General features: G+C 50.9%; 2 protein-coding genes and 1 pseudogene across 5 annotated transcripts; all 3 read right to left on the bottom strand.

Moving 5' to 3' along the window:
• Positions 1-25,082: 25,082 nt before the first annotated feature.
• On the bottom strand, positions 25,083-39,613 carry LOC100344369 (butyrophilin subfamily 1 member A1). Of its 4 annotated transcripts, none has more exons than XM_070074796.1 (11): positions 39,136-39,609; positions 38,326-38,389; positions 37,834-37,928; positions 35,373-35,720; positions 30,802-31,083; positions 30,491-30,691; positions 30,214-30,234; positions 30,099-30,125; positions 28,726-28,752; positions 26,355-26,381; positions 25,083-26,012 (listed from the first exon to the last, which is right to left on the bottom strand). In XM_070074796.1, the coding sequence occupies exons 3-11, from the start codon at positions 37,916-37,918 to the stop codon at positions 25,375-25,377; spliced, it is 1,656 nt and encodes a 551-aa protein (XP_069930897.1). In that variant the 5' UTR covers positions 37,919-37,928; positions 38,326-38,389; positions 39,136-39,609; the 3' UTR covers positions 25,083-25,374. The 4 variants fall into 4 exon arrangements, with proteins under 4 accessions (XP_069930897.1, XP_069930898.1, XP_069930896.1 ...); XM_070074797.1 differs by having other exon boundaries at positions 37,834-37,956; positions 39,136-39,233; XM_070074795.1 differs by lacking the exon at positions 38,326-38,389 and having other exon boundaries at positions 39,136-39,610.
• Positions 39,614-49,673: 10,060 nt separating this feature from the next.
• Positions 49,674-63,280, bottom strand: LOC100342847 (butyrophilin subfamily 1 member A1). Its single transcript, XM_070074802.1, has 11 exons — positions 62,836-63,280; positions 62,022-62,086; positions 61,498-61,592; positions 60,723-61,070; positions 59,323-59,604; positions 59,014-59,214; positions 58,739-58,759; positions 58,620-58,646; positions 57,236-57,262; positions 52,403-52,429; positions 49,674-52,052 (listed from the first exon to the last, which is right to left on the bottom strand). Exons 3-11 carry the CDS (start codon positions 61,580-61,582, stop codon positions 51,412-51,414), a joined length of 1,659 nt encoding a protein of 552 aa, XP_069930903.1. The 5' UTR covers positions 61,583-61,592; positions 62,022-62,086; positions 62,836-63,280; the 3' UTR covers positions 49,674-51,411.
• On the bottom strand, positions 54,671-55,962 carry LOC138849759 (ankyrin repeat domain-containing protein 42 pseudogene; annotated as a pseudogene).
• Positions 63,281-70,070: the final 6,790 nt, after the last annotated feature.

The following is a 70,070-nucleotide window of genomic DNA, read 5'->3' as shown; positions in this document are numbered from 1 at the left end:
CATTAAAAAGGCCTTCTAATCCTTTCTTTCTTTCTATGCCTCCAGGAACTCATAGGACCCATATGTTGGGTCATTTGATAGTTATCTTGTAGATCTAAAACAGTGTTTTTTAGTTTTCTAATTTCTTCTTTTTTTGTTGGTCTGACTGTAAAATTTCCAGAAATTTATCTTCTAGTTCTTATATTCTTTCTTCTGTCTCACCTTCTCTGCTGTTAAGACTTTCCACTGCATTTTTAGTTGATCTATTGAATTCTTCATTTCTAGTATTTCATTCTTATTTCTCTTTAATATTCAATTTGATGGGAAAAATTCATTTAGATTGTGAATTTTCTTCTGATTGCTTCTAAACAATCTGATGATTATTTTGCTGAATTCCATTTCTGGCATATCCTCAATCTCTTTATCTTCTTCACTTTATACTATTGATGTGTTTTAGAGTTCCTTTGTGGGGCTCATAGTTGTCTTCCTTATTCTAAAGTTTCTTGTTTTTCAGCATTTGTGCAGTTTTTTTTTTTTTGCCTGGTTGCTTTTAACTTTGTTTTGTGTCTTTGTGGCTTAGTGGGGTGTCTACTTTCAGTGAGTACCAACAGGTGTGTGCTGGATCCAGCCTGGCTGCTCTGTTCAGTATTCTAGGGCTGAGCAAGTATACAAGGAAGGCCCTGTGGTCCTTTGAAGCTCTGCTCTGGTTTTCTAGATGGAAGAGGGCGTTTGCCTCTGTTAGTGTGACCTGCACTTTTCACAGCTATGGGGCGCCCCAGTGTGTTCAGCACTAGTTTACATTGTTTAATGCACCTTTGATCGTGACATATTTCCTGTGAGCAGGGTTAACTCTATTATGAGCTGCTATAGGTGTGCGGGCTGTGGACATGTGAGTGGAGTTCCCCCACCACCACCCACCTACTGGAACCCAGCTCACTAGTGGTGGTGGGTGGGTATGAGTTTTCCATAGGCGGGACTTCCTTTTCCATACAACTTTCATGGAGGAGGAAGGTGTTCATCTGAATTGTGTCCCTCGCTGTTTGGGTGGGGGATGAGGCAACTCTCACTATTGCTGAGGGCACACAAACGGGAGGCTGGAGTGGCAGCCACCTGCCTGTGTCCAAAACTAAAAACAAAACATTAAAAAAAAGCAAACAAAGAAGCAGAATGGTTTCTCCTAGCTGGCTGCCAGTCCCTGCAGGGTTCCGGGGTGGGTGGAGGGAGGTAAGCCACTTCCCTATTTGTTTATTTGTTTGTTTTTTTCCTGTGTGGAACTTCAAAAGCAGTTCACCAAGCACTCCCTCCTGCTGCTATCTGCAGTTCCGTGGACCGAGGGTTCCGCTCTCACCTGGTCTGCTTGCACTGGTGCTCTCCTCCTGGGGTCCAAGACTCTACTGTGTGTGTGGATTTTTTTTTTTTTTTGGCTCTATCAGAGCAACCTGGACCACCTCTACTGTTCTCGCTGGGTTTCCTGTAGCGAATTTTCCACAGCTTTATCTCAGGAGTGTATTTTCTCTCCTTTTTAAATGTTAATTTTCCCCATGCATGTGATTCAGACCATCCTGTCGCTACTCCGTCATTTTTTCTCTCTTTTCTCTCTTTTATTAAAAAAAAGCTGAAGTCAGCCACTCTGATGTGGAACATGGGTATCTCAACTGCAAGCTCCACAAACTTGTATTTTTTTAAAGATTTATTTGAAAGACAGAGTCATAAAGAGGAAGAGGCAGAGAGAGAGAGAGAGAGAGAGATTTCATCCACTGGTTCACTCCCCCAATGACAGAAATGGCCGGAATTGCACCTATCTGAAGCCAGGAGCCCAGCACTTCCTCTGGGTCTCCTACTTGGCTGCATGTGTCAAAGGGCTTGGGCCATCTTCCACTGCTTTCCCAGGCCATAGCAGAGAGCTGAATTGGGAGTGGAGCAGCTAGGACTCAAACCGGTACCCATAAATAAACATATTATTAAAAAGTATTTGAAGGCACTGGTGCTGTGATGTAATGAGTTAAGCCATTGCCTACAGTGCCCGCATCCATTGTGGACACTGGTTCTAATCCCATCTACTTCACTTCCAGTCCAGTCCCCTGAAAATACATGTGGGAAAGCAGTGGAGAATGACCCAAGAGTTTGGGCCCCTGCACCGTGGGAGACCAGGAGGAAGATCCTGGCTCCAGGTTTTGGCTCGTCCCAGCTCTAGGTGTTGGGGCCATTTGGAGAGTGAACCAACAGATTGAAGACCCCTCTCTTTCTCTCTCTCTCTCTTTCCTCTCTTCCATGTCCCCTACCCCCACTCTATCTTTCAAGTAAATAAAATAAATCTTTTTAAAAGTCACATTGAAATAAGCATCTAGTGAAGTTTGCCTCCGATAATGAGAACATTTCATCTTCTGGTAGCAGTGAGGGAAGGAACACGATAAGGGAGATGCTCAGGCAGTGTAGGGTCACTGTGGTGACATGAGGAGCTGCATGCTCTGTCCCTGTGTAATGTGTCCTTCTCTGCTCTGGATGGTCAGGGATGTGGACTGTGAGAAACAGAGTCAAGGCCCCCTCTAAGGTGAAGGCGGCCTGGGCAGCAAGTGCACAGGGAGCCACCTTATAGAATCTGTGTCTCTATCAGACTTATTTATAAAGGTGATGATGGTACAGTCTTTTCTTACCATACACACTTTCTCTGCTGAGTTTATGTATCATGTATTTTAATATAAATTTTCTGGGTCTTTTGCCCATTTGTTTTGTAAGAGCCAACACCATTATTACATTAAAAACTAATTATTTCTAAGCAAGTTCACAACAGGAAAAATGTCTGATCCTTACTTATGAAATCAAAACAATTCCTAACATACATTTCTTGTAAAAATCAAGTGAATTGTACGTTGATATCTATTAAATAGTACTTGATGTGTTGTGCTCTCAAAAACTAATCCTGTTTTCTCCTGCTATTCCTTCTCCCTCTCTTTGTTCTCCTCCTGCTCTTCCTGTTTGTCACATGCAACAGTTATGGTCCAGAACTTTACAGTTTATTTGACAATTAATGTCTTGGTGGAAAACAAGTAAATTAAATGTTCACTTTCTTCCTAGGTCACATGGACCAGTCCCATCATATTATCTGATTTTGTTTCCTATCAAGCAAATAAACCAAGATGGAAATGCAAATTTCTCTCAATTAACCTGTGCAAGTGTGTATGGTGGTCACAAACTTATCATCACATAGATAGGAGAAATGTATTTTACTTATTACCGTAAACCTCTAATCCTGTGCCTGTGTCCCCTGCTCCCACGATGCCTTCCCTGTGCCAGTACAGCAAATCTCTCTCCCTGAGGACTACTCAGACTCTGACTGTGGATGGAGCCTTTGCTTTGGTCAGCACCTGCCTCTCTCCTCCCCAGGGATGAGCAAGGAGGTGGAGGAGATGCAGAGGCCTTGGGGCAGTCGGGGAGAGGTTTCCTGTGCTCTGTCCTTCCAGGTGCCCATGTAGGGGAGGTGGGGCTCGGCTGGTCCTTCAGCACCTGTGTTGTCAGCTGAGGAAAGGCAGGGGCAGGTCCTGTCCCATCACTGGGTGCACTATTTGCGGCTATGCTCCATGACAGTAGAGTTCATGGTCTGGTGACTTGGTTTTGAATGGGGAATGGATGCACTGTGTGGCTTTTCCTCCATCCCAGAGCTTTCCTTGCCCACCAGTTCTCTGGGCACCTCTGAGTCCCTCCATGTCCCACCACAGTATGTGGGAATTTCTGGGTGATGATTTTTCCTGTGCAGGTGACAGGAGTCCTCATACTCTCTCCAGACACCTTCTCCTGCCAGTTCCCTTCCTCCATGCTGGGCATAGCTCCTGAGCACCTGTGATCACAGCAGGTGTCTGTCTGTTGCCATAAGAAGACCTCAGCCTTGGTGGCTTCTACCACACATTGACTGTCTTACAGCTCTGTAGGTCAGAAGTTGGAGACAGGTCTCACTGGGCTAAAACCCATGCAAGTCTGCATCCCCTCTGCTGGCTCTTGTTTCTCCAGCATTGGAACCCACTTGCACACCTAAGTTCTTGGCCCCATTGCTCTGTCTTGCAGCCAGTTATGTAGGCATCTTCCCAACTCTGCTCAGCTCTTCATATACACTTCTCTGGCACACACAGGTTTGCAGGTTCTGTGATTTTAAGATTCAAATGATTAAATTGGGCTCATCTGGATCATCCATTGAGCTATACTACCTTTAAGGTCCTTAACCTGTATCCCACCTGCAAAGCTCCCTTTCCTGTTAGGTGACTGAGTCACAGATTCTAAGAATTAGCACACTGATATCTCTAGAATCTTCCTCTAGGTTCATATCAGCCAGTTGCAGCCACCTCTCTCCACCTGTGGTTACAGGCAGCCTGCAAGTTCAGCTCAATCAGTGCTTCTGATGTAAATAGAAGGGCTGGAAATTTTGATCTCCCCAAATTTTTCTTAAGAAAACCTGGCTCCATGAATTTTTGCGTCTAGGAATGTGAGAAGCATAATTTGAGAGTGAAACCTGGGAAATGCCTTTTCTGTTTGGTCAGTGGCCATCCTCTCATCTCTGGGTGTCAAGCTTCATGACTGGGGGAAAGACTAAGGTGTGTGTGTGTGTCAGTGTGTGTGTATGTGTGTGTGTGTGTGTGTGTGTGTGTGTGTGTAAGACAGAATGCATCAACTGAAGTTTCCCACACATTACCCCCATCACTCCCCCATCACTGTCTCAGAAGAGCAGGTTCTGGGCTGACCTGTGCAGTCTGTGCAGACCCCTGATACGTAATGTCTGTTCTCTTGTAGACTGGCGGAAGGAACGGTTCCAGGCCTTGAGTGACTTCGTGCTCTTTCTGGGTGCTCTTCCTGTGGCCTCCATGGCTCTGGCCTCTCCTTCAGTTCTCTGTTCTGGTACAGATGCTGGCACCATCAGTGGTGGTGGGGTGGGGGCTGAAGTGCCAGGAACAAAGCCAGGCTGGTCATCAAGGTCTCTGTGACACATCTCAACTCAGAGAGGTCTCCTGGTTCCTCCACCTGCTTGGAAGCTTGCATCCCAAGGCCCTTATCTCAGGGGCCTTGCTCCTTCCTCATGCATCTAGGTGGGTCTGGGAGTTGTTGTGCATCCTTGTTATGGGGCAGGATGTGGCTTTGCATGAAGGGAAACTCTCCCTGCAGGGTCTGTCACTCTGATCCAAGGTCTGACCATTGTAGTCTTGTCATCTCTCCTGAAAAGACAAGCGTGACTGGGAAGTAAACAGGTGTGGGCTGGGATGACACCTGCAGCCTGTTCAGCCTTGAGGACATCACATCAGGAAGATATTACTGGGAGGTGGAGATCAGGAGTAGGAAGATCAGCAAGTGGGTTGTAGGGGTCTGTAGGGAGTATGTGTCGAGGACAGGCTGGTATACACAGTTCACAGATGAGAGGTTTTGGGCTATGTGGTTTTACAATACTACATTGCCCAGACTAAGTATCAGCAGCTTCTATCCCTTAGGCAGCACTGCCTGCACAGTGGGGATTTTCCTGGACTACAGTGAAGGAGATGTCTCCTTCTACAACATGACTGATGGCTCCCACATTTTCTCCTTCCCCAAAGCTTGTTTCTCTGGAACCCTCTTTCCATACTTCATGCTTGAGAGAGACGTGACCCTGAACATCTGCTCCACAGAGGGGGGGTCTGAGGGGCTCCCTGTGCCCCTTAGCAAGTCTCCTTCTTTGGAGGAGGCTGGGAGGCCCCCAGGGGAGGGGCTCAGCTCAGGCTCTGGAGTGGATGGAGCTCCCCCAGGGGCTGAGTCTCCATTGCTGCCCTGAGCCCCACAGGGGCCCTCCCTGCCCCTGACTCCTCAGTGAGACTCTTGCTGGGGCTGCAGGATCCTGGGACAGAGCCTCTGGGTCAAGTCCTGGATGGACCAAGAGCTTTCTCATCTCGTGGTTGTGAGAATTGCTGGTTCATGCCTGTGTTCAAACAGCAGAAGATGCAAGTTCACAGCTGTTTGAACTGGTTTAGGATAGGCTGATTTTACTATGGGAATTTTCTTTTATATTTTTTTGTCTTGAAACATTTTTGTTGATTTTTAATTATCTTTGGATATGAATTGTGTTGAATTATCCAACATGAATGTGGGCAGAGGGCCTAGAGGTTGAGGGGGTGCCCAGCTCTGTTCTGGGAGGGTTTGTTCTATTTGGCTACAGAAGTTGGCCATCTGAACATTTCCATGGAGATGAGTGACTGATGGATTTTTAGAGGATCAGTATATAATGGTCTACTTCATTTAATTCCTTTCCTGGATGGAGGAAACTCACATGATTCTCCACACTGCAGTAACTTTCTGTTTCCAGTGAACAAACTGCTGTGTTCATTCAGGGAATCTAAGGGGAGGGCTTGGATCCCCTTCTGTGTCAACACTGCAGCTGTGGGAAGAAGAGAGCTGCTAGCAGGGTAGCAGTGGATGCCTGAGTAAGATGAAGACGAAGATGAGAATTTCCTGATTCAAGTTCAACTGCAGACAGCTTTGACCATGAGCCTGGTTCTAGTTACTCAATGCATTACCTGTTTATGATCCAAGTCCAGTTGTCACAGTGAGTGGGAAACCACAGCAAACAAAATGAAGCAGGACTGTAGAGGCCTCAGATTCTTCCAGCAAGGAGACGTCCATTCTTCAGATAAAACACTTTGACTAGGAAGGGGCAGGTGGAGCAGAGGTCCTGATGCTGCTTGAGACCCCCACGTCCCATGTTGGAATGCCTGGCTGGGTTCCCGTCCTGGTTCTATCTCTGATTTTCACTTCCTGCTAATGCACACTCTGGGAGGAAGCAGTGATGGCTGAAATAGTCGGACTCCTGCCACCCATGTGGGAACCTGGATTGAGTTCCTGTCTCTGTTTGCAGCCTTGTCCAGAAACTGTTGCTGTTTGCATTTGGAGAGGGAATCTGGAAGATCTCTGTCTTCATTTCAAATAAAATGAAAATGAAGAAAAATAAAAATATCTGACTGACTATCAATTCTGAGAGTGAGTGACATGAAAAGGGAAGTGGGAGAAGGAAGTGGTGGATCGCACCTCTGGCCTTGTAACCAGTTATGCCAATAAGGAAGACAGGAGCTGCTATGGTTTCAATATTTGTGTTGCCAAGCTCAGTTGGGACTGCAGTCCTATAAGTTGTATATTAATGGTAATTAGGAGATGGAAACTTAATCAAATTACTGTGTTTAGAGGTGAGGACTTTGTGAAGTGATTTGATTGGAGCAGGATGTTAGGGCAGAGCCCCTGTGATTGAATCTTGGTGGATTTATGAGGGTGGGAAAGGGAGCACATGGACACAGAGAGACGTGGGGGATGCTGACATATTCTGATTTTCAAGGGCAGACCCTGTGAACGTCTGCATTGTGCTCTTTGGACTTTGGCTCCCCAGAGCTGTGAGCCAGAATAAACTTCTTGTCTTTTTCAAGTTTCTCTGCCTCAGGAATTTCATTATTTCAGCAAAAAGCTGACTATTTTTTATCTTTGCTTATCTGTGTATGTCTTTGCATATAGTAATTATTTTCTTCCTCTCTCCTTACACTTGTGATGTTATATGTAAGTTGCTTATGATATGATTTAAATTATAGTCTTTCACTCTCTCCCTTTTTAAAGAATTATTTATTTATTTAGAAGAGTTACAAGAGAAAGAAGGAAGAAATGTCTTCCATCGGCTGGCTCACTCCCCAAATTGCTGCACTGTCCTGACCTACAGCCATGAGCCAAGAGCTTCTACATCTCCTATGTGGTGTGGGGGTCCAAGCACTTGGACCATCTTCTACTGCTTTCCCAGGCCATAGCAGTGAGTTGGAAGGAAGTGGAGCAACCGGTCTCAAACCCACGCCAGTATGGGATTCCGGTACTGCAGGCAGTGGCTTTACCCACTACGCCACTGCTCGGCCTCTCCCTATAGTCTCTTATACTGAATACATTTACTTATTCTCATTTTAATTTGAAAGATATAGATATAGATATAGACATAGATATAGATATAGATATATACACATATGCACAGTTCACTCATTGCATTTGGGACTAGGCCAGGCCCATCTTGGCCTCCCCTGTCTGGCAGGGAATGAAGAACCCGCATATGTTACCTTCCTAGTTGTGTTGTCATGTTACTGGGTCAGAGGCAGAGTAGTCGGGACTTGAACCAGACACTGTGCTGGGGGATTCTGTTGTCCTAAGCTTGGCTACACCCAATGCCACCCTTTTGTCTTCTTAGAGCTTTTTTTCCTCATTTAGTAGTGAACCACATTTCTCTAGTTAGTAGTTTTTAGGTTACATTTTTGCTGCTTAGGTGACTGATGTGGTTTCCATCTCATGAGTGGACTCTGCCTGATGTAATCCTCTAAGCCACAGTGCAGCCCAGAGGAGGGCGCTGAGCTGCTCACACTGTGTGGGAAAGGGGATCTGAGGTGCTCACACATTTATCAACATGCTTCACCCAAGAATAAGACCATACACATGTACTCTACAGAGTCCTGGCTTGGATTTTAAGCATTCTCAACATATTTAGATATTAGCTGTCTTACTTATCTCCATTCTATTTATCAAGTATCTTTACATCACTACATTACTTTTGGGTTATCTATGCAAACACATTCTTTGAAAGAGACAGAAATAGAAGGCATGCAGATGATGTGCTTTATTTACCAAACACAGGAGTGATCTTTTTAGCTAAGTGCACCAGCTGCCTAAATAGCTTCAGAAGCAGTGATTAAAACCATCACTGTTGTAGCACTTAGATTTATAAGTCACTTTTTTGTACATTTTGCAATGAATTTATTTTGGAAGTTAATATTGATCAAAGGTATCAGATGCTTTTCTGAGTATCCCAAAGTCTATCGTTTTGTTGCCCATAAGATGTTTGCCACTTTCCTCCTCTTACTCAGTGTATTTATTTTCATTTTAAAAAGGATTTATTTTGTTTATTTGAAAGTCAGAGATGGGGGGTGGAAGGGGGTGAAGAGAGAGAGAGAGAGAGGGAGAGAGAGAATCCTCCATCCTCCCCAAATAGCACCAACAAGGATGCTGGGCCAGTATGAAACCAGGAGCCAGGAGCTTTTTCAGGTTCTCCCATGTGGCTACCAGGGACCAAGTACTTGGGCCATCCTCGGGTTCTTTCCCAGGCACATAGGCAGGGAACTGGATTAAAAGTGAAGCAGCCGATTTTTTCAACCAGAGCCCTTATGGGATGCTGGTGTTGCATGAGAAGGTTAATGTATTGGGCCACAATTACAACCCCAGTGTATTTATTTTCAAATGCCCTTCCTGATGGACAATACACAGTCTATTCTTCCAAACACTCCCTGAAGTAGCTCACAATTGTACCAGTTTCATCACTCATTAGTTAATGGAATAAATACTTTGATTTCTATCTTTGCTTAGAGTCTTATTTATGGCCTTATAAAACTTGTACAATATTTTCCTACATTTAAAAAACATAGAGGAGGAGTGGGGAGGGTGATCATGAATCCAGAACTAAGAGGCTGAGTAGGAATAAGGGGGATTGTGTGGAGACAAGGACAGAGGGAGAACTTGTGGGAAATGGGTGTGAGGGAGGAACTGTGCAGAGTGCAGGGCACTGGGGAGATTGGGGGAGGACAGCACTTGGCCAGCACTGAGGGAGCTGGGAGGCTCTGCCCACTGCAGAAACTGACCTGAGATTTGCAAGGGGATTCCTTGAGGATGAATTCAGGGGTGAGGATGATATCACAGGCTTCTTTCAAAGTGATAGATTTATTTTTTCCTTTGAAAAGGAAGTGATGATTTTATTTTTATTTACTTATAAATAAAATAGGAAGAGGTAAATAGAGAGAGAGAATATGACAATGCTCTTCCACCCACTGGTGCACTCCTGGAACAGCCAGTCAGCCAGTGCTGGGCCAGGCTGAAGCCAGGAGCAAGAACTCCATTCAGGTCCCCACATGGGTGTCAGGGTCCCAGCACTTGAGTCCTCATCTGCTGCCTCCCAGAATGCATTAGCAGGAAGCTGGATCAGAAGCAGAGCAGTTGGGACTCAAGGCAACTCTCGGATATGAGTTTTGGGTTTCCAAGCTGTGGGTTATCCCAGAAGGTCATAGTGGATGCTCCTTATTCCATTTAAATAAAGTGATGTCTTGAGTTTTTCTGAAGTCTGAACATAGTCAATGCTTCTGTTTGTTTTTTCCTTCTTACTTGTCAGCAGGTGTCTTATGAGGTGTTTTGGTCCTTTCCTGTCCTCCTGTCTGAGTAATTGTCTTCCTGGCAGAGGCTCAGTCTCCTGTCTCCAGTGTCATTCTCAAGAATCCTTTCTGAATGGACCATCAAAGAAGGAGGTACCTTTCTCTGAAGGGAGGGGAGAACTTTCACTTTGATTATGAACTTGTCTCAAAAAGGTCAGAGTTTATGAACTCAAAAGGCTTCAATAGCCTTGGCAGCTCATGACAAGAGCCTAGGGTGATTACTGACACCATAAATAAGAGTGTCAATTGTTAAATCAACAACAAGAGTCACTGTGCACTTACTCCCCATGTAGGATCTCTGTCCTTAATGTGTTGTACTATTTGAATTAACGGTATAACTAGTCTTCAAACAGTACTTTAAAGTTTGTGTGTCTGTGTGGGTGCAATTTGTTGAAATCTTTACTTAGCATATACTAAGTTGATCTTCTGTATATAAAGATAATTGAAAATGAATCTTTCTTTTTTGACAGGCAGAGTTAGACAGTGAGAGAGAGAGAGATGGAGAGAAAGGTCTTCCTTTTCTGTTGGTTCACCCCACAAATGGCCGCTACGGCCAGTGCACTGCACCAATCCAAAGCCATAAGCCAGGTGCTTCCTCCTGGTCTCCCAAGCAGGTGCATGACCCAAGCACCTGGACCATCCTCCACTGCCTTCCAAGGCCACAGCAGAGAGCTGGAATGGAGAAGGAGCAACTGGGACAGAATTCGGTGCCCCAAACGGGACTAGAACCTGGGATGCCGGCACTGCAGGTGGAGGATTAGCCAAGTGAGCCACGGCACTGGCCTGAAAATGAATCTTAATGAAGAATGGGTTGGGAGAGGGAGTAGGAGATGGGATGATTTGCGGGTGGGAGAGTGGTTATGGGGGGAAAAATCTGCTATAATCCAAAAGTTGCACTTTTAGAATTTATAAATATTAAGTAAAATTTTCCAAAAAAAAAAAAAAGAAAGAAAAAGAATCCTTTCCACCATTCTGTCTCCAGCTACTCAGTTTGGACAGCCGAGGTCTCACTCACCTGACTTTTCTCCCTACCAACTGCAAAATAAGACACACACCCTTGGCTTTGCGTCCACTTCTCAACAGTGCATTTGGTCTCAGCACTACTCACTTCAAAGGACTCCCAGGGCTTGAGTGATTGACAGCTGTGATGTCACTACAGATCACATCCACATCAAGGTAAGGATTATTGTCAGCCCCTCCTGTGCCCCCTCAGTCACTGTCCAGCTCCAGATCCCAGCACGTGGTCATCACCACCCTCCTCTGCTGAGCACGTCCTTGGGGGAGCATTCATGTGAAACACGAGTATCCACGTTCTGTACATTCAGAGACGTCTGTACACAGATCCTTTCCTCAAATGTGCTTGTCAAAAATTTTCCAAGAATCTTCCTTCCAGGGGTCAGCGCTGCGAAATAGTAGTAAAGTCATCGCCTGCAGTGCCAGCATCCCATATGGGTACAGCTCATGTCCCAGGTGCTCCACTTCTGATCCAGCTCTCCGCTGTGGCCTGGGAAAGCAGTAGAAGATGGCCCAAGTCCTTTTGCCTCAGCACCATGTGGGAGACCCGGAAGAAGCTCCTGGCTTCAGATTGGCCCAGCTCCAACAATTTCGACCAACTGGGGTGTGAAAAGGTGGATGGGTGATGTCCCTCTTTCTTTTGTCTTCCTCACCTTGTCTCTCTGTGAAACTCTGACATTCAAATAAATAAATAAATCTTTTAAAAAAAAGTTCCTTTCAACTACTAGGCTATCGCATCACACTATTGGCCACAGCCTGTGAACTGACAAATACTCGCAGGCCTGGGTGTTTTTCCCCAGTCAAGTGAGCAGTCAGGTGCTCTTCACCCCTGTGCTCACTGACGTCCCAGAAAGGGGCTGCAGTGCTGCCACTGCCCACTGGGTGGTGCCTGCCTGCGGTCAGAGCCATTTGTAAGTCAGGCTGAGCCTTCTCTCCCCTGTCAGGTGATCCTAGGAGCTCCCATGGGACCACAGGCACAGACTGGGTGAGGAAAGGCAATGCTGTGTGAGGGAGGGGCCATGGGCGTTGGGCCGTGTCTTCCTGTAACTCAGCTGTGAGTGCAGGGCCTGCTCAGTGGGTGCTGCATGCAGTACATACTCCCATGTGATGATGGAGTGGGGATGTGCATGCCCTACTGTGCAGCCTCTGAATCAGCTCTCAGCCAGTGTGACAGTTAGAGGGAGTGACAGAGAGAGAGAGACAGAGAGTGAGAGTGAGAGTGAGAGTGAGAGTGAGAGAGAGAGAGACATAGAGAGAGAGAGATCGTCCATCCTCTGTTTCACTTCCAAAATGGCTGCAACAGCCAGGTCTGGGCCAGGCTGAAACCAGGAGCCAGGAGCTTCTCCCAGGTGTCCCATGTTGGAAGCAGGGGCCTACGCACATGGCCGTCTTACACTGCTTTCCCAGGCCATTAGCAGGGAGATGTAATGGACGTGGAGCAGAAGGGACTGGAACTGGTGCCCATATGGGATTCTGGCATTGCAGGCAGACACTTTACCTGCTGCATCACAAAGCCAGCCTCAGAGAAAAATGATACTTTGCAACAAGAGGAATGCTGAGAGATTTGGTGGAGAGGCAAGCAGAAGAGTGGGAAACCACAGCTTGGAGTGTGACACTAGGTTCAAGTCCTGCCTTCAGCACCACTCACCCACCGTGTGACGTTGATAGGAGAAGCTTCCAAGCCTCACTCAGCCCCTCCTCTGTAAGGAGAGGAGTCTAATGTGGAGGAATGTGGTGAGCACTGCCCCAGACCCTGATCAGCACCGGGCATCCAGTGACTGACAAAGAAGTGCAGCCCTCGTAAGGACCGGGCTTTGTCCTTTCTGTCACAGGAGAACGACTGTGGCCCCGGCCGCGCTTCCTGGAGGACCTCCTTCCCCCTGCAGGGAAGCTTCCTGGGGATTGGTCAACCTGGGCTCCAGCTGTGTGACAACTTCTCTCCACTTCCGCCTCTCTCTCTCTCTCTCTCTCTCTCTCTCTCTCTCTCTCAGCCTGGCCCTCTTCCCAAGGATGACCACCCTGATCAGCAGGAGTTTGTCCTGTGTTTTGGTTCTTGGCTGATTGGCAGTCTCCTCACTGGCTGACCACTCTTTGTGCCAGTGTCAACCCAGGGCTGCTGGAGGTGACAGTCAGTGTACTGAAGAACTAGGACGGTGGCTCTGATGCTGCTCCTGGGGGCGCTGCTCTCCCAGGAGGTGACCATGGCAGACCCCTCCTCCAGTGACAGCCAGGCTCCAGGATCCCCTGGCAGCAGGAGGCCTGTCCCTGGCTGACCTCAGGCCCCTGCAGTTCCTGAATGAGAAAGCTCAGGGCTGCCTGCAGGGAAATTTCAGGATCTGTTCTGCTGATGCCAAGGATGGGGCCCAACCTCCTTCCCAGAGATTTACTCAGAGGAGCTCACGGCTGCACACATGCGTCTCCTGTAGCTCTGGAGCTTCTCTGGGGGACCAGAGGCCGTTCTCTGCAGTGTAGTCAGCAGGAAGGGGAGGCCTCTGCCTCCAGCTCCGCGGGAGCTCAGAACCCTGACCTGTGCAGCTGCCCCATCACATGCGCACTGACCAGCCTTCCACCTTCCCACCTCCCTGGCTCACCTGAGCCCCTGCTTGCCCTTCCTCCTCATCCTCACTGTGTCCCAAGTACCCAGGCCATGGGTCAAAGCTGTCTCACCCTGGCTTGCCTTCCTCGTGGGCCTCGGGGTCCCGCCCAGGTCTGGGATTGGGAACCCATCTGCCTTGTAGCATCCCTGGCTCCCAGCGCTTTGCTCTACTGGTTCCACTCTCGGGGCCAACAGACGGTCACAGCAGGCAGCACTGTGACTGTGACAGCTGTGCAGGGATCACTCCCAAGGGAGGCTCTGGGAGAATCAAAAACCACACAAGCAGACGTCCCAGCCAGGTCTCTCCTTAGAGCACAGACCATGTGGTAACTCCTCCCCCACTACCAGCCAGGCGTGTAATGGGGCAGTCGGCAGAAACACATCTCAGCCAAGGCCTTGCCCTCCTGCTCCCCTCCACACCCTGGCAGAGCCACTGTGCCATCCCTAGGCGGTGCTGTGGTCCTGTGTGACCCACAGAGAATGTGCAGGAAATGGAGCCTTGTCATGACAGTGCTGGGACAGGCGGCCTTTCTGGGAGGTGGGATCACGACTCCGTTCCTGTCCCCGTGGAAGGACTTTGTGAGAGGGAGCACATCCCTTTGGCCCTTCTGCCTTTCTCCCTGTGAGGCCACGAGCTTCCCCCACTCTGGAGGACACAGCGGCAAGGCGCCGTCTCGAATCCCAAGAGCAGTCCTCGGCGGACAGAACTGAGCTCCAGAACTGCTAAAAAAAATTCTATTTTTAAAAAACATTTTTTTATTTGAATGCAATTTTTGAGAGAGAGAGAGAGAGGGAGAGAAAGAAGAAGAAAAAGGAGGAGGAGGATCTTCCACATGCTGGGTCACTCCCCAAATGGCCACAATAGCCATGGTAGGGCCAGGCTAAAGCCAGGAATTTCTTCTGGGTCTCCCACATGGGCTCAAGGGCCCAAGCACTTGGACCATCCTCCACTGCTTTCCCATGCACATTAGCAGGGAGCTGGATTGGAAGTGGAGCAGCTAGGACTCAACCTGTTGTGGGCTAGGTTGGACCCAAATTTATATCTCAGGACTTGCCTTCTATTAGAGAAGCATCCTAAGCACAGGTCAAGCGTGGTGTGGAGCACAGTGAGGTTTATTTAGAAAGTGAGAAGAACACGCAGGTGCGTGAGGGCTTTATTAGGGGGAGTGGGCCAGGAAAGGTGAGAAGGGCAATTTTATATCCTGCTCTGCTCATCCCGGGCCACAAAGTGAGGAGAGGGAAAAAAGGGACCCCTCCCCTGAACCAGGCTTCCTATGAGCTTTGGAAAGGGGAGTGATTACCTAGTACTGCCCCCAGGTCCCAGGTAAGGGGAGGCGCAATTTTGGGGAGAGGTCATCTGATTGATGATAACATTACACCAGGTAGGGTAGGTGTGGCCTCCAACTCAGGAACTCCATCTATCTCCCTGACTTTTCCCCTGTCAGAACCAGCGACCATAAGGGAGGTCAGCTTCGCAGGCAGGACTTTAATCCACTACACCACAATGCTGGCCCAGAAATATTATTATTTAATCAACTACTTGCTCTGTGATATTCTGGTACAGCAGCACAAACTGGGCTAAGACTGGACAGAAATCTAGGCATTTCTCTTCTCTTCCTCCCAGACAGCAGTGCGAGGCTCCACCCCACCCCCAGGGCTTTCCTGGTCCCTGCAGCACCTGCCTGCTGGTCTCCCTGCTCCCATTTCCGAGTCAGCTCTCCAGAAGGAAGCCTGAGCGGTGGTGCTGGAGCGGCAGCAGCGGTGCTGTGTCTTGTGCTGAGATTGTGGTACACGGGCAGGTTCAATGCCGATGGTCACAGGTCTGGGTCTGTGCAGAATAATCTGTGGGAGGGGAAGTGGGGGCACTGAGTTGATGAAGCTGGCGAGGGGGGTGAGACATGGGCATCACTTGCTATGCTGCTCTGTCCACTTCTGTTTAAATACAGTTAACATATTTTGCTATTGGTACTTTCAATTAAAAAAAAACAGAGTGCTTTGCTGTGATAGGGTAAAATAAGACAGTGCACACAATGGTGGGGGTCAGACCAAGTCACCCTTCTGCAGGAATGCTGCTAAAGCTTCTCCCTCTCCCTCAGTAACAATTGAAGGCTGTGGGATGTCGAAGGCCCCATCATGGGCCGGGCGCACTCAGCTGCATCAGCACCACTGGCTCCCAGCGTGTGGTCCTCAGACCAGCAGCATCAGCGTTTCCCTGGACCTTGCAGAAGGTGAGCATTCTTGGGCTCTACCTGTCACCTGCTCAACCAGAAACCCCGGGGTGGGGCCGTCTGGGAACCCCTGCAGGTGATTCCACTGCTGATGCAAAACCTCAGGGCCCAGAGTCAGCCTGGGGAAGCTGAGGGAGGTGGCCTTGGGGGACAAGCCTGGGAGAGCAGGTGCAGGTGCCTGATCCCAGCCTGTGCCCCCTGCACCCAGCAACATCTGTCCAGAGCTAGGCCACAAGGCAGAGTGTCCTAACCCCATCAGGGGAGGAAGTGGGATGAGAACACAACTGTGGGGACCTGAGGTCCTGCTGTGGGGGCCCAGTGTGCCGGGAAGGAGCAGCTGTGTGGATTTTAGTAAGGAGCCGCTCAGGGGACTGGTTCTAGCACCAGGTCCCATTGTGACAGAGCTGAACCCACATCTGCCTACTCCACACCCAGGGATCCTTCCCTCTGCCCTCTCCTGCTTGCCTGTGAATTGCATCTTTATGTTAGATAGGAAGCTAGAAATTAGCCTATGTGTATGTGGGAGAGGGGCCTGTGGAAACCGGACCATCTGCAGAAGCCCACCTTGGAAGCAGCCCAGGATCTCACACTTTGACGGCTGCCCAGACCCTGATGACTGTAAAACCTGGGAGGAATTTTCCTAAGTTACGCTCAGCAAACTCTGTCCTGGAGGAGGAGAAGAGGAAATGTGGGCCACCCCAGCAGTTAGCTGAGCCCAGGCACATTTCTCCCCACCCCCACCTTCTGCCAATCAGGTAAAGTACTCCTGGGTGTGGCCAGGCCCACCTGGAAAACTACCTCCAAGCTGATTGGAGAGGCTATTGGCACCAGTGTCGGTTCTGTCCTGTAGTTAGTGCCCCCTGACTTAGTTACACCCCTCTGCCTGCCCTTTAAAAACCATACGTGGCTGTAAATAAAGTCAGACACGTTCTCTGAAACTTGTCTCTGGTGCTCCTTGAGAGAAAGATACAGTCACCCTGCTCTCCCAAAGAGCGTGGCTTTGCAGGACAAGCCACAGGGAAAGAGAAATGGAGGAAGAACTGGACCCTTTTCCCTTATGAGCCCCAGAATGAATACAGACGGTGCACTCAGCACTCAGCACTCTGTGGAGCCGCCTGCCTGGCCTGACAGCTGTATTCTCTCCATTTACCCATGTAACCTTGCTTTCCCCAGTCTGAGTGACTGGGCCCTGTCTCCCTGATTCTGTCCTATCTGTTCTGACGGATGCCCCACCCCTGTACACCCTGCTACTTTGCTGAGCACTGCTCTGTCTTACACCTGAATTCTTTCTAGCGTGAAGACAAGAACCCAGCTCTCATCTTTGCTGACAATTAGTGTCCTTTCCATTCTGTGACTGCCTCGTTCTCATTTAAGGGGAGTAGGATGGGGACTCATATATGTGGGGGAACTTAGGTTTTTTTTTTAAAGATTTATTTATTTGAAAGGCAAAGTGACAGAGACAGAGACAGGGAGAGAGAGGACAGAGAGTGAGCAAGAGCTGGAGAGAGATCTTCCATCTGCTGGTCACTCCCCAAATGGCTGTAACAGACAGGTCTGGGTCAGGCTGAAGCCAGGAGCCAGGAGCTCCATCTGGTCTCCCTCGTGGGTGCAGGGGCCCAAGTTCTCAGGCCGTTTTCTGCTGCCTTCCCAGGTGCATGAGCAGGGAGCTGGATCAGAAGGGGGGAGCCAGCAGGCACCTGCGGCACAGCAGAAAACGAACTGTTTTACAGTTGTGAACGTGTGGCTGGTAACAAGGAGACAGTGACAAGGGGAAAGTCAGATGGCTCGCTGTGGTCACGCCGGTTCTCTCTCTGTCCCCGTGTGTCTCTCTTAATTGCTCACTGATTGTCCCCATGTGTCTTACCAGCCTCAGAGATCGTGATGTCAGTTTTGCAGGCTTTTCTGTGTCTGGATGCCCGCAGCAGCCTTGATAAACACTCTCTGAACAGCTCCATGTGGGGCTGAGTCCTAGGACCGCTCAGTGTGCACTGTGGCAGGGAGAGGGGAGGGGGTGGGAGAGCAGAAAACTTAAGTTTAGAGGATGGGCTGGCGGAGCCCAGGTGTGGCCAGGGATGCAGTCAGGGTGTGTTGAGGGGGGTGGTGTCCAAGAAGAGGGAGACCCTGGCCCTCTCCGTTCTCAGGGGAGCAGTGTCGCAGGCTCACCTGGGAGCCTTGGAGTAGGACGAGGTGCTGATATTCCAGCTGTAGGGAGGCAGGTGTGCCATGAAATGAAGAGAGGAGCCGACACTACAACCCCTGAATGTTTCGTGGATTATGTGACGTAATGTTCCCCAGGGCAGCTCGGTGTGCAGAAGCCTGAACCACACGTGTGGACAGAGGCCCAGAGAAGGAGGCAGAGCACCCAGCCCCAAGACACCCGCGGGAGAAGCTGGAGTGAGACCTGCTCATCCCTACTGCAGTCTGGGCTCTGCCCAAGGAGGCCTTGGCTTCCAGCCCCATCAGCCCCTGACTAAACCTGGTCCACAGCACAGCGTGAAGTGCACCACTCTCCAGAATCTTGCACGACGACTGTGTGACCCTCCTGGATCAAGGCGAGTGCTCCTGTCCCACAGGACAATCCCACCTGTCCCTCCCGACCTCACCTCCTCCTCTGCAGGCCAGGGGCCAGCTCCTCGCGCCACATCTCTCTCCGCAGCTCCTCCTGCTGCTCTCTCATTGCATGCATTTGCAGTCCTGCACTGCGTGGTGTTTTGTGTCTGGTGTCCAGGATTCCTGTCCTCGTTTCTTAGGTTTCTGGACTGCATTGTCAGGGCCTTCCTGCTGGGAAGGGCTGCTGTCTGCCAGTGCTGGCCACAAGGGGGCAGCAGAGGGCTGGGAAACCCGGTGCCGCTGGCGCTGCCTCTGGGTTGGCCCTGCTTCCTCTGGGGCCTGCTGCTGTGCAGAGTTCTGGAGCAGGGGTTTGGAGCCAGGATCTCCGCACTGTTGGGAACACGCACTCCTTTAAATAATGAGAAGCTCACGCGGAAATAAAATGAAAAGGGAAGCTTATTTTGGTAGAAAGCATTGTGAGGTCCGTGAGCAGCTTTTCCCTAAACGCATTTCCAGGGACTTCTGGAAGAGCCCCCCCCCCCCCCCCAGGTCCTTGGCCTCCCCTCTGCCCACCAGATCCCTGGACACTGCTAGGGCTGCTGCCCCCGACGTGGTGGTCCCACTGGGAGCAGGCGGAACTCTGGGGGGAGCTGGCGCCGGCAGGGCTGACCCTGGTGGGTTCCTCACCTCGGGAGCCCGGGTCTCAGCTGCGACAGGAGGACAGCAGAGGCCTCCCAGTAACGCAGGAGGACGGGCACGGAGACTCCGTGTGTGCTGCTCAGAGGGAAACGCGGGGGAGTGAGCGGGGCGGAGGGTGTGGTGGGGGCCGTGGGACAGCAGAGGACTGACGTCCATTACAGGGACAGCAGAGGGCAGGCGTCCGTCCCGGTACTCTCAGACTCATCTCTCAGGTCTGAATGGCGCCTCTACAGCCTCTGCCGCCCCAGGCTTCTCCTGCGTTCTCTCCGGGAACAGACCCCAGGGCGTTTCCCCATCACCAAGTTCTCCAGTCCCTCCCGCCAGGACTTGACTGCTCCAAGGTTGGCCAAGGGGGAGCCTGAGCTGCGAGGAACTGGGGGGCGGGGCTCAGTCAGCTCCTCCGAGGTGAATGTCGGGGCCACTCCCCACTGCTCCCGTGGTCCCCTGAATGTGATGAGGCCCTCTGGGCACATGCCTCCGCGGGGCCCCACCCGATACCTCATCTGCCTCACTGCCTTCCTCTCTGGACTCCTTTCTTTGAACTCTTTCTTTTCCTGTGTCGTCTTTCCCTCTGCCCTCTTTCCTTTTACATTGTTACTTATTTTTTTCTTCTTTATTAGTCTAAAAAATTTATTAAATTTTCTATAAGAATACCTTTTTCCATCTGACTTCATTTTTTTTATTGTTAATTGAAAGGCAGAGTGAGAGAGAGAGAGAGAGAGGAGAGAGGAGAGAGGGGTCTTCCATCTGCTGGTTCACTCCCCACATGGCTTCAGTGGCCAGAGCTCAGCCACTCAGAAGCCAGGAGCCAGGAGCTTCCTCTGAGACTCCCAGGAGGGTGCAGGGGCCCAGGTACTTGGCCCACCCTCTGCTGCTTTCCCAGGCCTGAGCAGAGAGCTGAATCAGACGTGGAGCAGCTGGGACTTGAGCCGGCACCCACATGGGATGCTGGCACTGCGGAAGGCGGTGGCTTTTATCAGCCACACTACAGCGCCAGCCCCAATTGACCTCATTTTCTTAACTTAGTACTAGGACGCTTTGTGGAAATGCAAATTGTAGAACTGGACCTCAACATTTTTGCACCAAAGTACACCGATTTTCTGATTCTGTTTTCCATGAACGTTTTGAGGCCCCTCGTGCATCTCAGTGGTTGCAGGGGAGTGAGACCTCCTCACCTGCCTGGACCCTCAGGTGTGGACGTGGGCTGGACGTCCATTCTGAGCAGGGTTGGGCAGGGGTCCCAGGCCATGAGGGCTCTGGGCAGGGCTGGGCAGACCTGGTCCTTTGTCGGGCTGAGAGCATCCGGATGTTCCTGAGCCACATTAGTTGTGGTGCTGACAGCCTGCACTGGGGGTGGGGGCGCAGACTCCTCCCCCCTGAGGGGCAGATGGCAGCCCAGAGGGAGAGCGTCCACCAGGGCACTACTGAACAGGTGGATCAGCCCACCAGCCAGGTTCTTGCTGGCTACAGATTCCAAGGGAAAATTTTAAAGTTGAAATAAAAAAATAGCACCCTGTGTGTGTGTGTCCGTGTTTGTGTGTTTTCATTTTTTTCCCATAACGTGGGCGACTACAAAACAGTTCTTTATCATTTACGCATGAAGAAGATAGTCGAGGAAGCTCTTCTTAGCAGTGTCAAGGCAATTTAGTTTTTTAATTTTTTAACAGACTCTACTTTTGAAAAGACATAGTTGGGGCCAGGATTTGGGCAGGCAGTTAAGACTAGCTAGTTAGATACCTGCGTCCACACCAGAATGCCTGGGCTGGATGTCTGGCTGCAGCTCCTGATTCCGGATTCTTTCACAATCAGATCTCACAGGAGTGGTCATGGCTCACATTTGGGGTTTCAGCCACACACATGGGAGACTGGGCTGAGTCCCTGGCTCCTGGCTTTGGACCCAGAGTGGGCATTCAGAGAATGAAAAAGGGTGGGAGCTCTCTCTCTCTGAAATAAATAAATTAAAAATTAAAAAAGAAGGAATAAGAATGGAAACCTTTCCACTACCTACAGTATATTAAAAATCATAATACATTTAATACACATTGCATTAACTATTTTTATGGCTTAGATATTTATTGAAAGAATTTGAAAGTACTAGAAGTAATTAAGATGAGGGGTATGACCTGCCTGTTAACACAGAAGTAAAATGTTACCCCCAACAGCACTAGAGGGTAATATGTTATATGTTAGGTAGGAAATGGCTGGTGGCTTAGTGAGCAGCAGCCATGTTACAGCAGCTGGGCCGTGGTCCTGCTGAGCTGGGAGGGGGAGGAATGGTTGTCTGCTGCCCTCCTGCTGGAGCTTATCCTGTCCTAAGGGCATTTCTTGTAGAAAACCTGACCTGGGCTGTGGCACTGCCTCCTCAGCCCATATAGGCACTCTTACATCCCGGCTGCTCCACTTCCAAGTCAGCTCCCTGCTAATGCGACTGGGAAAGCAGCAGAAGATGGCCCAAGTACAGTAAGGAAATTCAAGAAGCAGAATAACTCTATAAAGACAATATCTCCTGGTTCTGGAAATTCAATATCTGAACAGCACAACACAGGCTTTTGCAAGGGCCCGTTTTCTCCATCGTATGACAGCAGGAAAGCATGTTTCTCTCTAAATCTGTGTGCTCTTTCTCAATCCCCTGCTGAACCCACCAGCATTAAGCCATGTGGGCGTGACCTAAGGATCTGTCCCAACTGAATCCCTGCACAAAGGCCTCCCCTCTGCACACAATGATGGGGTGAAGTTTCCACTCCCTCAGCATCATCAACAGGAGACTCTGGGCCTGAGCGGCTGCCTGAGTTCAGAACACAGAGACCTGCACCACAGCGGCTACTGTGGTTATTCCTCTAATTGCTCCCCAGGCCAGCACTGATGTTTCTGACTCCTTCTTTACTGTCCATTCCTCTTCTTCTCACCCTCAGCCAGAGTGACAGCTCAGCAGAGATTTTCTTTATTTTTATTTTTTCATGTTATTTGAAATGAGGACAGAGATCTCCCATCCTCTGGTTCCTTCTCCAAATGTGCAAAACAGCAGACTGGACAAGGCTGGAGATGGACGAGGGGACTCCATCCAGGTGTCTCACATGGGTGGCAGGAACCCACATATCTCAGCCATCACTGCCTCCTCCCTGAGTGTGCATGAGCAGGATGCCGCAATCAGGACTGGACCCAGGCCCTCCACTATGGGATGAGCGAGTCCAGTCAGCGTCCTGCACCACATGCCCTGCCATGGTCAGAGCTCTGTGTTTGGGGCAGTGAGCACATCTCTGTGTTTGACGATTTTGAGTCCTCCATGTTAGGAAATTGGTGCAATCTACACCCTGACACCATCCTAGGCTCTCACCCCCACCATCATTGCTGGAAGCCAGGTGGCCACATGGCCCAACCACCAGTGTCAAGCTCCACCCACATCCTAATGGGATTTGCTGCTCCTGCTTCCCTGCCCGCCTTCTGGCAAAGTTTTAAAAGGACCTGTTCCTGAGCACGTGGCTCTCTCCTCTCTCTTGCTCCCCTCTCGCTCTCTCACTCTCTCTCTCTATCTCTCTCTTGGTCTCTGCTCTCTGCTCTCCCCTCACCTCTCTTGGCTCTCTCCTCTCTTCCTCTCTTCCTCTCTCTCTCTCGTGCTCTCTCTCTCTCTCTCTCCTTCTCTCTGTTACACTCTTTCTCTTTCTTCTTCCTCCCCCCTTCCCTCTGGCCTGCTGGGTTTTCCCAATAAACCGTTTCCCTTGCCCCGGTGTTTGGTGTGTTTTGTGATGATCTTACACTGGTGCTGAAACCTGGGACCTTACACTGGTGCCGTGACTTGGATCACCACAAAACACACCAAACACCGGAGTAACAGAAAGGAAAACCCAGCAGGCCGGAGGGAAGGGGCGAGGAGGGAAAAAGAGAGTGTAAGAGAGAGAGGAGATCAGAGAGAGCAGAGAGAAGAGAGGAGAGTGAGCAAGAGAGAGCAAGAAAAGAGAGAGGAGAGAGTGAGCGAGAGAGGGAGAGCAAGAGAGAGGAGAGAGCCATGTGTTCAGGAACAGGTCCTTTTAAAAATGCCAGAGGGCGGGCAGGGAAGCAGGAGCAGCGAATCCCATTAGGATCTGGTGGTTGGGCCATGTGGCCACCTGGCTTCCAGCAATCGAAGTGAGGGCTAGAGCCTAGGATGGTGTCAGGGTGTAGATGGCGCCATAGATAAGACTGCGCCATTTTCCTAACACTCAATGCTCCTACTGCTTTTTGTTTGCTACGGTTTTCCCCTCCCTGTGACAGTTGGACTTGGCAGCACTGAGGGACAATGCACTGATTAACCAGAACAGTGCGCATGGCCACAGGGGTCTGCAGTTGGACTTGCATCTGAACATTCTCTCCTTCACTGTCATCTCACTCAGGGACTTACTGCTTACCCTGCCAGCAGCTCTCTTGTTTCCAAGCTACAGTGCTGACCCAAGAGGGGGATCCAGGTCCTCATCCTTAGACTTCCTGATATAACCCAGCACAATTTATTCACTGGTAATAGACATTTACTGAGGCATGGAAAAGCACGTGTGTTCCTCCACTCCAGAAAGGGAAATAGACAAAGTGGACCACAATCTTCCTTTCCATTATGATTCCATCAGTCATTCGTGTCCATGGAAATTTTTGGATGGCAAACTGTTGTCATCACATGGGGCAAATCCTCCCAGGACACAGCTGGGACCACCATCCTCTCCATCACTTTGCTCAGATTCAAGCTGCACAATTCAACTCACCTTTTGTTGGGCACAGTAACTCAGACCTCAGTCCCATCACATCAAAAGACACTATTGGTTGAACTCTGTAATTAACACACAATTATTCTTAAGTGTTTAAATTTAACTGAAAAGTGATCTCTGTTAAATATAAGAGTGGGAATAAGAGAGGAAGAGGTATAATTTGGGACATGCTCAGTATGATTCACCCCAAATGATAGAGTTAGAAATGTGCCTGGGGATTCCAATTCAATCTCATCAAGGTGTCATGTACCAATGCCATCTCACTAGTCCAAGTGATCAATTTCAGTTCACAGTTGATCACACTGATAAAAGTCAAAGGGATCACATAAACAAGACTAGCGTTTGCTAATACTAACTGATAGAATTCAAAAAGAGTGGACGATCCAACATGGGAAGTGAGATACACAGCAGACTCAGAATGGCGGATGTCCTAAACAGTACTCTGGCCTCAGAATCAGCCCTTAAGGCATGCGGATCTGGCCGAAGAGCCCATGAGAGTATTTTAGGCATGGAAAGCCAAGACACTCTGGCAAAGAAAAAAAAAACCAAATGAAAGATCTCTGTGAGTGAGATCTCAGTTGAAAGAATGGGCCATCAAAGAAAGAGGTACCTTTCTCTGAAGGGAGGAGAGAACTTCCACTTTGACTATGACCTTGTCTAAATAAGATCAGAGTCGGTGAACTCAAAAGGCTTCCATAGCCTTGGCAACTCATGACAAGAGCCTAGGGAGATTACTGACGCCATAAACAAGAGTGTCAATTTGTTAAGTCAACAACAGGAGTCACTGTGCACTTACTCCTCATGTAGGATCTCTGTCCTTAATGTGTGGTTCAATGTAAATTAATGCTATAACTAGTACTCATACAGTATTTTACACTTTATGTTCTGTGTGGGTGCAAACTGTTGAAATCTTTACTTAATATATACTAAATTGATCTTCTGTATATAAAGATAATTGAAAATGAAACTTGATGAGAATGGAATGGGAGAGGGAGCGGGAGATGGGAGGGTTGTGCATGGGAGATAAGTTATGGGGGGGGGGGAAGCCACTGTAATCCATAAGCTGTACTTTGGAAATTTATATTTATTAAATAAAGGTTAAAAAAATAATTTAAAACCCAGGAAAGACTTTTAATACCAATAACAATAATTTCATAGTAATTTTCAGTTTATCCTAAACCAAACAACATCAACTTTCATCTTCTGTCTTTGATCACAGTGCATGAATGAACAATTCTGATAAACACAGGGGGAGACATTTCTGGCCATCCAGGACTTGCCCCAGAGGCTTTGTCCCAGGAGCCTGCATCCCCAGCAAGAGTCTCACTGAGGAGTCGGGGCAGTGAGGGCCCCTGTGGGGCTCAGGGCAGCAATGGAGACTCAGCCCCTGGGGGAGCTCCATCCACTCCAGAGCCTGAGCTGAGCCCCTCCCCTGGGGGCCTCACAGCCTCCTCCAAAGAAGGAGACTTGCTAAGGGGCACAGGGAGCCCCTCAGACCGCCCCTCTGTGGGGCAGATGCTCAGGGTCACGTCTCCCCTGAGTGAGAAGTATGGAAAGAGGGTTCCAGAGAAAGAAGTTGGGGAGAAGGAGAAAATATGGGAGCCATCAGTCATGTTGTAGAAGGAGACGTCCCCCTCACTGTAGTCCAGGAAAATCCCCACCCTGCGGGGTTCCTGTCTAAGGGAAAGAGCCTGCCTAGACTTGGTCCTAGCATAATAGTTATTGATAATCCTCTTCACAACCCAGAACCCCATATCTGGGGACTCTAGATACCTGCCTGTCCTTGTCACATTCTCCCTACAGACCCCCAGAGACCACCAGTTGTACACTCCACTCCTGATCTCCACCTCCCAGTAACATCTTCCTGACGTGATACCCTCAAGGCCCCACACAGGGCAGAGAATGTCCTTCCCAGTGGTGTACTTCCAGGTCACACTCATCTTGTCAGGAGAGAGGGCAAGACCACTATGGGCGGACACTGGATCCAGAGTGACAGGCCCTGCAGGGAAAGATCCCGATCATGCACAGCTCCATCCTGCCCTGTAACAAGGATGCATAACCACCCTCCTAGCTGCAGGGCAGAGGGGCAATGCCCATGAGATGAGGCCCTGTGATTCCAGCCGGCGGCCTCCATCAGGAGGAGGAACCAGGAGACCTCGCTGAGGGTCAGGCCTGTCACAGAGACCCTTGGGACCAGCCCCAGCTTTGTTCCTGTCACTTCAGCCCCCAGCACACCACGGTTGCTGGTGCTAGCATCTGTACCATCACAGAGAACTGAAGGAGAGGCCAGAGCCATGGGGGCACAGGGAGGAGCACCCAGAAAGAACACAAAGTCACTCACAGGCCTGGAACCGTTCCTTCCGCCAGTCTACAAGAGAACACAAAGTTCACATCAGGGGTCTACACAGACTGCACATGTCAGCTCAGCACCTGCTCTTCATGTGGGAGTGATGGGGGAAGGTATTGGGATGCACTCAGCTGATGGATTGTGTCACACACACACACACACACACACACACACACACTCCATGCTGCAGCATTTCTAGGAAGGCTAAGCCATAAAGCTTAACACCCAGAAACTGAGATGCTGGACCCTGATCTGCAGAGAAAAGTTATCGCTCAGATTTCACCATCACACTATGCTTTCTCAAGTTCCTAGTCACAAAACCATCCTCAAAGCTCAGTTTTCTTAGGAACGTATTGGGGAATTCAAATTTCCATTTTCTTACAGTACTGAATTTGTAGGCTGCTTCAAAGCCATAGGTGAGTTTGCTACAACTGGCTGAGCTGAACTTAGAGGATGACTTACAAAGATTTCCAAGTCCTAATCCATAGTGCCCTGTGACTTTGCAGAACTTTGCAGATGGGATAAACATTAAAGACCTTGAAATTAGGATGTGACTCCTGGATTCTCCAGATGTCTAATCTTATCAAATGAACCCAGAAAGACATCAATCTTCCATTCAAACCCAGACCGTGAACCCCACTCTCTAGGGACATAGTCACCAACAGTGCCCCCAGTACCAGATAGGACCTGCCACTGCCCTTCCTCAGCTGACAACACAGGGGCTTAGGACCAGCTAAGCCCCGCCTCCCTGGGAAGACAAGGAGACCACAGGAAGCCTCTCCCCAAGGCCTCAAGGCCTCTGCATCTCCTCCACCTCCATGCTCATCCCTGGGCAGGAGAGAGGCAGGTGCTGAGCCAAGCAAAGGCTCCATCCACAGTCAGAGTCTGGGGAGTCCTCAGGGAGAGCAGTGTGCTAGCCTCGCACAGGGGGAGGCAAGGGGATGGGGGAGTGGACACAGGAACAAGATTAGAACCCAGCAAAGCCCTGAGACAGCTACTGCCATTGCAGGCATTTGGTGAGTCTCTCTCTCTCTCTCTCTCTCTCTCTCACTCGCTCCCTCTCTACATCCCTATGAAACAAATTTTTTTTTTTGACAGAGTGGGCAGTGAGAGAGAGAGAGAGAGACAGAGAGAAAGGTCTTCCTTTTCCGTTGGTTCACCCCTCAATGGCCACTGCGGCCGGTGCACCGCGCTGATCCAAAGCCAGGAGCCAGGTGCTTCTCTTGGTCTCCCATGTGGGTGCAGGGCCCAAGCACTTGGGCCATCCTCCACTGCCTTCCTGGGCCACAGCAGAGAGCTGGACTGGAAGAGGAGCAACCGGGACTGAACCGGCGCTCCAACCGGGACTGGAACCCGGTGTGCCGGCACTGTAGGCAGAGGATTAGCCTAGTGAGCTGTGGCGCCAGTCCTCAGATACATGTGTTTAATTCTTTAATCCTACTCAAAGTACTCAGGATGTTGCACATAATTTCAGATAATTTATAGACCCCAAGCCAGGAATGCATCCCCCCACATCCTGGAGGCTCTGCTCCTGGGTTTAGAACATTTCCTCAGAGTAACAAATTCCTCAGCAACCACAGGTGCTCAGGGGAAGAAATCCAGCTGCACAGTGATCAGAGCACGAAGCACAGAGAAGAGCAGCATCCCAGAGGGCCAGGAAGCAACAGGAAAATCGACCAGGACCAGGAAGGGCAGGAATTTCAGGGTAACAAGAATATACAACTAAAGATCCTCTGTAAGACCTGAGTCCTGAGCAGTGAAACGTGGTTCCTGGGTCTTCTGGAGACCAGTGCTTCCCCATCTGCACAGTGGTCACCCTGCTCCAGGCTCTCCTCACACCTGAGCTCTGCACTGAGAAGGATCAGCTGAACAAGGGGTTTTAAGAAGGTGCTGCTGGGGCTGGCACTGTGCTGCAGTGGGGTAAATCCTCGGCCTGCAGCTGTCATCCCATAGGGTGCCAGTTCAAGTACCGGCTGCTCCACTTCATATCCAGCTCCCTGCTAGTGAACCTGGGAAAGTAGCAGAGGAAGGCCTAAGTCCTTGGACCCCTGTACCTTTGTGGGAAACCGGGAGGCAACTCTGGGATCCTGGCTTTAAATCAGCTCGGCTCTGGCCGTTGATGACATTTGTGGAGTCAACAAGCAGATTGAAGACCTCTCCTCTCTGTCTCTACCTCCTTCTGTAAGTCTGTCTTTCAAACAAAGAAAATGTCCCCAAGCAGGAGTCCCTGCTCTCTTTCCACGGGGGTTACAACACTGACAAGGAGAGCAGGGACACCCAGCCCATCTGGAGTTGAGTCCACAGGTAGAGAAGGGGCAGGGCAGAGGCAGGGCAGGGAGGCAGAGGAGCCATCAGCGTCACTTACCAGCATACAGCTGCGCCTTCCTCCAGGCTGAAAGGAAACACACCCTGGTGAGACCACAGCCACACCACCTGCTCAGCCCTCACCTGCCCTCTGTGCTGAAGGTCAGACTCTGCAGGAGGAGAGAGGCTGCACAGGAGGGGCCTCCTGCAGGTGCAGACAGCAGAGGATTGTGGGAAACTCCCTGACCATAGATCAGGAAGCCTGCTGGAAAGCTGAGTTGCACCCTGCCCCACTGCTGGGTGAGTTTTGGCTGTCAGCTCTCTGCCCCGTGCCTCAAAACCCACAAAGACTCCTGTGTCACTGGTCCTTCAGTGCTGTGAGGAGCAAAATATACCATGTGAAGATATTTTAGTGAAAAAATGGGGCCAGCATTGTGGCATGGCATGTAAAACTGCTGCCTACAAGTTTGGCATCCATATGGGGGCAAGTTCAAGTCTCGACTGCACCTCTTCCTATCCAGCTTCCTGCTTATGAACCTGGGAAAACAGTGGAAGATGGCCCTAGTGCTTGCGCCACTGCACCTACATGGGAGACTGGAGGAGCCCAGGGCTTCTGGATTCAGCCTGGCCCAGCCCCGGCCACTGTGGCATTTGAGGGGAAGGGTGAACCGGTGGATATAAGATCTATATCTCTTTCTCTTTCTGCCTTTCAAAAAATTAAAATGAACATTTTTAAAATGATAAATTACCTTTTATCAACAATTTTTGTATAGTATTTTCTGGTTGGGTATATGGGCAATATTAATGGAAAAGAAGGAACAAAATGGATATGAGACCCCCTCCAGGGTCAAAGGGACCAAACATTCTCTCTAAAATATTGCTAGATGGAAGCACAACTGTGCTAAGAGATGTTCAGCTCGTCCCATCGACCACCACACCTGGTCAGCAGCCCAGTCCTCTCCCTATCACTTTTCCCTGGCACCTTTGAGGAACAGGTGAGCAGCAGTTCCCCTGGGTAGTGTTTTGGGAGGGAGGGGGCAGAAGATGGCACCCCAAGCTCAGTGACCCCATTTATTCATGTCCTTCCTCTCATGAAATATGAGTGCATCTGGTTTATGGTTTCCTGGTGCAAGCCAAGAGCTAGAGCACGGGAGGCTGTAACACTAGCAGCACTCATACAGGGACAGCACAGGGTGGAAAAAGACCCAGGAAGCAGAGCTGACTCCATGCCCAATATTGCACACACATCTTGGAGCAGGAACAGGAGACAGCCACGCAGATGTGAGAGACCAAGAAAGCAGGCCTCCACCACCCAACTGCCACTGCTGATCCAGGGAAGGGGGGTCCACATGTCTGTTACCATACAGAAACAAGGAGGGGACAGCTGGACACAGGTGGGACAGGAGACCACGGAACATCTGGAGAGTCACTCACCAGCCAGGTAAGCTGTCTTCCTCCGATCTGAAAAGCAGCACAGGGAACAGGTGAGCTGAGACCCGGAGCTTCCCCCACAAAGGGACAGAGAGTTCAGGAGGGGAGCAGAGCTTACCAAGTTCTTCCTGGAGCTCGTCTGAAAGAGAGTGAAAAAAACTTAAACTCCCACCCCCAAGAAACGGAGAAACCGTGTGCCTGGAGAACCCACAGGAAAGACCTCATCTGTATCCTAGAGAAGTTCTTACTCCAGACCCACACACAGCTCCAGCCTCCAGCTGTCCTGTCTGGGTCTCCACAGCCACCTGCCCTGGAGAGCAGAACCCACAGACTCATCTCCCAGCATCCTTCCTCTCAGCACCAGCTGCCCCCCTGTCTGGCCCCTGGCCCCCTACCTCTGGCCTTCAGTGCCTCCTCCTTTGCCCTCTGGTCCTCCTCCTTAGCCCGGCACAGCTTCTCCCATTTCTGCCTCTCCTGCAGTTTTGCAGAGCGCTCTCTCCTGGTGAAGCAGCCAGCCCCCAAGAGCAGGAGCCCCAGCACGGTGAGGCTCACGGAAAATGCTGCCTTCCAGGGAGAGGCCTGCGGGAAGAAGGGCTCTGGGGCCCAGGCAGAGACCCAGTCAGGGGAGCACCCAGGCCCACCCCGCACACTCAGGGATGCCTGCACCACCTCCCAAGCCCTGCCAGGAATGAGAAGCTGCACCGACCTGGGATGGACACGGCCATCACCTTCTCCTGGCCCAGGATGGGATTGAGGACAGAGCAGCTCACACTCCCTGCAGAGCTGTCTCTCACCACCAGAGCCACCTCCACGCTGAACAGCCCTGCTGCGTCCTGGGCATGGGCCTCAGAGAACTCCAGGAACTTCTTCCCGCTGAGGTCTGTCCACTGCACCTGGGGCTTCGGGAACCAGCTCGACGCCTTGCACACCACGCGGACCCCGTCCTGCTCCGGCCCTTCAATGTGCACTTGAGGGGCAGAGCCCAGGCCTGCAAGAGGGGAGCTGTGGAGACCTTGGAGACCACTTGGCCCAGGGCCTCAGCAGGGTCTGGGTGTGGCACAGCCACAGGGGAGTCACTGTGTTCCATTCTGGAGATTCCATGGGAGGGCGTGGCCTGAAGGAGGGAAAGAGCCCTGGGACCCATGGGGGCACAGAGTAGGGGCTTTCTCCTCAACTCTGCAGATGTGAAGACTGAGGCCCAGAGAAACCAGGAGCAGGAACTTGACCCCAGGACTCCATCCTGAACCTCTAATCCCCTCACCCCACTCACTCCTGGGGCACCTGCTATGATTCCCACTGCCTCTCTCTGTAAATCACTTCCAATACTGCACCAGTTAACAACCCTGTCCCCACTGCTTCCCTCATATCCACACCCTGAGTTATCTCTGCCAAGTTTCCTTACAGACATGAAACTCACAATTTCAGAACTGAGTTCACACCTGTGACCTATGTGTGATAATTGAGTATTAAATACCCGTGTACTGTTCCTTCTTCAGGGGAGCTGGCTCTCCCCCATGCTGTAGCTCCTTCACATTCTGGCTCTGAGGTTGGTCATGTGACTCACTCTGGCCAATGAGAGACCAGCCCATGGGACTTAAGGAGACATTTGAAAAGCACTTGTGTCAGTGATTTTGCCTCTGCCATTGCCTTAGGAAGGACCCGCCTTGCGCAGCCACTACAAGATGAGACTTCAGGGCACTGCTGGTCACCCAGCCTCTCTGGGAGATGCTGTCCTAGGGCAGCCACAGTCAAGAATGGGAACATACCCAGGCACGGTCCACGTGGTGACCTCCCCAGCTGACTACAAGAACAATGAGTATTGAAGTAAGATCTCTTTTCCCTGTTGAAAATCAGAGGAAAATTCCCCCTCTCCTCCCTTTTAGGGCATTAACATTAGAACACTGGGAACTATAAATGCTTCTCTTCATTGAAATATTATCATTTTGAAAAGCAAATAGGCCTTTTGTCAGCTTAATGACCCAGGAATGCCTTCTTCAGGGACCTGGGAGACAACACATCGAAATGAAAACATTTTTGTATGCTTTATAAATTTTTATATATTTTAAATTTACATATTTTATAAAGAGACAGTACTACTTTCTCCTCCTTTCTGTGGAAGCATCAGAGGCTCACATCAGTAAGTGAGACTACTTCAGTTATAAAAATAGGACAAGTAAAGCTATCACTGAGGTTAGAAGGTTAAGCCTCTAATCACCATCCTGGCATCTCTTATGGGCACCTGTAGGAATCCTGGCTGCTCTACTTCTGATCCAACTACCTGCTCATGTGCCTGGGAAGGCAGCTGAAGATGGCCCAAATACATGGGCCCCTGCATTATTAGGAGACCCGGAAGAAGCTCCTGGATCCTGGCTTCAGCCTGGCTCAGGCCCATTGCAGCCATTTGTGAACCAGCAGATGGAAGAAAAATTCTCTGTCTCTCTGTCTCTCTTTTTCTCTCTGTCTCTCCCCCGCCTCCTTTCCTCCCACTTTCTCTCTCTCCCTCTCTCTCTCTCTCTGTATCTCTGCTTTTCAAATAAAATTAATAAATATTTTTTAAAAATAGAAGTTTGTTTTCCCTCCAGATAAAGCCTATTGACCAAGATAGATGGCCACTACAATTACTAGGTCCATTTAGGGTGAGCTCTGTGTGGTAAGCAGGTATTATATCTGCTTCAAGTCTTGTTATTTGAGGATTAATTGTTGTTTATGTTGAAAACATGGATGAATGCATTTGGTGCAGAAGTTAACATAACGCTTGAGATGCCCACATCCCATATCTGAGTGCCTGAGTTCCAGTTCCCGTCTGCTTCCAATCCAGCTTCCTGGATATGCACGCTGGGAACCAGCAGGTGAGGGATCAAGTGTTTGTGTCTCTGAGACCAACATAGGAGACTCAGAAGTTCTGGGATCCTGGCTTCACCTGGCCACATCCCAGCTATTATAAGCATTTGGAGAGTGAATCTGTGGACGGGAGATCTCTCTGTCTCTGTGTTGCTTGCCTTTCAAATGAGTAAAAATAAAAAAAAAAAAAAAAACTTTTGTTCATGTTCTGGGCAATTTATTCAACAACCCTACACCTCAGACCGCTGTTGACCATCATGTTGGGCCCTCATCACACCATGAAAAGGGGCCAGGTAGCCTGATAGGAGCCACCAAGGGCCCAGCAGCCGGGGCCACATCAGTGGCTATCATCACTGTATCGGCCACTGCTCCTACCAGCACTGCCATTGCTCACTGTGCTCTGTGCTGGGGCACCACACTCTCCATGGACCAGGGACCCACATGTTCACCCATGGGGGTGAGGGGCCCAGACTGGGCCAGATCCCAGCAGGACCAGACTGGGAGGGAGGAGCAGCTGAGCACCTGCCCGGTGGCTGTCAGCAGGATCCACCCTGAGGTGCTCCGCATGAGGTCCCCGCCCCACCCACCAAGCCCCCATCCTTGGAGAAGGCTGTTCATGCCAGGAGCTCAGAGAGTGGCAGCTGGCCCCACACAGTGCCAGACTAAAGCCCAGGGCCATAGGGCCATCGAGGCCCCAAACGAAGCTGATAAGTAGAAGGAGACTAAGGTCACAAAGCAGTAATGGTGTTGGCCCAGGACAATGCACAGGTGGAGCTTCAGGGCTCTCCATTCTCTTCCCTCCCATGCACACTCTGCACTTGGGTACCATGGTGTGAGGCACATACCCAGCTGCATAAAGCTAAATAAGACTTTTTAAATGTGTGTAACGCATATTATATCTGCTTGGCTACACACACCAAAAAAAGAGAGATTTACTTCTGTCTTTGCAAACTTTTAATGGATTTCCTGTGATGTGAATGTGTTCTGGTTTGGTTTTTATTGACCAATCAAAGTGTTGTCTTTCTCCAGTCCCTTTGCAAAGAGGATTTCTGGGAAAGAACCTTGGTTTTGGTTTTAGTTCCACAACCAGACCAACAATGTATGAGCAAATCCAACCCAGATCAGTTTAAATTACTCAATGCCCATATTGAATGAATATCTTTGCCATAGGCCACTGAGATTTCCTGGCTTTTTTATACAGTTACTATAGGAAAGAGTCCTTGACACACAATTACCAATATTCCCACCACTGAAGAACAGATAGCAGTGCAATCCCCTGGGAGTCTCTATAGTCACCGCTGCCCCCTCCAAACTCTCTGTGTCCCAGATCCACTCACTCAGCTGGGTCTGCTTTCTGGACTGCCCCCACGTCTGCCCCTGCCCCCACCCCACTGTGGCTGTCTGAGGTCACACAGTCGTCCTCAAATCCTCAGAACTGCTCTCCACGCCTCCCTCTGCTCACCCCCCACTCACCTCCTCCCAGTCACCTCAGTCAGTGCTCCTGCCCCTGCTCTGTTAAAGTTTGCCCTCCTGCATGCAGACCCCAACACAGCACGCAGCACCTGCACTGACCTCGGATCCTCTTTGTACTCCTACCCTGCTTCACCCCAAACCCCACTACCTGTGCCCCTCACAGACCACACACCCGGTGCAAGGGCTACTTGGTTCACTGTGAATGGCCATGGTTGCTGCGCTGTGTGACCCCTGCCTGCTCACATTCCAGTCCACAGGGGGCTCTTGGGATTTTTACCACAGTACTCAGGGGCTAGCATGCTGTCTATGCCAAAGACCTTTTGCTGGTCAGTGTGGGCAGTGTTATTCCAGGAATATCGACCTCTTTATTGCAGTCCTCCTGGCACCTCCTGCATCCCCACATCACTACCCCCCACTCATCCAGTGCCCCCCTGAATGCCCCGAGCACACCAGACTGGCTCCCATACCAAGGGTTTCTCTCTGGGTACCTCACAACACTGAACTCTGTGTCCCCAGATATCCACTTGGTGAGACACCTGCTTCCTGTGAGCTCTGCTGAGATCAACAACCCGGCCCCACCTGATTCCCGTGTAACGCCAGAGGCTGCCCTCAAATCTCCATCCCATATCTTGTTCCCTTCATTGTCGCACTTTTTCTTTGTCTTTTTTTATCTTTAGCAATTATCCCCTTCTAACAGCATCCAACCAGTCATTTATTTTGCTTTTTCTATCTCAGCCTCTAGATCATAAACTACACAGGGCAAGAATCTGCTTCAATGATGAGTCTCTGGTACCCAAAACAAGGCATGGCATACACTAGGGCTCCATATGTGAGATTTCTATTGAAGAAACAAAGATTGAGCGAGTGAGCCGTCTTTCCCGCACATGTAAAACGAGAGGCTTAATTACGTGAGTTTCCGATACTCCCAAGGTCTAAATGTAGAATACAGATCAAGCCACCCACCTGCCACCTGAAGTTCTAGAATGGCCTCTGCATAGTGGCCTCCCTTCTGGAAGAAGCAGGTGTACGTCCCGTTGTCTGAAGCCCAGACTTTCTTGATGTGCACGGCAGCCTGCCCCTGGGTGAGGAGTTCCTTTACCAGCAAGACCCGCCCTGCATACTGGGGCATCTGCTCCTTGTGCTGCTCCCGGCGGTTCCGATACACGAACACCACCTCTGAGAACTTGGTACGGAACCACCGCAGCTCCATGTCCTCGGCGTTCATTGGTGGGAACAGGGAGCAGGGAAGAGTGGCATCACCACCCAACATGGCCACAATGGGTTTTGAGGGGCCAATCACCTGGAACTCATCTGTGGACATAGAACAGACTGAGAACTGAGAGACACGGGCAGGGGGCAGAGACACACAGACCATGGGAAAGAACAGGCAGACTGGGAACAGGTGCTGGAAGATGTGACCCCCAGGCTGAGGGACTGAGCAGTGATGACTCTGAATCTGCATGAGATCCTCAGAACACAGGTTGTGGCCCAGAAAGGATGTCACAGACGCCCTCGTGAGCCTGGCCCCTGGCCCCAGGCTCTCCCATGAAGAAATTTCTACACAGGGAGTCTCCACCATGAGCGTGCCCCAGAATCCACAGGACAGTTTGTAAAACCCAGATCACAGGTCCACCCCCAGAACTCCTGACTCACTCAGTCTGAGGTGGGCCCAACAATGTCTAAGTGTTTGTGAGCAGTCCCAGGGAGCTGACTCTCCTGGTCATGAACCGCCATGGCCCTAACCTGGCCTGGGGGAGGACAGGCCTGGAAACTGAGCACAGAGCACCCTGGGGGGCTCCCTCAGAGCTCCTGGGTCACTCAGCCACACCAGGAAGCTCCCCACCTCGACCCCTAAGTTTGTTGTTTCTGTCTGTAGTTTTCTCCTCCACTGAATGCTAGGAGCACTTACATGCAAATTTTCCTTCTGCCATAAACCTGTCTCCTTAGGACTGTGTCTACAAAATGCATGAAATCCGTTCTCTTTATATTAATAAAATTTTTAAAAACTGTCTCCTAACTTCTCAGAAGCTCCAATACCTCTGATTAAAGGACAAAATTGAGCCCCTATCCACTCCCTCTTAGTCCTTGTCCCTCTGAGGCCTGGCAACAGGGTCACAGGAAGACACTTCTGCAGGACCAGCGGCCATGGCCCCAGAACAGCCCCCCTCAGCTCTGTGCTGCTCCATCCTGGCCCAGCCACCGTCATCTCTCACCCAGAGATGGCAACAGACCAGGCACCTGGCTGTTCCCTCCCCACCCCACACTGTGATCCTCTCAGCACATGAGCTAAACCACACCCCTCCTCTGCCCAGAGCCCTCCTCTGGCTCCCCAGTCCCCTCCCGAGTGTCCCACAGGCCCAGCAGGTGGAACCCAGCACACTCAGACCCCATCTCCTGCTTCTCTCCCCCAGGCGCCCTCTGCTCCAGCCAGCGCTTCCCTCTGCTGCTCCTCACCCCCAGTACACTGCCAGCTCTGTACTGGCTGCCCCTGTGGAATTCTCTTTCCCTGGGGGTCCTCACAGCTCACCTGCTCCTAATCTCTGTTCCCATCTCACCATCTACACTGCCCGCCTCCCTGAGCATGGCTGCTGCCCACATCCCACCCACGTTCCCTGCCTCCCTCACTACCCACCACTCATCTCCTCTCACAGACACAGGCCTATCTCCTGCTGGATGGAGAGCCCGGGCGCCCCGGGTAGCACTGTCTGCTGTGTGCACAGGGCAGAGCCTAACACACAGTCTGCATTCCATTAATATTGGGGGGACAAATAAATGGGTGCTCAGAACCCCAGAAGAGGAGGGAAACCAAAAACTGCAGGAAAGGCATTTTCAAATTATTGATACTTGACATTAAAACACCCCCAGAAAGGGCCAGCATTGAGGCCTAGAAGGTTAAACCACCACTTGTGACACCATATCCCAACTGGACACTGATCATGTCCCAGCTGTTCCACTTCTGTGACCCAGCTCCTGCTAACGCGCCTGAGAAAGCAGTGGAAGATGGCCCTCGTGCCTGGCTCCCTGCATCCACATGGGAGACCCAGAGGAGGTCCTGACTCCTGGCTTCAGCCTGGCACAGATCCAGCCATTGCAGCCATTTGGGGAGTGAGCTAGTGGATAGATCTGTCTGTCTCCTTCTCTCTCTCTGTGTGTGTAACTCTAACCTTCAAATAAATCAATAAATCTTTTGAATTAATTAATTAATTAAATACCCTAAAAACCTAGACAACTGTCAAAATCCCATGTGCTCACTTTATGGGTGAGGGACTAGTAGTAAACTTTTAATGACAAGTAACCATTGGGGGAGCCCCATTGCCTTTCTAGAGCCTGGGCCCCCACAAATCGCATCCCATCCTGACTGAGAGGGCTGGGGGTCCACTCACTTCCTGAAGAAGACCCCAGGGAGGGACAGGGACAGACTCACCTGCAGAGCCCCACGTGGGCAGCTGGGCGAGGAGAAGCAGGGAGGGGAGACTGCAAAGCAGAGAGGGGCGGCAGCCGTGCTCCATGTCCTCAGAGCTGGGGAGAGAGGCGGGGAGGAGGAGGCCTGGGCCAGCAGGCAGGTCAGCCCCAGAGCACCAGCAGGACAGGGTCCTCCCGTCAGCCCTCACAGCAGCAAAGCCTTCCCTACAGGCTCAGCACGCCAGCACTGTGGGGCCCACAGGATCCCGACAGCACAGACAGCTGGGCCGGGGCTCTATCAGCCCTTCTGGGGAGACTGCGGTGCCAGAGACCCTCAGGGCAGCCTGGGGGGAAACAGCCCCTCCTCTTCCCACCTGGAATGAGTTCCTCCACCTGGAAAATCAGGTCTCTTCTTTCTCAGCCCCAGGGGCCCCATGGAGGAAACCAGGCCACTGTGCACACAGTGCCCAGGACCACCCCACCAGGACAGGGGACCCTGATTCAGGCCACTCACCCTGAAGGACGACCACCTCCTGCTTCCTGCAGCTCTTCAACCCCCAGTGGTGACCTGGGTGTCCCTGAGAAGCATCAGAGACAGACCCCTCCTCACCGAGCCTGTGCTGCCTGTCCCAGGGGCCCAGCACCTGTGGCATCTGTGGCTGTGGTGTTCACCTAAATTTGACCCCCACCCCCAGCCTCATACTCCACAAGCCCAGGTCCTGGCCCAATGTTCAGCTGGTGCCCAGGGCCAGTTCCTGCTGACCTGCGAATCCTCACTCTCTCTGCATTCAAAGATTTTGTGTGAGCAGCTCATGACCCTGGTGGGAGGCAGGGCCACAGAGAAGAGAAAATGAGCCTTGGTCAGAGAAAGACCCACACACTGTTTATGGTGGGGGGAGGGCAGCTTAGGTCCTGGGAAGGACGGGCTTGAGGGCCCCTCTGCTGGGCTCCCTGCATTCTCGGCCACTCTGGGTGACTCCAGTTCTAGCAAACTCCTTGGCCTTCCTGGACTCAGTGTCCTAATCAGCAAATGGGGGAGGTAACAGCAGCCCCCTCCTATGCAGGGAGGGGTCCATGCCTTTGTGTTGCTGCAGTCACCCTGTGAGGTTAGAACAGGGCCTGGTCCCAGCAGACACTGAGGAGCAGAAGTGAGAGAAGTGAGTAAAGGCTCAGTGCTCACTGCTGTCCTGGGGCTCCCTGCACTGAGACATCCTCAGCCGCCCCCTCCCACTGCCCTGTGCCCCACCACACTCTCAGCCTCCTGCCCAGCCAGCTGCTCCTGCCTTCCTCCTCCTCCCCCACAGGCGTCTTCAAGCCAGCTTACCTGCTCCTCCTTCTTCCCAGCTGGGAAAGCTGTGACTTCATGCAGTGTCTCAAATTCAGCAGCTCCAGAAACTTCAGAGCCAGAGACCCCAGCAGACTGCACATCTCAGCGCACAACCCCTGCTTCCAGGTCTAATGCTGGGGGCCCAGGATTCCTGACATCCAGGAGGCAGTGGGCTCCCAGGAGACCAGAGGAGCAGCAGAGCTGGCACAGTGCAGCAGCCTCTGCAGAGGCCCTGGCCCTGGGGCCCCACCAGGACCTCCCACCCAGAAGAGCCAGCCCCTGCGTCTCCTTCCACCATCTACAGTGAGAGCTTGCAGAAGCAGCCTGGGCAGGGAGTGCCCTGCCCTGTGGACCTCGCTCCCTGTTGTCAGCAGGAGCACAGGGCAGGAGACAGCACCACAGCTGCCCTGGGAGTGGCTGCAGCACAGCCTGCTTAGAGCTCACAGTGCCTCAGCCCCTCCCCCTCAGCCACCACCTGCCCTACCCAGCACTGAGACTTCCCAAGGCGGAGAGATGCTAGGGAACTTCTTCGTTTTTTTTTTTTTTTTTTTTTTCATGCCCTACCACATAGGTTTTTTTTTTTAATTAATTAATTTATTTAAAAGTCAGTGTTATAGAGAGAGAAAGAGAGAGGCACAGAAAGAGAGAGAGGTTTTCCATGCTCTGGTTCACACACCAATTGGCCGCAATGGCCAGAGCTGCGCCTATGGAAGCCAGGAGACAGGAACCTGTTCCAGGTCTCCCACGCGGGTGCAGAGGCTCAAGGACTTGGGCCATCTTCTACTGCTATCCCAGCCCATAGCAGAGAGCTGGATCGGAAGAGAGGCAGCCGGGACTTGAATTGGCACTCATATGGGATGCTGGCACTTCGGGTCAGGGCTTCAACCTGCTGCCCTACAGCGCCGGCCCCTATCTTACTTCTTGTTAACATGGAGGTCATACCTCTAAGTTATTTCTAGTGCTTTCAAACTAGTTTTCCATAAATATCTAAGCCATAAAACAACAGTTAACACAAAGTATATGTGGGTGGCTAAAACCCCATGTGTGAGCCATGACCACTGTTTCTAGGGTCTGAGTTAGGAAGAAACTGGAATCAGGAGCTACAGCCAGATATCCAGCCGGCATTCTGTGGAAGCAGGTGTCTCAGCCTGGGTCTTAACTGCTACCCAAATCCTTGCCCAGCCCATCTCTTTTCTCAGAAGTAGATTCTGATAAAAATAAAATTCATTGACCTTGACAGTGTTAGGATAAAGAGCTTGTCTTCTCTGGATTATCTTCTCCAGGAAACAGTGTTAAGAACTGTTTTCTAGTTTCTCCTTTTTTGAAAAATAAATGAAAACTGAAAAGACACATTTACACACATGAACACACACACACATACACTTGGGGTACACATTTTGTTTCAACTTCATAAGTTTTCCTTGCCATCTGTAACCAGCATCAACCTGGCTGGTGGGCTGAGCTGTGACCAGGCAACCTGCTGAGCAGAGCCCTGGTGGACGCTCTCCCTCTGGCTGCCATCTGCCCCTCAGGGGGGAGGAGTCTGTGCCCCACCCCCAGTCCAGGCTGTCAGCACCACGACTGATGTTTACAAGCAAATGTGGCTCAGGAACACCTGGATGCTCTCAGCCCAACAAAGGACCAGGGTCTGCCAGCCAGAGTTTGCCAGCAGAGAACTCATGGCCTGGGACCCCTGCCCAACCCAGCTCAGAACAGGCGTTCAGCCCACGTCCACACCTGAAGGTCCAGGGCAGGTGAGGAGGTCTCCCTTCCCTGCAACCACTGAGATGCACAAGGAGCCTCAAAACATGGAAAACAGAATCAAAAGATCAGTTTACTTTGGTGCAAAATTTTATAATCTAATTTCTTTTAAAAAATTTACTTATTTATTTGAGAGGCAGAGTTACAGACAGAGAGAGGGAGAGACAGAGAGAGAGGTCTTCCATCTGCTGATTCACTCCCCAGATGGCTGCAACAGCCAAGCTGTTCATCTTCTACTGTTTTCCTATGTGCACCAGTGGGGAGCTGGACAGGAAGTGGAGCAGCCAGGACAATGGCGCCCACATGAAAGTTTAATAAATTTATCAGACTAATAAATAAGCAAAAATAAATAAAAATTTGAAACGAAGTGGAAAGATGATGGCACAAGCAAAGAAAGAGCATCAAGGAAGGAGGCAACAGCACCGACATGCCAAGCGGGCGCCGGTTCGAGTCCCGGCTCCTCCACTTCCTATCAGGCTCCCTGCCATGCCTGGAAAAGCAGAAGATGGTCCAAGTCCTTCAGTCCCTGAACCCACGGCGAAGACCACGATTAAGCTCCTGGCTTCCAATCAGCTCAATTCTGGCCATTGCGGCCATCTGGGGAGTGAACCAGTGGATGGAAGACCTTTCTCTGTCTGTCTCTCCCTCTCTCTGTGACTCTACATCTCAAATGGATAAATAAAATGAAAAAAAAAAGGCAGGAAGCAGAGAGGAAGGCAGGATTATGAAGAAAGAAGCCCGGATGTATCCGGGTAGGGCGGGGCCGATGGACCCCTCCTCCCACAGGGCCTCAGCGCTTTCCCGGGCTGGGCAGTGGCTGGGCCCCGAGCACCAGCGCCAGTGCTGCCCAGATGGGGGCGTCAGCGACCTGGAGGAATTCTCTGACCCTTCGCCTCTGGTTCCGTGTAGATCAGGCCCTGCCTGGGCAAGGGTGCAGCAGGCAAATCCTGGCGGAGGGACTACAGGAAGTGGTGAAGAGAAAGACCCCGGTCTTGTCCCCCGAAAGGCAGAGGCTGCTGAGGCGCCATAAAACCCTGAGAAGGGAGGCTGAGAGAACTGGATGGAAGCCTGCCCTCTGCTGTCCCACGGCCCCCACCACACACTCGGCCCCGCTCACTCCCCCGCGTTTCCCTCTGAGCAGCACACACAGAGTGTCCCTGCCCGTCCTCCTGCATTACTGTGAGGCCTCTGCTGTCCTCCTGTCGCAGCTGAGACCCGGGGTCCCGAGGTGAGGAACCCACCAGGGTCAGCCCTGCCGGCGCCAGCTCCCCCCAGAGTTCCGCCTGCTCCCAGTGGGGCCACCACGTGGGGGGCAGCCCTAGCGGTGTCCAGGGATCTGGTGGCAGAGGGGAGGCCAAGGACCTGGGGGGAGCTCTTCCAGAAGTCCCTGGAAATGCGTTTAGGGAAAAGCTGCTCATGAAAGTCACAATGCTTTCTACCAAAATAACCTTCCTTTTCATTCTCCTTCTCCGTGAGCTCCTTATTATTTAAAGGAGTGCGTGTTCCCAACAGTGCGGAGATCCTGGCTCCAAACCCCTGCTCCAGAACTCTGCACAGCAGCAGGCCCCAGAGGAAGCAGGGCCAACCCAGAGGCAGCGCCAGCGGCACCGGGTTTCCCAGCCCTCTGCTGCCCCCTTGTGGCCAGCACTGACAGCAGCCCTTCCCAGCAGGAAGGCTGACAATGCAGTCCAGAAACCTAAGAAATGAGGACAGGAATCCTGAAACCCAGACCCAAAACACCACGCAGTGCAGGACTACAAATGCATGCAATGAGAGAGCAGCAGGAGGAGCTGCAGTGAGAGAAGTGGCGCGAGGAGCTGGACCCCTGGCCGGCTGAGGAGGAGGTGAGGTCGGGAAGGGACAGGCGGGATTGTCCTGGGGGCTGGGAACACTCAGCCTTGATCTAGGATGGACACACACGCTGTGCTATGGACTGGTTTGAAAGTCAGGGGCCGATGGGGCTGCACGCCAAGGCTGCCGTGGGCAGAGCACACAGTGCAACCTGGGCTCAGCTGCTCTCACTCCTGCTTCTCCTGCGGGCGTCCTGGGGCCAGGCTCTCTCTCTCCTGCTCTTGGCCTCCTTTTGTGCTTGTAGTATTCATGCTTCTGCACACCCAGCTGACAGGGCCTGTGAGCAGATTATGTCACATAATCCACGAAACCCTTCACAGGTTTCACTGTCAGCTCCTGTCTTCATTTCATGGCAAACCCATCTCCCTACAGCTGGGTCATCAGCACCTCTGTCCATCCAGGGAGGTGGGAAGGTGGAAGGTGGTCAGTGTGTATGTGATGGGGCAGCTGCACAGGTCAGGGTTCTGAGCTCCCACGGAACCTGGAGGCAGAGGTCTCACCTTTCTGCTGACTGCACTGCAGAGGAATGGCCTCTGGTACCCCAGAGAAGCTCCAGAGCTGCAGGAGACGCACGTGTGCAGCCCTGAGCTCTCTGAGTAAATCTCTGGGAAGGAGGTTGGGCCCCATCCTTGGCATCAGCAGAACAGATCCTGAAATTTCCCTGCAGGCAGCCCTGAGCTTTCTCAGAAAGGCACTGCAGGGGGCCTGAGGTCAGCCAGGGACAGGCCTCCTGCTGCCAGGGGACCCTGGAGCCTGGCTGTCACTGGAAGAGGGGTCTGCCATGGTCACCTCCCAGGAGAGCAGTGCCCCCAGGGGCAGCCTCAGGGCCACTGTCCCAGAGCATCAGGACCCCAACCCATCCCCTCCAGTAGCCCCAGGCAGACACTGACACAGAGCATGGTCACCCAGTGAGGAGAACCCCAAGTCAGCCTGGAATCAGGAACCAGGGAGGTGAGGGCTGAGAGAGAGAGAGAGAGAGAGGCAGAAGAGGAGACAAGTTGTCCTGCAGCTGGGCCCAGGTTGACCAAACCCCAGGAAGCTTCCCTGCAGTGGGAAAGATGTCCTCTAGGAAGCGTGGCCGGGTCCACAGTCGTCCTCCTGTGACAGAAAGGACAAAGCCCGGTACTTACAAGGGCTGCACTTTGTCAGTCACTGGGTGTCGCTCCCCCTCTTCGCGGAGGAACGACACAGGACCCTGCGCTGTTCTTTTGTGTTCTCGGCCCTTCCCGGGTTTGCTGCTGGTTCTTCCCGGGTTGGCTGCCGTCCTTCCACCTCCGTGGAAGGGTGGTTCCCCCTGCCACTTTCCCCACTTCTGCGGGGGAGCGGCACACCGCCGGCTGGCTCTCTCGGGGGCTTCTCAGATGTTCCTCAGGTGTTCCTGGTGCATGTTGTCTCTCTCCTCCTTTATAGTCCTCTTCCACCAATCCCAACTCTGCTACCCACATGCCGAGTACGCTGCTCTCCTCCAATCAGGAGCAGGATCAGCTCCTGCAGGTTACTGGTCGAACTGGAGGCAGCTGTGTAAAAGTTGTTTACTCCTCTCCCAGCGCCATGTTGTGGGAGAGCAGATGTATAGAATAAGTCTTAATTCCAGTAACTTAGTCTAGTCCGAGTTGCTCCCCACAGTTCCCCCTTTCTTTTTATTTTTGGCGTTGATACGCACCTGTCTTCGGTGCCCCGTGGCACACACTCTGCTCTGTTTGCTAGAGTTGCCCACAGGTGCTTACAAGCCCTACCAATCAGGCAAACCGAATCTGGGTCCTCTCTTCGCCATGTTGTGAGGAGGTTTTTAGGCGCTGATGCGTGCCTGTGTTCGGTGCCCTGCAGTGCATGCTCTGCTCGAGCTGCCTGCAAGTGCTTATCGCCTTAATCAGGCAGACCGAATCCAAGCTCTCTCATTGCCGTATTGTGAGGAGACTTATTGATGTTGATTCATACCTATCTTCGGTGACCTGCAGCGGATATTCTGCCTGCAGGTGCTTATCGCCTAATCAGGCAGACCGAATCCAAGCCCTCTCATTGCCCTGTTGTGGGGAGACTTATTGGTGTTGATAACGTGCCTGTCTTCAGTGACCTGCGGCGCATAAGCTGCTAGCCGCCCGCAGGTGCTCACCGCCTCATTAATCAGGCAGACCGAATCTGAGCTCTCTCATTGCCATGTTGTGGGGAGGCCTTATTTTTCTCTATTTCTCTATCTCCGGGCATTCCTATCTCTCCTATTTTACTTCTATCTGCCAGCATTCCTATTTCTCTCATTTTACTTCTAAACTTCTGTTTCTCTTATCCCCGTGGCTTCCCGGCACCCACCCCAGGGGGCTTCTCGGCACCTCGCCCCACGGCAGCTTCCCGGCTCTGGGCGGCTTCAGCCCGCGCTTCTCTCATCTGCGTGGCTTCCCGGCCTTGCGCGCGCTCCGCGGTCTCTGCGCCCCTTCGCGCCTGCACCACGGCCTCCGCGCCAGCCCCGCACTTCCTATCTACTCGCGCCCCGTGCGCTCTCTCTGCTTGTGCTCCACGCGCTTTCTCTGCACTCAGCGGCTTCCGCGAATCACAGCCTAGCTCACATTTCTGCCATCGGTTGGTTTAGTTTTCAGTCTAAGTTCCCCGGGCTAACCTGACGAAATCCAAGCTAGCTTACATCTCCGCTTTTCGGTTTGGCTTCCCGTCTTTTGCTCCCCGGGCTAATCTGACGGATTCCAACCTAGCTTACGTCTCTGCTTTGGCCTGCCCCCACGGCTTCACTTTCCCTAACATATATTTTTCTCTACCCGGTATGTTTCCTAACTTTTCTTCCAACAATATTTCTCTCTCATTTCTCCTGGCTTCTCCCCACAGTCCGTATCCGAGTCTAAGTTTCTTCTAGCTTTCACTTTTGCTTTCAACCATAGATTTCTCCTAACTTCCCCTCCATAGTCCATATCCGAGTCTAAGTTTCTTCCAGCTTTCACTTTCGCTTTCAATCCTAACTTCTTCCGGCACTTTTTCCATCCGGCTTTTCCCTAGGCTCTTCTCTAGTCTCTCTCTCTGATATTTTCCCAACATCACACGGTGGTAAATGGTGCTGAAGGCAGGACTTGAACCCAGTGTCACACTCCAAGCTGTGGTTTTCCACTCTTCTGTTTGCCTCTCCAACTACAAGCTCCCACCATGCCTCTTGTTGCAAAAAATATTTTTTCTCTGAGGCTGACTCTGTGATGCAGCAGGTGATGTGTCAGCCTGCAATGCCTACATCCTATATGGGCACGAGTTGGAGCCCCATCTGCTGCACAGCCATTACATCTCCCTGCTAATGGCCTGGAAAAGCAGTGCAAGATGGCCATGTGCTTAGGCCCCTACCACACACATGGGAGACCTGGAAGTAGCTCCTATCTCCTGGTATCAGCCTGGCTCAGCCCTAGCTGTTGTAGCCATTAGGAAGTGAAACAGCAGATGGAAGATCTCTCTCTCTCTCTCTCTCTCTCTAACTGTCACACTGGCTGTGCGCTGATTCAGAGGCTGCACAGTAGGGCATGCACAGCCCCGCTCCATCATCACATGGGAGAGTGTACTGCATGCAGCATCCACTGAGCAGGCCCTGCACTCACAGCTGAGTCACAGGAAGACACGGCCCAATGCCCATGGCCCCTCCCTCACACAGCATTGCCTTTCCCCACCCAGTCTGTGCCTGTGGTCCCATGGGAGCTCCTAGGATCACCTGACAGGGGAGAGAAGGCTCAGCCTGACTTACAAATGGCTCTGACCACAGGCAGGCACCACCCAGTGGGCAGTGGCAGCACTGCAGCCCCTTTCTGGGACGTCAGTGAGCACAGGGGTGAAGAGCACCTGACTGCTCACTTGACTGGGGAAAAACACCCAGGCCTGCGAGTATTTGTCAGTTCACAGGCTGTGGCCAATAGTGTGATGGGCTGGCTGAGGAGTTGGAAGGAAGATTCCTGGAAAATTTGTGACAAGGACATTTGAGGAAAGGCTCTGTGGACAGACGTCTCTGACTGTACAGAAAGTGGATACTTGTGTTTCCCATGAATGCTCCCCCAAGGACGTGCTCAGCAGAGGAGGGTGGTGATGACCACGTGCTGGGATCTGGAGCTGGACAGTGACTGAGGGGGCACAGGAGGGGCTGATGGTAATCCTTACCTTGATGGGGATGTGATCTGTAGCAATATCACGGCTGTCAATCACCCAAGCCCTGGGAGTCCCTTGAAGTGAGGAGTGCTGAGGCCAAATGCACTGTGAGAAATGGACAGCAAAGCCAAGGGTGTGTCTTATTTTGCATTTGTAGTGAGGAAAGGCAGGGGAGTGAGACCTCGGCTGTCCAGACTGAGTAGATGGAGACAGAGTGGTAGAAAGGATTCTTGAGGAAGACTCTGCAGACAGGAGACAGAACCTCAGCCAGGAGATGAGTTACATGGGCAGGAGAACAGGAAGGGACCAAACACCTCACAAGACACCTGCTGTCAGAGGAGGGGGATGAATACAAGTACAGAAGCATTGTGTATGTTCAGACTGCAGAAAAACTCAAAACATCACCTTATTTAATAGAAAAAGGAGCATTCAACATAAGTGGTTGGATAACCCACAGTTCAGAAGCCCAAAACTCACATTCAATAGCAGGCTTGATTCCTGGCTGCTCTGCTTCTGACCCAGCTTCCTGCTAATGCATTCTGGGAGGCAGCAGATGAGGACTCAAGTGCTGGGACCCTGACACCCATGTGGGGACCTGAATGGAGTTCCTGGCTCCTGGCATCGGCCTGGCCCAGCACGGGCTGACTGGCTGTTCCAGGAGTGAGCCAGTGGGTGCAAGAGCTCTCTCATTCTCTCTCTCTATATATATCCCTCCCTTACACTCTCCCCTCTCTCTCCTTTTCCTTCTTCGCCCCTTCCTTCTGGTCTGTCTGATTTTCCCCCAATAAACCCTTTCCGTTACTCGTGTTTGGTTGTGGTTTGAGGTGGCCTTACAATCACCCTCCCCACTCCTCTTTTATGTTGTTTAAATGTAAGAAAATAGTGTACAATTTTCATAAGGTCATAAATATGACTCTAGGCAAAGATAGAAATCAAAGTATTTATTTCAGTAACTAATCAGTAGTGGAACTGGTACAACTGTACTTCAGGGAATGTTTGGAAAAATAGACTGTGTATTATCCATCAGGAAAGGCACTGGAAAATACATTGGAGTCTTCGTTGTGGCCCAGAGGATAAAGCCTCCTCCTGCAACACTAGCATCCCTGAAGGGCTCCAGTTCAAGTCTTCTGATCCAGCTCCCTGCCTCTGTGCCTGGAAAAGAACCTGAGGATGGCCCAAGTGCTTGGTCCCAGGACCAAGTCAGGGACCCAGACGAAGCTGCTGCTCCTGATTTCAGCATGGCCCAGCCGGTCATTAGGGACATCTGGGCAGTCAACTAACAATGGAAGATCCCTCTCCCCACCCCCCCATGCACCTGTGACTTTCACATAAAACAAAAAAATCTTTTTAAAAAATGAGTAAGTACACTGGGAAAGAGGGTAAAGTGGCAAACATCTTATGGGGCAACAAAACTATAGGCTTTGGGATACTCAGAAAAGTATGTGGTACCTTTGATCAATATTAACTCCCAAAATAAATTCACTGAAAATGTACAATGAGAAAACTTATAAATCTATCTAAGTGCTACAACAGTGATGTTTAATCACTGCTTCTGAAGCTATTAAGGCAGCTGGTGCACTTAGCTAATGAGATCACTCCTGGGTCCCGCACTGTGGTGTAGCGGGTAGAGCCACTGCCTGCAGTGCCTGCATCACATGTGGGCAGTGGTTCAAGTCCCGGCTGCTCTACTTCCAACCCAGTTCTCTGCTATGGCCTGGGAAAGCAGTGCAAAATGGCCCAAGTCCTTGGAACCCTGCATCCACATGAGAGACCCGGGAGAAGTTCCTGGCTCCTGGCTTCAGATTGGCGCAGCTCTGGCACATGTGGCCATGTTGGGGGTGAACCAGCAGATGGAAGACTTCTCTCTTTGCCTCTGTTTCAAGCTCTATGTAACTCTGCATTTCACGTAAATAAATAAATCTTTAAAAAGAAGAGAGAGAGATCACTCCTGTTTTGGTAAATAATATCACATCATCTGCATGCCTGCCTTTTCTGTCTCTTTCAAAGAAAGAAAATCCAAAAGTTATGCAGTGTCATGAAGATACCTGCAAAATGGAATGGGGATAAATAGGACAGCTAATATATGAGTACACTGAGAATACAAGCAAAAGTCCAAGCAAGAACCTGTAGAGTACATTTGTATGGTCTCATTCTTGGGTGAAGCATGTTGATAAATGTGTGAGCACCTCAGCTCCCCTTTCCCACACAGTGTGAGCAGCTCAGCCCCTCCTCTGGGCTGCACTGTGGCTTAGAGGATTACATCAGGCAGAGTCCACTCATGAGACGGAAACCACATCAGTCACCTGAACAGGGAAAATGTAACCTAAAAACTACTAACTAGAGAAATGTGGTTCACTATAAAGAGGAAAAGAAAGCTCTAAGGAGACAAAAGGGTGGCATTGTAGTGCAGCCAAGCTTAGGACAACAGAATCCCCCAGCACAGTGCCTGGTTCAAGTCCCGGCTACTCTGCCTCTGACCCAGCATCATGACAACACAACTAGGAAGGTACTTATGCAGGTTCTTCAGACCCTGCCACACAGGGGAGGCCAAGAAGGAGCCACTGACTCCGGGCTGCAGCCTGTCCTAGCCCCAAATGCTGCAGACATGTGGGGATGAACAAGTGGGCAAAAGATCCCTTTACCCCTCTCTCCCTCTCTCTCTCTCTCTCTGGCTTTCAAATAAAAATGAGAATAAATAAAAACATACAATATATATGATTATAATATAAACCAAATCTAAAACAATTTACATACAACATAACTTTAAGGAGAGAAGAAGAAAATGATTACTATCTACAAAGACATACACAACACACACAAGACAAGCAAAGACAAAAATTAGTCAGCGTTCTAAGGAAGTAATGAAATTCCTGAGGCAGAGTAACTTGACAAAGACAAGAAGTTTATTCTGGCTCACAACTCTGGGAAGCCAAAGTCCAGCACAATGCAGACTTTCACAGGGGCCGCCTTTGAAAATCACAATATGGCAGCATCGCCCACTTCTCTCTGTGTCAGTGAGGTTCCTTTACCACTCCCATAAATCCACCAAGATTCAATCTAGGGGCTCTGCCCTAACAACCTGCTCCATTCCAATCACTTCCCAAATCCTCAACTCTAAACACAGTAATTTGATTAAGTTTCCACCCCCTCATTCCCGTTAATCTACAACTTATAAGACTGCAATCCCGACTGAGCTTGGTAACACAAATATTGAACCATAGCAGCTGCTGTCTTCCTTATTGGCAAAACTGGTTACAAGGCCAGAGGTGAGATCCACCACTTCCTTCTCCCACTTCCCTTTTCATGTCTGTCACACTCAGTCAGAATTGATAGCCAATCAGATTTTTTTTTCATTTTATTTGAAATGAAGACAGAGATCTTCCAGACACTGATTCCCTCTCCAAATGCAAACAACAGTTGCTGGACAAGGCTGAAGACAGAGACAGGAACTCAATCCAGGTTTCCCACATGGCTGGCAGGAATCCAACTATTTCAGCCATCACTGCTTCCTCCCAGAGTGTGCATTAGCAGGAAGTGAGAATCAGAAATAGAACCAGGACAGGAACCCAGCCAGGCATCCAACATGGGACGTGGGGTCTCAAGCAGCATCAGGACCCCTGCTCCACCTGCCCCTTCCTGGTCAAAGTATTTTATCTGGAAGAATGGACGTCTCCTTGCTGGAAGAATCTGAGTCCTCAGCAGTCCTGCTTCATTTTGTTTGCTGTGGTTTTCCACTCATTGTGACAACTGGACTTGGATCATAAAGAGGAAATTCATTGAGTAACTAGAACCAGGCTCATGGTCAAAGCTCTCCGCAGTTGGATTTGCATCAGGAAATTCTTGTCTTCGTCTTCATCTTACTCAGGATCCACTGCTACCCTGCTAGCAGCTCTCTTCTTCCCACAGCTGCAGTGTTGACACAGAAGGGGATCCAAGCCCTCCCCTTAGATTCCCTGAGTTAACACAGCAGTTTGTTCACTGGGAACAGAAATTTACTGAAGTGTGGAGAATCATGTGTGTTTCCTCCATTCCAGAAAGGAAGCAAAGAAGGTTTACCATTAAATAGTTTTCCACCAAAAATCCATCAGTCACTCATTTCCAGGAAATGTTCAGATGTCCAATTTCTGTAGTCAAATAGAACAAAACCTCCCAGAACAGAGCTGGGGACCCCCCTCAACCTCTAGGCCGTCTGCTCACATTCAAATTGGATAATTAAACTCTGCTTTCTTGGGCTTAGTAATTCAGACTTCAGCCCTATTCATATCCAAAATGAATTGAAAATTAATAAAAAATATTTCAAGACAAAAAATATGAAAACAAATTCCCACAGTAAATTTTTAGCTTATTTTAAATGAGTTCAAACAGCTGTGAACTTGCATCTTCTGTTTTTTAAACACAGGCTTTTACCAGCAGCTCGCATAACCACGAGACAAGAAAGCTCTTGGGCCATGCAGGACTTGCCCCAGAGACTTTGTCCCAGGAGCCTGCAGCCCCAGCAAGAGTCTCACTGAGGAGTCAGGGCAGTGAGGGCCCCTATGGGGCTCAGGGCAGCAATGGAGACTCAGCCCCTGGGGGAGCTCCATCCATTCCAGAGCCTGGGCTGAGCTCCTCCCCTGAGGGCCTCACAGCCTCCTCCAAAGAAGGAGACTTGCTAAGGGGCACAGGGAGCCCCTCAGAGCCCCCCTCTGTGGGGCAGATGCTCAGGGTCACATCTCCCCGAAGCATGAAGTATGGAAAGAGGGTCCCAGAGAAAGAAGCTGGGGGGAATGAGAAAATGTGGGAGCCGTCAGTCATGTTGTAGAAGGAGACGTCCCCCTCACTGTAGTCCAGGAAAATCCCCACCCTGCGGGGATTCTGCCTAAGGAATAGAGGTTGCCAAGGCTTAGTCCAGGCAAAGTATCTATTGTAAAACCACCCCACAACCCAAAAACCCTCATCTGGGGACTCTCTATACCAGCCTGTCCTTGTCACATGCTCTCTACAGACCCCCACAGCCCACTTGCTGGCAAATCCACTCCTGATCTCCACCTCCCAGTAACGTCTTCCTGATGTGATGCCCTCAAGGCCCAATGCACTGGAGGTGTCAGTCAGGCCCACACTAGGGTCTGTCCAATTCACGCTCTTCTTGTCAGGAGACATGGCAAGACCAACATGGGCAGAACCTGGATCCAGAGTAACAGAACCTGCAGAGAGAATTTACAATTATGCAAGGTCCCCTCTTGCCCCATAACAAGGATGCACAACCATCCCCAGACCCACCTAGCTGCACAAGGGAGGGAGAAAGCCCCTGAGATAGGGCCCTGGGACACAGGCCCGTGGCCTCCAAGCAGAAGGAAGAACCAGGAGACTTCTCTGAGGGTCACAGGTGTCACAGAGAGCTTGATGATGAGCCTCGCTTTGTTCCTGCCACTTCAGTCCCAATCCTTCTACCATGATGGTGCCAGCATCTGTACCAGCACAGAGAACTGCAGGAGAAGCCAGAGCCATGGGGGCCACAGGGAAGAGCACCCAGAAAGAATACGAAGTCACTTACAAGCCTGAAACTGTTCCTTCCGCCAATCTACAAGAGAACACACATTACATATCAGGGGTCTGCACAGACTGCACACATCAGCCCAGCATCTTATCCTCTAAAACAGGGAGTAATAGGGGAAATGTATGGTAGACATTCAGCTGATGTACTGTGTCTTACACAAACACACACACACATGTGCACACACACACACACACACACACACACAGCTGTGTTTCCCAATCCATAAAGCTAAACACCAGAGACTGAGAGGCAGGCCATTGACCAAACAGAAAAGGCATTTCCCAGATTTCACTCTCAAATTATGCTTCTCAGATTCCTAGACACAAATCATCATGGAGCCAGGTTTTCTTAAGAATAAATTGGGGAGATCAAAATTTCTTGCCCCTCCATTTACATAAGAAGGACTCACTGAACTTTCAGGTTGCTTGTAAACCACAGGCAACTACAACTGTTGGTATGAAGTTGGAGGATGATTCTAGAGATATCAGTGTGCTAATTTCTTAGAACCCGTGACTCAGTCACCTAACAGGAAAGGGACCTTTGCAGATGGGATAAATGTTAAGGACCTTGAAGGTCGTATAACTCACTGAATTATCCAATCTAATCATTTGAACCCTGAAAGCACAGAACCTGCCAACCTGTGTGTGCAAGAGAAGTTATTATGAGGAGCTGACCAGAGTCGGGAAGATGCCTACATAGTTGGCCTCAAGACAGAGGAATTGGGCATGAACTTAGGTGTGCAAGTGTGTTCCAATTCTGGAGAAACAAGTACTGGCAGAGGGGATGCAGACTTGCATGGGTTTTAGCCCAGGGAGACCTGTCTCTGACTTCTGGCCTCAGAGCTGTAAGACAGTCAGTGTGTGGTGGAAGCCACCAAGGCTGAGGTCTTCTCATGGCAACAGACAGATACCTGCTGTGATCATGGGTTCTCAGGAGCTACGCCCAGCATGGAGGAGGGGAACTGGCAGGAGAAGGTGTCTGGAGAGAGCATGAGGACTCCTGTCACCTGCACAGGGAAAATCATGACCTAGAAATTCCCATGCACTGTGGTGGGTCATGGAGGGCCTCAGAGGACCCAGAGAACCAGTGGGCAAGGGAAGGTCTGGATAGGAGGAAAGGCCACACAGTGCATCAATTTCCCATTCAAAACCAAGTCACCAAGCCCATGAACTCTACTGTCATGGAGCATAGTCACCAACACTGCCCCCAGTGATGGGACAGGACCTGCCCTGCCCTTCCTCAGCTGACAACACAGGTGCTGAAGGACCAGCTGATCCTGGCCTTCCCAGCATGAGCACCTGGAAGGACTAAAAGGAGAGCACAAGAAGCCTCTCCTGACCTCCCCAAGGCCTCTGCGTCTCCTCCACCTCCTTGCTCATCCCTGGGGAGGAGACAGGCAGGTGCTGACAAAAGCAAAGGCTCCATCCACAATCAGAGTCTGAGGAGTCCTCAGTGAGAGAGCTTTACTTGCTGGTTACAGGGAAGGCAGCATGAGAGCAGTGGACACAGGCACAGGATTAGAAGGTTTACAATAATAGTAAAATGCATTTCTACAGTGGTGATAATATCGTGACCACCATCCACACTTTCACAGGTGCATTCATAGAAGTTGGCATTGCTGTCTTGGTTGATTTTCTTGATAGGAAACAAAATCACACAAAATGGGGACCAGTGCTGTATCATAGCAGGTAAAGCCACTGCCTGAAGCACCGCATCCCATATGGACTCTGGTTTGAGACCCAGCTGCTCCACTTCCAATCCAGCTCTCTGCTATGGCCTGGGAAAGCAGTAGAGGATGGCCCAACACCAAGCCCTTTGACCCCTGTACCAACATGGCAGACCCAGAATAAGCACCTGCCTTCAGATTGGCACAGCTCCAGCCATTGTGTCCAATTGGAGAGTGAACCATGGATGGAAGACCTCTCTCTCTCTCTCTCTCTCTCTCTGTGTGTGTGTGTGTGTGTGTGTGTGTGTCTGCCTCTCTGTAACTCTGCCTTTCAAATAAATAAATAAATCTTTAAAAAATATGTAAGTTTGGTGAGCTTGTGTTAACTGGAATTGAGATACCCATGTTCCACATCAGAGTAGCTGACTCCAGCTTTTTTTAAGAAAAGAAAAAAAAATTGAAGGAAGTTTATTGAAAGTGATTTCACTGATCAGTACCTTCTAACAAATGCCCCTAGAAGACACCTTTGTTTTCACTGACGCTTCTCTTTCTGTGACTCACAGGAGTCATCTTCAAAGCTCTGGAATTGGAGACCTGAATTATTCCAGCCCTTTCCTGAGTTTATCCACCTCTGCTCAATATTCAACCAGCTGACATTCTAATTTGTCTGTACGTAGCTGTTAACATTCCAGCTGGCCCTGAGGCTCTGAGATTCAAATTCAAGATGGTCTTTCTTCTGCTTTAAATTTTTTCTGTTATCTCTCCCAAGAATTTCTAGTTGCTCACAGCAATTTCCAGAAGGTGTCTCAATTCTACAGTTTGTTTTATACAGCTCACTGAGACATAAATCACCCTTGGTATCTGTGCTTCCCTCAACATCGTATGTTATAGAAATTCTCAAATCAATCTCATTCACGTCCTCTATACCGTATTTCTGCAGCCTCTTTAACAACTTCACTGCTGCCAGATGGGCAAGCCTCGTGACCTCATCACTGGGTCCCCTGCTTTGTGGTGACGTCACTGTCTGCTCCTCTGTAATGAACCACTGCAGACTGTGTGACCTTGTGCAGCAGCTTTAAGCTCAGCAGTTGATCCACCATCATCACACTCACTCACATGGATTACTCCAACCTCTGCAGATTTCTCAGCATTTCCACATCACCCTTAAGGGCAGCCACAGGGCCTGGAAATGCTAAGGTTTCCTGACCTTCCACATCATTTCCTTCATACTCAGTCCCTTGGTAATTATTTCTATTTTTCTATGATTCTCCTTTTCCAGTATTCATATATCATCCCTAAAAAATCAAAGCAGTGCCTGAGCTGTTAAATACAGCATTCTTCTGAGGTGTGAGAAAATGGTAGTGAACAATCACATATTACATTTTTGTTCCTGTAAACACACACACACACACACACACACACACACGCCCCTACTCGGGGCAGGAGTTTGGCCTTCCAGCAAAGACAGGGGCTAGGATATCTGTATTCAATGTCAGAGGCCTGGGTTTGATTCCCAGAGCCAACTCCTAATTCCAGCTCTGGCCAAGGCACATCCTTGGAAGCAGTAAATGATGCATCAAATTTGGTTTCTGCCAGCCATATGGGAGACCAATACTGGGTTCTCAGCTCCTGACTTTGCTCCAGCACCGTTCAAAAAAGTCCCTGGCCATTGCAGATTTGGGAGAATGGAACAGCCAATGAGAGTGTTTCTCTTTCTCTCTCTCTCTTTCTCTTTATCTCACTCTTTCTCTTTCTCTCTCCCTCTCTCCCTCCCCTTCCACCCTCCCTCACTCTTACTCAAAAAAAATTTTTTTTAAAAAACATGGCAGGTACTTAGCTTAGTGGTTAAAACACCCACCATCAACACTGAAAAATCTGCCTCAATCCCCATCTCAGGCTCAGGCTACAGACTCCAGATTCTGCCAATGGAGACCCCCAGAGCCAACACTGAGGGGCTGAGTTACTGACATGCATGTAGAAATATGGATTGAGGTCCAGGCTCCTGGTTTTGGCCTTGCATAATCTTGGCTATTGCTAGCAGCTAGGGAGTGAAATGAGAGACGGGTATCTCTCACTCTCATTCTTGCTCTCACTCTCTGCATGTGAAATACAGTTTGTAAAAGAATTATGCTTTATTTGAAAGGCAGAGTTACAGAGAGAAAGAAACACACACACACACACACACACACACACACACACACACACATTGAGGGTGGGGGAATCTTCCATGCACTGGTTCACTCCCAAAATGGCCACAATGGCCAGAACTGGGCTAATCTAATGCCAGCAGCCAGGAGCTTCATCCTGATCTCCCACATAGGTGTAAGGATCCAACCACTTGGACCATCTGCTTTCCAAATCACATCAGTGAGGAGCTGGATCAGAAATGAAGCAGTAGGGACTCAAAACTGTGCCCATATGGGATGTTGGCATTGCACGTGGTGGTCTAATCCGCATACCACAGTGCCAGCCCCATCAAACACATATTTAAGCTTTTCTAATCTTGCTCAGAGTACAAAAACATTGCAATTAATTTCAGATATACCAGAGACACCAACCCAGGAATCTGTCCATAAACATCCCAGAGGCTTTGTGCCCAAATTTAGAACATTTACTCAGAGTAATTAATTCCTCAGCAACCACTGATACTTAGAGGAAGAAACCCAGGCTGGACAGTGCTCAGAGCACGAAGAAGCAGAGAAGAGCATATTCCAGGGCCAGGAACACCAAAGTGGGTCTTGAAGGGAGGAATTTGGGGGTAAGAATAAAAATCCCACCACCCTCTTAGTAAACTCTGGGTCCTGAGCAGCATGACTTCCAGAGCATTCTGGAGAGCGGCACTTCCTGATCTGCAGTCGGTGCCCTGCTCCAGGCTCTCCTCACACCTGAACACTCGGTGGTCACCCCACCAATGACAAGGATCAGTTGAACAGGGGTTTTAAGAAGGTGTCGCTAATGCTAACCATGACCTGCAGTAGACAAAGGGCCCAGAATGGAAGCAGAGCTGTGGTCCCACAGAGGAGTCCCTGCTGTCTTCCCTTACGGGCTACAACACTGACAAGGAGAGCAGGGACACCCAGCCCATCAGGAGTTGAGTCCACAGGTAGAGAAGGGGCAGGGCAGAGGCAGGGCAGGGAGGCAGAGGAGCCATCAGCGTCACTTACCATCATACAGCTGCGCCTTCCTCCAGGCTGAAAGGAAACACACCCTGGTGAGACCACAGCCACACCACCTGCTCAGCCCTCCCTGTCCTCTGTGCTGAAGGTCAGACTCTGCAGGAGGAGAGGGGCTGCACAGGAGGGGCCTCCTGCAGGTGCAGACAGCAGAGGATTGTGGGAAACTCCCTGACCACAGATCAGGAAGCCTGCAGGACAGCTGAGCTGCACCCCTGCCCCACTGCTGGTGACTTTTGGCTGTCAGCTCTCTGCCCCGTGCCTCAAAACCCACAAAGACTCCTGTGTCACTGGACCCTCAGTGCTGTTCATCAGGACCAAATACTATCTCTGTGAACATAGTAAAAAAGAGCAATTTACTCCATTTTCATAGCAATTAATAAATGTACAGCATTTCCTGGCAGGGACATTGGGGGAAATTAAAGGAGGAAATTAATGGATGTAAGGCCAACTGCAGAGTCTAAGGGGCCAAATATTCCTTGAGAAAATGTTTTCTAAAAAAGAAATATTTATTTATTTGAAAGGCAGAATTCAGAGACAGAGGGTGAGAAAGAGAATATTCCATCCATTGGTTCACCCTCCAAATGGCCAACAACCAGGGCTGGACCAGGGCAAAGCAAAAACTAAGAGTTTCTTCCTGGTTTTTCATGTGGGTGCAGGAGCTCAAGTACTTAGGCCATCTTCCACTGCTTTTCTAGGAGGATTAGCAGGGAGTTGGAAGAAATGGAGCAGCGGGACATGGACCAGCAGTCACATGGGATGCCTGAATTGCAGGCTCATGTTTAACAGGCTACACAACATTTCTCTAGAATAATTTCTTTTAGAGAGAAGCATCCCTACTCTGAGAAGTGCTCAGCTCATTACATCACATCTCCACACCTGGTCAGCAGCCCTGTCCTCTGCCATTCATTTTTTCACAGCACCTTGGAGAGCAGGACAGGAATGACTCCCCCTGGGTGGTGTTTAGGAAGGAGGGAGGGGGCAGAAATCGCACTCCCAAACACAATGACCTCACATTTGCTCCTCTCACTCCTGTCTTGAACTCTCACAGCTTCTGGCATATGCCTTTGGTGCAGTCAAGAGCTAGAGCATTGGAGGATAAACACTAACAATTCTCAAATAGGGCAGAGGCCTAGACTGGAAAGAAACCCAGGACTCAGGCAGACTCCATGCCCATCACTGCACACACGTCTTGGAGCCCAGACTTCAAACAGAAACCAGGGTGTGAGAGAGCCCAGGGAGCAGGGTTCTGCCACCACCACTGCCACTGCTGCACTAATAAGGGGTCCACATGTCTGTGCCAGGACAGAGACAAGGAGGGAACAGCTGGGAACAGGTGCGACAGAGACCACGGGACATCTGGAGAGTCACTCACCAGCCAGGTAAGCTGTCTTCCTCCTACCTGAAAAGCAGCACACAGGGAACAGGTGAGCTGAGACCCAGAGCTTCCTCCACAAAGGGACACAGAGAGTTCAGGAGGGGAGCAGAGCTTACCTAGATCCACCTGCAGCTCATCTGAAAGAGAGAAAAAACCTTGAACTTCCATGCCAAGAAAAGAAGAGACCATGTGCCTGGAGAACCCACAGGAAAGACCTCATCTGTATCTAAGGAAAGTTCTTACTCCAGACCCACGCACAGCTCCAGCCTCCAGCTGTCCTGTCTGGGTCTCCACAGCCACCTGCTCTGGAGAGCTGAACCCACAGACTCATCTCCCAGCATCCTTCCTCTCAGCACCAGCTGCCCCACCTGCCTGGCCCCTGGCCTCCTACCTCTGGCCTTTAGTGCCTCCTCCTCTGCCCGCTGGTCCTCCTCCTTATCCCAGCGCAGCTTTTCCCTTTTCTCCCTCTCCTGCAGCTTTGCAGAGTGCTCTCTCCTGGTGAAGCAGCCAGCCCCAAAGAGCAGGAGCCCCAGCAGGGTCAGGCTCCCAGCAAAAGCTGCCTTCCAGGGAGAGGCCTGCGGGAAGAAGGGCTCTGGGGCCCAGGCAGAGACCCAGTCAGGGGAGCACCCAGGCCCACCCCGCACACTCAGGGATGCCGGCACCACCTCCAACCCTGCCAGGAATGAGAAGCAGCACCGACCTGGGATGGACACAGCCATCGCCTTCTCCTGGCCCAGGATGGGATTGAGGACAGAGCAGCTCACACTCCCTGCAGAGCTGTCTCTCACCACCAGAGCCACCTCCACGCTGAACAGCCCTGCTGCGTCCTGGGCATGGGCCTCAGAGAACTCCAGGAACTTCTTCCCGCTGAGGTCTGTCCACTGCACCTGGGGCTTCGGGAACCAGCCTGAGGCCTCGCACAACACGCGGACCCCGTCCTGCTCCTGCCCTTCAATGTGCACTTGAGGGGCAGAGCCCAGGCCTGCAAGAGGGGAGCTGTGGAGACCTTGGAGACCACTTGGCCCAGGGCCTCAGCAGGGTCTGGGTGTGGCACAGCTACAGGGGAGTCACTGTGTCACATTCTGGAGATTCCATGGGAGGGCGTGGCCTGAAGGAGGGGAAAGAGCCCTGGGACCCATGGGGGCACAGAGTAGGGGGCTTTCTCCTCAACTGTGCAGATGGGAAGACTGAGGCCCAGAGAAACCAGGAGCAGACACTTGACCCCAGGACTCCATCCTGAACCTCTGATCTCCTCACCTCACTCACTCCTGAGGCACCTGCTAGGATTCCCACTGCCTCTCTCTGTAAATCAGTTCCAAATTTATAGCAATGAATAATCCTGTCTCCTCACCCCCTTCTCTTATGCCCCCCCAACTCTGTCAGGTTTCCTTACCTACACTAGAAAATCAGACTTTCAGAACTTAATACATATTATTAAAATAACTCCTATACTTCGCCCATCTTTATATGGAATGAGCCCTCTATCACTCATCATGTGATTCCTTCACATTGACTCTCTGAGGTTGGCCATGTGACCCGACTTCCACACTGAGAGAGTGGCTTAGCCTGACTGAAGCAGAGGCTTGGAGATCACTTGTGCCATTGGTGCTTTTGTTGGCGTTCAGATGGTGAACCATCAGATAGAAGGTCTCTATCTCTATCATTCTCTGTTGCTCATTTGAATAAGTAAAACTAAATAAAAATCTTTTTAAAATGGAATTCATGTTACATCTGATTGACTAAGTAAAAAAACAATGAGATTCTTTGTACAGTCCCTTAATGGACTGCCTGTGATGTGTCTCATGTTCTGGTTTGGTGCTTATTCGGCCATGAAACACTTGTGTTTCCCTACCATGTTTGCAAAGATGAATTCTGGGAGAAAACTTTGGTTTTGGTTTTACTTCCATGCCCACACCAAAGATGTGTGAGTAAACCTGATTGACACACTAGGGGCTCCATGCACAAGATTTATATCGAGAACATCAATGAGTGAATGTGCTGTCCTCCCTTACATATGAAATGAGATGTTTTTTACATGAGTTTCCTCCCAAGTCCAGTACTCCCAAGGTCCAGATCTAGAATACAGATCAGGTCACCCACCTGCCACCTGCAGTTCTAAAGTGGCCTCTTCATAGTAGCTTCTGGTTTTGAAGAAGCAGACGTACATCCCATTGTCTGAAGCCTGGACCTTCTGGATGTGCACGACAACCTGCCCCTGGGTGAGGAGCTCCCTCAGCAGCGAGGTCCGCCCTGCGTACTGGGGCATCAGCTCCCTATTCTGCTCCTGGCGGTTCCGATAGATGAACACTGGTTCTGAGAACTTGGTACGGAACCACCCCAGCTCCATGTCCTCGGCATTCATGGCTGGGACCAGGGAGCAGGGCAGAATGGCGTCACCACCCAACTCTGCCACGATGGGATCTGAGGGGCCGATCACCTGGAACTCATCTGCAGACACAGAATAAACTGAGAACTGAGACACAGGCAGGAGCAGAGACACACACATCTGTTGTGGTCATGGTCATGGTCATGGTCATGGTCATAGAACACACAGTTGACATTCTGTTAATATTAGGGGAGCAAATAAGTAAACAAATGAATGCTCAGACCTCCAAAAATGAGGGGAGAGGTTGTCAAATTATTGATGCTTGATATTAAACCACCCCCCAAAATCCTTAGACAACGGTCAAGATCCCTATCACTCACTGGGTCACCTAGTGATGCATCCTAACTTCTTAACGACAACCAGTGGTTGGGGCAGCACCACCACCTTTCTAGATCCTGGGGCTCTGCAAACCTTACCCTGTCCTGACTGAGTGTAGAGGCTCCTCTCACCCCTGGAAGAAGACCCAGAATGAGTCAGGGACACACTCACCTGCAGAGCCCCATGTGGGCAGCTGGGTGAGGAGAAGCAGGGAGGGGAGACTGCAGAGCAGAGAGGGGCGGCAGCCGTGCTCCATGTCCTCAGAGCTGGGGAGAGAGGCCGGGAGGAGGAGGGCTGGTCCAGCAGGCGGCAGGCAGGAGACAGGGCCTCAGCAGAGCGCCAGCCCCTCTTTGGGGAACCAGTGCCAGGGCCGCCCTGTCAGCCCTAACAGAAGCAAAACTTTCCATACAAGCCTCAGCCCGCAACAAGGTGTCCCCACAGGATCCCGACAGCACAGACACTGGGCCTTGGCTCTACCCAGCCCTGCGGGGAAGAGTATGGTGAATGAGAACTCTTAGGGCAGCCTGAGGGAGAAACAGCCCTTCTCTTCCCATCCCAACTGAGTTCCTCTGCCTAGATAATCAGGTCTTTTCCTTCTCAGCCCCAGGGGCCCCATGGAGGAAACCATGCTAATGTTCACAGTGTGCACAGGACCCACCCCCACCAGGACAGAGACCCTGATTCAGGCCACTCACCCTGAAGGACGACCACCTCCTGCTTGCCTGCAGCTCTTTAACCTCCAGAAGCGGCCTGGGTGTCCCTGAGAAGCGTCAGAGACAGACCCCTCCTTACCGAGCCTGTGCGGCTGTTCCAGGAGCCCAGACTTGTGGCATCTGTGGCTGTGGCATTCACCTAAATTTGAACCCACCCCCAGCCTCATACTCCCAGGGCCCAGGTCCTTGCCCTGGGTTCAGCAGGTGCCTGCGTCCAGTTCCTGCTGACAAGTGAATCCTCACACTCTCCACATTAAAAGATTTCTGCACTAACATTTAAAGGCCCCAGTAGGATGCATTGCCGCAGAGAAAATGGTCCCTGATCAGAGGAAATGATCCCACACCACCCACTGGTTGTGCACAGGAAGAGGAGGCAGCCATTCCTCCTGGGAAGAACAGGCTCAGGGCCCCCCACCCCGGGGTGCTCCCTGCAGGTTCAGCCACTCTGGGTCACAGCTGAAGGCAGAGCCCTGGAGTTTCTGGGCCTCAGTTCCCTCATCTGCAAATGTAACAGCGTCTTTCCCCAGGATTGCAGCAGAGGTTCCTGACTCTGTGTCAGCACAGTCACTAATGCAGTCAGAGCAGGGCCTGGCCTAGTGCACATTTGAGAAATGGAAACCAAAGAAATGAACACAGGCTCAGTGCTCACTAACCTCGTCCTGATTCTTCCTGCACTGAGACTTCTCCAGCTGCCCCTCCCCCACTGCCCTGAGCCCCACCACCCACTCAGCTCCTCTCTCCTCCCTGCTCCCTGCTTCCCTCTTCCTCACCCACAGGTGTTTCACAGCCAGCTCACCTGCTCCCTTGTGCTTCTGGCTGTGACTTCCTCCAACGTCTCTAAATTCAGCAGCTCCAGAAGCTTCAGAGTTCCAGAGACCCCAGCAATTGGTAAATCTCCCTCCCAGGTTTGCACCTGTTGTGAGCTGCCCTCAAAGCCACAACCCCTGCTTCTGGGTCCATGCTGGGGGCCCAGAAATCCAAATCCAAAGGAGGCAGTGGGCTCCCAGGAGACCAGAGGAGCAGCAGAGCTGGCACAGGTGCAGCAGCCACTGCAGAGGCCCTGGTCCTGGGGCCCACCAGGACCTCCCAGCCAGAAGAGCCAGCCCCTGCGTCTCCTTCCACCATCTACAGTGAAAGCTTGCAGAAACAGCCTGGTCAGGGAGTGCCCTGCCCTGTGGACCTCGCTCCCTGTTGTCAGCAGGAGCACAGGGCAAGAGACAGCACCACAGCTGCCCTGGGAGTGGCTGCAGCACAGCCTGCTTAGAGCTCACAGTGCCTCAGCCCCTCCCCCTCAGCCACCACCTGCCCTGCCCAGCACCAAGACTTCCCAAGGCTGAGAGACCCTAGGGAACTTTCAGGAAATCTCAGAAGAAACTAAATTTCAGTCCATGACTATTTAGTGTCAGGATCTGAACTACACACAGTAGATTCCTGCAGCTCTTGTCACAGCTGGGAGCAGATGCAGGAGGACAGGAGCCCTGCACCTCCTGATACCAGGAACTTCCTAGGGGAGGGAGGGGCTCGAGCTGCAGGGAGACCCTGCACCCCATTCCCCACCCCTCCACACACACAAACACAGCCACACACTCACACACACACATACACAGAGTGGCATTTTTGTTTCAACTTTAAACATTTTCCTTGTGGGGGCCGGCGCTGTGGCACAGCAGGTTAATCCTCCCTCTGCAGTGCAGGCATCCCATATGGGCAGTGGTTTGAGTCCTGGCTGCTTGTCCTCTGATCCAGCTCTCTGCTATGGCTTGGGAAAGCAGTGGAGGATGGCCCAAATGCTTAGGTCCCTGCAACCCCACGGTAGACTCAGAGGAATTTTTGGATCCTGGCTTCGGACTGGCCCAGCTCCAGCATTTGTGGCCATTTGGGGAGTGAACCAGTGGAGGGAAGAACTTTCTTTCTGACTCTCCTTCTCATTCTCTGAAATGCTGCCTCTCAAATAAATAAAATCTTAAAGTTTTCTTTGCCATCTGTAACCAGCATCACCTGACTGGTGGGCTGAGCTGTGACCAGGCAACCTGCTGAGCAGAGCCCTGGTGGATGCTCCTCCTTCTGGCTGCCATCTTCCCAGATGTTCTCAGCCCAACAAAGGATCAGGGTCTGCCCAGCCCTGCCCAGAGGTCAGAGGCAGAGCCCTCGTGGCCTGGGACCCCTGCCCAACCCTGCTCAGAATGGGCATCCACGTCCACGCCTGAGGGTCCAGGGCAAGTGAGGAGGTCTTCCTCCCCTGCAACCACTGAGATACACTAGGGGCCTCAAAATATCTTGGAAAACAAAATCAAAAGATCAGATTATGGGGCCAGAGCTGTGGCATAACAGGTAAAGCTGGCATCCCATAAGGGTGCCTGTTTGAGTCCCGGCTGCTCCACTTCCGACCCTGCTCTCTGCTATGGCCTGGGAAAGCAGTAGAAGATAACCCAAGTCCTTGGGCTCTTATGCAACGTGGGAGACCTGGTATAAGCTCTTGGCTCCTGGCTTCTGATTGCATCTCCAGGCATTTTGTCTATCTGGGGAGTGAATCAGTGGATGGAAGACTAAATATCTATCTACCTACCTACCTATCTATCTATCTATCTATCTTTGCAACTATTTATCTATGTATCTATCTATCTCTATCTCTCTGCCTCTCTCTAACTCTGCCTTTCAAGTAAATAAACAAATCTTTTTTTAAAAAAGGTCAGCTTACTTTGGTGCAAACATGTTATAATCTAATTTATTTTTTTTAACTTTTATTTAATGAATATAAATTTCCAAAGTACGGCCCATGGATTACAATGGCTTCCCCCCCATATCGTGTCTCCCACCTGCATCCCTCCCCTTTCCCACTCCCTGTCCCCTTCCATTCACATGAGGATTCATTTTCGATTCTCTTTATATACAGAAGATCAGTTTAGCATACATTAAGTAAAGATTTCAACAGTTTGCTCCCACACAAAAATAAAGTGAAAAATAATAGATGATTTTTTAAATGATGATGAAATCAGATCAGACCTATTGTCATGTTTAATCCCAGTGAGAGTCAAGTTGGGAATTGATAATTTCTTTTTTTTCTTTTTACAGAAGATCAGTTTAGTATACATTAAGTAAAGATTTCAACAGTTTGCACCCCCATAGAAACACAAAGCGAAATATACTGTTTGAGTACTCATTATAGCATTAAGTCTCAATGTACAGCACATTAAGGACAGAGATCCTACATGAGGAGTAAGTGCACAGTGACTCCTGTTGTTGACTTTACAAATTGACACTCCTGTTTATGGCATCAGTAATCTCCCTATGCACCAGACATGAGTTTCCAAGGCTATGGAAGCCCCTTGAGTTCTCCGACTCTTATCTTGTTTAGACAAGGTCATAGTCAAAGTGGAGGTTCTCTCCTCCCTTCAGAGAAAGGTACCTCCTTCTTTGAAGACCTGTTCTTTCCACTGGGATCTCACTCACAGAGATCTTTCATTTAGGTTTTTTTTTTGTTTGTTTGTTTGTTTGTTTTTTTTGCCAGAGTGTCTTGGCTTTCCATGCCTGAAATACTCTCATGGGCTTTTCAGCCAGATCCAAATGCCTTTAGGGCTGATTCTGAGGCCAGAGTGCTCTTTAGGACATCCGCCATTCTATGAGTCTGCTGAGTATCTCGCTTCCCATGTTGGATCACTCTCCCCTTTATTTATTCTATCAGTTAGTATTAGCAGGTACTAGACTTGTTTATGTGCTCCCTTTGATTCTTAGTCCTTTCATTATGATCAATTGTGAACTGAAATTGATCACTTGGACTAGTGAGATGGCATTGGTACATGCCACCTTGATGGGATTAAATTGGAGTCCCCTGGTATGTTTCTAACTCTACCATTTGGGGCAAGTCAGCTTGAGCATGTCCCAAATTGTACATCTTTTCCCTCTCTTATTCCTACTCTTATGTTTAACAGGTATCACATTTCAGTTAATTTTCAACACTTAAGAATAACTGTGTGATAATTACAGAATTAAACCAGTCATATTAAGTAGAACAGATGAAAAAAACTACTAAGAGGGATAATGTATTAAGTTGTTCATTAACAGTCAGGGCTATGCTGATCAAGTCACCGTTTCCCATAGTGTCCATTTCACTTCAGGAGGTTTCCTTTTTGGTGTTCAGTCAGTTGTCACCGATCAGGGAGAACATATGGTATTTGTCCCTTTGGGACTGGCTTATTTCACTCAGCATGATGTGTTCCAGATTCCTCCATTTTGTTGCAAATGACTGGATTTCGTTGTTTCTTACTGCGGTATAGTATTCTAAAGAGTACATATCCCATAATTTCTTTATCCAGTCTACCGTTGATGGGCATTTAGGTTGGTTCCAGGTCTTAGCTATTGTGAATTGAGCTGCAATAAACATTAGGGTGCAGACCGCTTTTTTGTTTGCCGATTTAAATTCCTTTGGGTAAATTCCAAGGAGTGGGATGGCTGGGTCGAATGGTAGGGTTATCTTCAGGTTTCTGAGGAATCTCCAGACTGACTTCCATAGTGGCTTGACCAGTTTGCATTCCCACCAACAGTGGGTTAGTGTCCCTTTTTCCCCACATCCTCGCCAGCATCTCTTGTTGGTAGATTTCTGCATGTGAGCCATTCTAACCGGGGTGAGGTGAAACCTCATTGTGGTTTTGATTTGCATTTCCCTGATTGCTAATGATTTTTAGATTTATTTATTTGAGAGGCAGAGCTACAGACAGAGAGAAGGAGAGACAAAGAGAGAGGTTTTCATCTGCTGGTTCACTCCCTAAGTGGCTGAAATGGCTGGAGCTGGGCCAATTTGAAGCCAGGAGCCAAGAGCTTCCTTCAAGTTTCCCACATGGGTGCAGGGGCCCAAGATCTTGGGCCATCTTCCACTGCTTTCCCAGGCCATAAGCAGAGAACTAGATTGGAAGTCGAACAGCCAGGACTCATCGGCACCCACATGGGAGGCCAGCATCACAGGTAGAGGTTTAATCTCTACACCACAGCCCCGTCCCATCAAATTTATAACATGCACTCTCCACAGAGTTTTTGCAGTCTTCCTGTAAAGGATTTTTTAAATGAGGTCAAATGGACAAGGGTATTCATACAGAAAATTTAATAAATTTTATCAGAGTAATAAATACGGAAAAATAAAAACAAATTTGAAACAAAGTACAAAGACCAACGGCACAAACAAGGAAACAGCATAAAGGAAGGAAGTAACCATGCCAGCTCCCATATGGGCACCGGTTTGAGTCCCAGCTGCTCCACTTCCCACCCAGCTCTCTGCTATGGCCTGGGATAGCAGTAGAAGATGACCCAAGTCCTTGGGCCTCTGTTCCCACGTGGGAGACCGGAAAGAAGCTCCTGGCTTCCAACAGCTCAGCTCTGGCCAATGAGGCCATCTGGGGAGTGAACCAGTGGATGGAAGATCTTTCTCTCTGTCTCTACCTCTCTCTGTTTGTAACTACCTCTCAATAAATAAATAAAATGTTAAAAAAAAAAAAAGGAAGGAGTCCAGAAGTCCAGAGAGGAAGCAGGCAGGGTTATGAAGAAAAAAGCCCCCATGTATCCGGGGCGGGGCTGAGCAGACCCATCCGCCCACGGGGCCTCAGCGCTTTCCCGGGCTTGGCAGAGGCTGGGCCCTGAGCACCAGCGCCAGTGCTGCCCAGATGGGGGCCGTCAGCAACCTGGGAGGAATTCTCTGACCCTCCACCTCTGGTTCCATGTGTATCAGGTCCTGCCTGGGCCAAGGGTGCAGCAGGCAAATCCTGGCAGAGGGATTGGAGGAAGCAGTGATGGGAAAGACCACAGTTTTGTCCTCAAGAGAACACAGGAGAAGCCTGGGGCGGCAGAGGCTGCAGAGGCGCCGTCCAGCCCTGAGAGGCGAGTCTACGAGTGCAGGGATGGACGCCTGCCCTCTGCTGTCCCCTGAAGGACGCCGGCCCTCTCTCCCAGTCTCCTCTCCGCAGGCAGAGCTCTGGGCTTCAGCCCTGCGCCCAGGGCCCGGCTCTCCCACGGCCCCCACCACACACTTGGCCCCGCTCACTCTCCCGCATTTCCCTCTGGGCAGCACACACGGAGTCTCCATGCCCGTCCTCCTGCGTTACTGTGAGGCGCTCTGCTGTCCTCCTGTCGCAGCTGAGACCCGGGGTTCCCGAGGTGAGGAACCCACCAGGGTCAGCCCTGCCGGCGCCAGCTCCCCCCAGAGTTCCGCCTGCTCCCAGTGGGGCCACAGCAGCCCTAGCTGTGTCCAGGGATCTGGGGGCAGAGGGGAGGCCAAGGACCTGGGGGGGCTCTTCCAGAAGTCCCTGGAAATGCGTTTAGGAAAAGTATAGGGATGTCACCATGCTTTGACCCAAAATAAACATCGTTTTTCATTCTCCTTCTCCGTGAGCTCCTCATTATTTAAAGGAGTGCGTGTTCCCAACAGTGCGGAGATCCTGGCTCCAAACCCCTGCTCCAGAACTCTGCACAGCAGCAGGCCCCAGAGGAAGCAGGGCCAACCCAGAGGCAGCGCCAGCGGCACCGGGTTTTCCAGCCCTCTGCTGCCCCCTTGTGGCCAGCACTGGCAGACAGCAGCACTTCCCAGCAGGAAGGCTGACAATGCAGTCCAGAAACCTTAGAAATGGGGACTGGAATCCTGGAACCCAGACCCAAAAGGCCACACGGTGCAGGACTGCAAATGCATGCAGTGAAAGAGCAGCAGGAGGAGCAGCGGTGAGAGAAGTGGCGCGAAGAGCTGGCCCCATGGCCGGCTGAAGAGAGGTGATGTCGGGAAGGGTCAGACAGGTTGTCCTGTGGGCCAGAGTGCTCCTCCTTGATCCAGGATGGTCACACAGGTCGCCTTTGCGTAACATGGTCCCGCCAAACTATGGAGAGCTGCTAACTTCAAACTGCTATGGACTGGGTTCATGGAGCTGGAAGCCAAGGCCGCTTTGTACAGAGCGCACAGTGCAACCTGGGCTCAGCGGGATTCACTCCTGCTTCTCTGGTGTGCATCATGGGGCCGGGTGCTCTCTCTCCTGCTCTTGGCCTCCTTCTGCACTTGTAGTACTCAGGCTTCTGCACACTGAGCTGACAGGGCCTCTGTGCCGATTATGTCACATAATCCACAAAACCATTCACAGGCTGCCGTGTCAGATCTTGCATTCATTTCACAGCAAAACCACCTCCCTAGAACTGAGTCATCAGCACCTCTGTCGATCCAGGGAAGTGGGAGGGTGGAAGGTGGTCAGTGCGCATGTGATGGGGCAGCTGCACAGGTCAGGGTTCTGAGCTCCCGCGGAGCTGGAGGCAGAGGCCTCCCCTTCCTGCTGACTGCACTGCAGAGGAACAGCCTCTGGTCCCCCAGAGAATCTCCAGAGCTGCAGGAGACGACGCACGTGTGCAGCCCTGAGCTCTCTGAGTAAATCTCTAGGAAGGAGGTTGGGCCCCATCCTTGGCATCAGCAGAACAGATCCTGAAAATTCCCTGCAGGCAGCCCTGAGCTTTCTCAAATAGGCACTGCAGGGGTCCTGAGGTCAGCCAGGGACAGGCCTCCTGCTGCCAGGGGACCCTGGAGCCTGGCTGTCACTGGTGTTCACCTCCTGGGAGAGCAGCACCCACAGGGCAGTCTCAGGACCACTGTCCTAGAGCCCCAGGACCCCAACCCATCCCCTCCAGCAGCCCCATGCAGATTCTGACACAAAGAGTGGTCACCCAGTGAAGAGTCTCCCAAGTCAGCCAGGAACCAAAACCCTGGACAAACTTCTGCTATCAGGGTGTTCATCTGTGGGAAGTAGGTCAAAGAGAGAGAGGGAAAGGCAGAAATGTAGAGAAGTTGGGGCCCAGGAAGGGCTACAAGGCTGACTGGCCAAACCCCAGGAAGCTTCCCTGCAGTGGGAAGGAGGTCCTCCAGGAAGCGTGGCCGGGTCCACAGTCGTCCTCCTGTGACAGAAAGGACAAAGCCCGGTCCTCACGAGGGCTGCGCTTCGTTGTCAGTCACTGGGTGCCCGGTGCTGATCAGGGTCTGATGCAGTGCTCACCACATCCTCCACATTAGACTCCTCT

This window comes from Oryctolagus cuniculus, chromosome 5, assembly GCF_964237555.1.
Source record: "Oryctolagus cuniculus chromosome 5, mOryCun1.1, whole genome shotgun sequence".
NCBI lineage: Eukaryota > Metazoa > Chordata > Mammalia > Lagomorpha > Leporidae > Oryctolagus > Oryctolagus cuniculus.
This window is presented reverse-complemented; position numbering and strand designations above follow the sequence as displayed.

Coding starts and splice junctions, on each gene's coding strand:
- LOC100344369 (XM_070074795.1), bottom strand. CDS start 39,239: ATGTGCAGTCTGCTGGGGTCTCTGGCTCTGAAGTTTCTGGAGCTGCTG. Junction 31,084..35,372: donor TCTAGAACTTCAGGTGGCAG/GTGGGTGGCTTG, acceptor CCCCTCTTGCAG/GCCTGGGCTCTGCCCCTCAA. Junction 28,753..30,098: donor GAAGACAGCTTACCTGGCTG/GTGAGTGACTCT, acceptor GTTTCCTTTCAG/CCTGGAGGAAGGCGCAGCTG.
- LOC100342847 (XM_070074802.1), bottom strand. CDS start 61,582: ATGGAGCACGGCTGCCGCCCCTCTCTGCTCTGCAGTCTCCCCTCCCTG. Junction 59,605..60,722: donor TTTAGAACTGCAGGTGGCAG/GTGGGTGACCTG, acceptor CCCCTCTTGCAG/GCCTGGGCTCTGCCCCTCAA. Junction 58,647..58,738: donor TGAGCTGCAGGTGGATCTAG/GTAAGCTCTGCT, acceptor GCTGCTTTTCAG/GTAGGAGGAAGACAGCTTAC.